General features: G+C 39.1%; 1 protein-coding gene across 2 annotated transcripts; it reads left to right on the plus strand.

Annotated features, from left to right (window-relative positions):
* Positions 1–22,980: 22,980 nt before the first annotated feature.
* On the plus strand, positions 22,981–40,290 carry DIO2 (iodothyronine deiodinase 2). Of its 2 annotated transcripts, none has more exons than XM_030484235.1 (2): positions 22,981–23,823; positions 35,030–40,290. In XM_030484235.1, exons 1-2 carry the CDS (start codon positions 23,602–23,604, stop codon positions 35,645–35,647), a joined length of 840 nt encoding a protein of 279 aa, XP_030340095.1. In that variant the 5' UTR covers positions 22,981–23,601; the 3' UTR covers positions 35,648–40,290. The 2 variants fall into 2 exon arrangements, with proteins under 2 accessions (XP_030340095.1, XP_030340096.1); XM_030484236.1 differs by having other exon boundaries at positions 23,163–23,823; positions 35,030–35,602.
* The last annotated feature ends 31,799 nt before the right edge of the window (positions 40,291–72,089 follow it).

The following is a 72,089-nucleotide window of genomic DNA, read 5'->3' on the forward strand; positions in this document are numbered from 1 at the left end:
CACTCAGGTAGGATCAGATGTGGCTCTGAAAATGGCTTTTCTTTTCATGTATGTGCGGTTTTTGCAGGTGTACTGACACACCTCAAAATACACAGATTTTTGCTTTGTTTCTTGCATTAACTATTCTAGTACTCTTCTTATAAACAAGGACTCATTATCATTTGGAAATACTAATTTTAAAGCAAATATTTCAACACTTGTTTATGATCTGGTAAACACAGGCCTGAAGAAGCATGTGTTTGAAAAACAGTTGTGGGGTAGGGTGGAGAGTTGTGGCAACAAGGAAATCTAGAATTTTTTAGAGATAAAAAAGACACTTGTACCTTCTGTGAAAATCATGTCTTTGAGGAAAAAAAAAAAGAGGTCAAATGTGTTTTCCAGTTTCGTAAAGGTATAATGTGAAATAATAGCTTACTTCTGAAAAATAGCTATGCTTCCTTCCATAATAAAGTGCATGTAAGAGCTTTGATTTTTGCTGAATAAACTTGCCATGAAGTGTGTATCCCATAATACAAAATAGGAGAGCTGCAAACAGGGCCTTTTTCCCCTACACAGAGATACTCACTTGGGCTCAATTCTTGCAGACACGATTCTGCATGTGTTTAATTTCTGACACATGAATAATTCAGCTGGAGTCAGACTCACATATGATTCCACAAACCCTTCTTGGGAAAGTAGTCATTACTGCTGGGAATATTCCGTGGAGCTACATGTCTAAGGGCTACCTATATTGAGAACAAATGTAGACAGTGTTTTTGGGGAACACCAGGAGTTTTGAGAGCACATGACAGCAAAACCAGACTGAAAGGGTCTGTCCTGTACTGCTTACACTGCAAAACTACATGCTGTGGATTATAATCAGCCCCTTGAGGGCTGCCAGCTTATCCCACCTGCATCTCACTGCAAATCATTCTTCTCTGCTGGGTGTATAGCTGCTATGACACCACTGAGGTCATTTTACCTGAGCAAAGATGACAATCATTACAACTTACTACTTCTTTGGCAAAATATTGATGGCTTTATGGCAGAAGTAATTTCTGAGCACCTGGAGTCCAGCACGTCCTTACTTGGTCTCAGATGTTTTTAAAGATTTGGCTACACCATCAAAACTTGTCAATCAGGTTGATCATGTTAACCAGCTATCTTTCTTCTCTCTGTCACTGTGCTCACAAAACCATCCTTGCATAAGAATCAGGATATTGTTATTTATGTCTTTCTCTCCTATTGCTTTTGGACCATGTCACCACTTGTTTTTTTCTTTTTTCACAGCTTCTTAAAAAGTAGGATTCTTGTCTTTACCCTCAGGGCATTTCTTAATTTAAATCTCCTACAAATGAGGACAGCTGTAGCTGCTATTTAGGTAGATGGCCACAGAGCTCAAAGACTAGCACTGCAAACTATCTACTCTTTGCATCTTATTGCTATGGTGTCACCTCTTCCTGACCTGCCTGTGCATTTGTCTCACCAATTTTTCACTTGTTTCTTAGCTAAAATTTGGGATGTGCTTTCTGAATGAACCAAAAGGCCACCAAAAAATCTGTATTTTGCTTTTGCTGTGTACAGGGCTTTGGTCAATGGATACAGTAAAAGTTGACTGTATACATGAGGGTTTGTGAACTCATTGTAAACGTACTCTGGCAACTGGCTTAGCTTTTGACTGTTGTGTAGTTAGCTCTCCGGGCAGACTTGTGCTTTCCTTTGCATGCTGATACTTTAGATAATACAATGCAAATTAAAAAAAAAAAAAAGGGAGGCAGAAGCATGAATTCACACAGCTTTGGTCTTTTGCTTTTGAAAATTATGGGTACAGTCTTCTTAACAGCATAAACAAAAATGAATGTGTGGGTGAGAAAAACAGAACAACTCCTGTTTTGGTCAGGAGGTGGTCATGTTTTGGTCATGTTTTGGGCAGGAGGTGGAAGTGAGGGGGAACTATGAGTACCTTAATAGATTCCTGACATGCCATCAAGGCTTTGAGCTTCAGTTCCTCTTTGCCAATCTTCACCTACTGTATCAGGACAGTACAGCTTCACAGAATATTATAGAAACTAATTGGCCATTGTTTGTGGAATTGGTTTCTAACTTCTAATAAAGAACAATACAATTTTCTCAGATTTGGCTGAGATGAGATTTGATTCCATGCCAGTAAATGTAATAAATTTCTATTTTGGTCTGACTCCTTGGTGGAAGGGAAGTAGATGTGAAAAGGAATTTATTGAAACTGCTTGGTAGGACAAATTCATGGAAGAGACTAGTGTGAAAACTAGCCAGGTGTTTTAAATTCTAGGATTAAGAACTGGTCTGGTCAGTGAAAGTAGAGACCACAATCACCTTTAATAGAGGTGACCTACGCTTAGGCAGCAGATAAACTTTATTTCACCTCCACTGTTTAGAAGGAAGGAAGGAAGGAGGGACAACAGAGAGACATGTTTTCATATCTTTCTTCCATCAAGTTTGCTATTTATGCCTTTTCTCAAAAAGAAGCAGTTTTATTTTATTTAAATTAATATCTTAAATGAAAAGCAGAACTGCTTTGCAAACTTCTTGATTTGTTTTCTTTCCCATGAGATAAAATACCAGAGTAAAGTTATATATACAGAAAAACATGTATATTCAGCAAATAGGGGTGTGTGTCTCATCTCTAGTTCAGAAACTTCAGCAGTGGGCTTCCTTAATAGACAGTAATCTGTAATACCAGATATATGTAATACCCTGAAGTGTTCAGGTAAGTGTAATGATATTTTTAAATTTTACTGGATATAGGGGATCAGATCTTACCATTTTTCTCAGAGATCCATTCTTTCACATAGTGGTACAGAAATGAATTTTGAATGATTTCTTTGAGCCTTGAAATTTTACTCAACCACACAGTATTGTTCCAACTTTAAATGCCACAAGAGGCTTCCAATATATGAAATGCTGTGTTTGTGTGTTTCACAGGAAGAGTGTGTTTGCATGTTACAAAGATCTTGGGGAATGTGAGGAGGACAAGGAAGGTGCATGTGTGCACTGGCTGTTTTTCACTACATTCTCAAATTTATTTGGGTTTTGTGTTCTGGTGTCTGAATTGCTGTTTTATTTTCTGTGAGTAGAACTTGAAATTAGTTAAAATACTGCCACTAGAGAGCTTTTGCAGGTGCCAGTATTGTCCCTATTTTCTTAGCAACTGTGTGTCTCAAAAGTGCATAGATCTTCAGAACACAAAGAAGTATTTTAATCCCCATTCTAAGGACTGAACTTGTGCAACTACTTTCCAACTTGATGTAGTCTCTCTGTGTCAGGATCAAAATTACGTCCACAGGTGTTGGATTCAAGTTCAGCTCTGCCATGATCTTCCACTGCATTGGAAAGGGAGAAATTGTACTTTTCCTAATCCAGAATGAAATTTCTTCTCTAGCCTGGAAGTCCTAGTTAACTTTTAACATATGGGCAACAAATGCATGAGCACAGTGCAGGATAGATACGCAGCTGATGTATATTGGCCTGCCTTCATCAAAATCATATGAAACTATGACAATTAATAGCAGCTGTGGATCTGCTACATTGCATCTGCTCATTCTCATTGCAAGAAATCATTCTTCTTAGCACTATGAATGATGAACCAGATCTTAGAAAAAATATTCATTCTAAAGACTGAATGCTTGGTCTCTTAAATTTCTTCAAGCGTTGAAATGTGTGGCCTTTACTTCAGCTCTTTGAGTTCACACAACATCCATCATACCTTAACTCGCTCTCCTCTTTAATTTTCTTCTTTCTCTTGAAAAGTGTCACCTTCAGAGCACTTGAGTGGATCTCCAGAAATCTGGACTGTTTCTGGTCTTGCCACAGGCCTCCTTCAGCCAGTACTTCAGATTTCCTGGTTTCAGAGGGTTATGGGTTTAGGACTGTTGGCCTGGTGAATGTGGGTGAAGAGACTTTAATTTATCTGTAGTTCCAGTACTACTGTGATGCAACTATGAATAATCCTATTAATAATGTGTATGTGTACATATATACACACACTGAGTCTTTCTCACTCAAGCTTGTGTCATGATTTGGGCACATGAGAAGAAAAATAAATAATAATAGTAAATAATGATAAAGTGTAATAATTTAGGACTTGGCAGGCTGAGGGGTGCTATCTCCTTGTGCAATCTCATGAAATCATGATGAAGTGCCTAGGCAAGGAAGGGACAATGCCTTGGAGCTTGTTTCTCACATGTGTTGGAGTGTTTTTTCTCCCCCTTTCCCCTTTCCTCCCCATATTTTTCTGTTTTTATTTCTACCTCTGCAAAATTCTTTTAACTTTTCTGCCATTAATCAATGCATGTGCACATGATTTAATTAAAATAACTTCAATTTGGCTGAAAACAAGAAATATATAATGTCCATTGAAATGATCATTGTTTTTCACATAAAGATTTTAGCAGTACCCAGGATACATGGATGAGAACCACATAGGCAACAAAACCCAGTGTATATACGCTGATAACTGAAAAAATTCAAAATGCTTTGAATCTCACAATGTCATTATTCTGTCAGTCAAACAATTGCTTAAGCACTTTTGAATCTGAAGAAACAAATTCAGTGAAAATTACAAAAATTCCAGCTATATGAGTGATTGCTAAGTCACATGGGAATAGACCGTTGCTCCTGTTGCGGTGGTGACTGTTGTACTAGATGAGGGCTCCTTTTTTGTTAGGTGTTGCATAAACACCGGGGTTGGTAGTGAATAAAAAATAGGCTTTAAGATCTTCACTGTGAAACAAAGGCAGAAGAATTTACATGTGAGTGGTGAAAAGCAATGGCAATTCCTCCGCTTTTGAGGTGAGGAAAGAATAGGGGACAGAGTTATGGAAAAAGTCTTAGTAGTGATTTAAAAAAAATCCAACAGTTAATGAAAACTCATGTTCCATTTTTACACATGCTGCATGACACCAGTCACTGTGTGCTTTAGTCATCCATTCTCCAACTGATAAATATTGGGGAAATCAACATAGATTATCTTACATAGATTATCTTAGGTCAGTAGAAATAATATACTTAGTGTACAGGGTTCTCTGGCCCCTAAAAGTCTGCTGTTCCTAATTCCCCGATAAACTGGAAGACCTCCTGTAAACATGATCATTACATGCTTTTGTATGCTTAAGTGGTAGAAGGAAATTCCTTGGGCTGTATGATCAAGTTTGGCTTGCTTGCCCTTTGCACAAGCCTGAGTATTAAAAAAAAAAAAACCAAAAAAACCCACAATGCTTCTGCACAATACAAGAAAACAGACAGTGTCTGTGGATGGCAATTAGCCCAAATATTTTTTATGGAGTTCGCTGGCCCTGCTTTTTCAGAACAGATGGTGTCAGCTGCAGGTTGTTTCACTGTGGCTTTTCTTTTCTCTTCCCCCTCCTCCCCCCCCAAAACATTCATTTTATCCTTAATGTCTCAGCCACTTTTGCCAAAGAGGCTTTTTAGTCTTTTATTCCTCACAATGAGACATAGAATGTTGTTGAAAGGTATTGTAGCTGGCATAGCCTGCAGGCACTGTGAAGCTGGGTAGAATACTTTGGCTCTTTCTCACTGCTTAATCTTGGCTTGCTGTCATACTGACTTATTAAAAGCAAAACAAAATGGAAAAATCCCAACGCACCCAAATATTCCAACTTGATATTTATCGTGAAAGGTCATCTGTGCCAGGAAGACACCTGGAAAACACAAAGATCTGTTTTCCAACATAACCAGAATTTTTTATTGATTTTTCTTTTCAAGGGCCATGGCAGAATTTTGAGCTCTGAACATTATATACATCCCCAAAAATAAAGCAAATACATAAGAAGGCTTTTACTAATTGCTCCATCCTAAGACTGCAAGGTGCTGACAAGAAGACACAACTGTATTAGGTAGCTGAAGATTTGGAATCTTCCTGAGTTGTTATGACTTTACCTTTTCATCAACACACTCCAGGATCCTTACTTTCTTCGTATTCCCAGTGTGGTTTTGGACTTCTGCCTAACATTTATCAGATCTCTGTTAGTTTATGACCTTGAGCATTTGGAGACTAACTCCTGAATTTGCCAGTTCCAAACCCTATGATTATGGCAACAATGCAAGAAGTCAGGAGCCAACTGGAAATTCAGTTGCAAAAGTGAAATTCAGAACTACACGCATATCATGAGCCCAAAGAGGTGTTTCTGGCAAAAAAGCTTGGAAGCTGCTATCCTAGTCTGTTAAGAAATGAAGATGTGGCTGTTGGTTGCTGTTGTAATTGGGTAAATAATGATAACAGGCTGAATTCTGGAGGCACACATGAGGTCCTTGTGTGATCTGGCAACAGGATGTTTTAGCTGCAACTCGCTGGAGTAAAAGGGGTTCCAAAATAGTGCTGAGAGATCTCTATGTCAGAATGAGACTGAAATAACTGCCCTTCAGTGTTATGCTCCTGCAAGAATGCCACTGAGGCTGGCTGTAGGCTCCTTACTTGTTATTCCTAGTGAACTATGGATGTATACCCTACTTAGAGCAGCCATAGTGGCGTATCTACTCGCTCAGTCAGTCTCTAGCTTTCCACTCATCTCTTTTGGTAGCTTTGGTCCAAAAGGAAAGTCTGAGGGTCTCTCCTACCATGATTCTGATGTTGATTATTGCAGATGCATTTGGGGTTTGTAGACTATTTTCAAACAGATTGAGAGCAGGTTTTTGAATATCTGGCTGGGTTATGGGATTATCCTGGAATACAGAAGGCCCCTCAAGTGCTCTGTCACGTACTGTGGTTATAATCTCTGTGGACAAGAAGTATGCTTGTATAATATGCATTCTGAACAAGGACCTCAGAGTATATGGTTCTTTGTAGCTTTTTGTTACTCGTTCTTTCCATATCATGGAAACTCTTTTTTTTTTTTTTTTTTTTTTTGAAGTTTTCCATTAAACTCTTCCTGATCAGAATAAGTTATATATTTGCTCTGTGCCGTTTTATCCTATCATTACAATGTATTTTTTCATTATGCCATCCTAGATAATATGTTTTTTGATCTCAAAAACTAAGTAAAATTGAGTCTGGGTGGTATTTGGATAAATGCCTTCCAAGAAAACATCAATATTTCATACAAAACAGCACTAGTGATTCATGACAAAATTACGATTCTTTGATTTTAAGTACTTCAGAAATAATTAATCTTTCGTATTTTGAAAAGGTGAAAAAGCTGAGTCATTCTCTTCAGAATAAACCCTGAGGGTTTCAGCTTTGTGGTTGGTTTTGGTTTGGGTTTTTTCGTGTGTGTGTGTGTGTGTGAAGTCTCTCTGTCTTATATGAATTGTACTGTGCTTTACTGTTGACCCTTAGTAGCACCAAGACTAGTCTGTAGTGGCTCTCATTGAGCATCTCTAGGTTATTAGTCATGCAGGATGTATTTGGTCATGAATCCCTTGGCCTACCACTACTACCCTTGCTGCCAGTGTGCCAATAAATTACACTTCCGCCAGGACACAGTGGCTGCACTAGTTATACCGTGTGTATAGCTAACTCACTACTTAAGTGAGCTGAGTAGTAAAGGCAGATGACTTCTTTAATGTGAATCACCCGTATTGAAGAAAATGTTGCTGCCAGAAAGAAAAAAAAAAAAGACATTCAGTACTAAGAAGATTACTTGAACACTTGTAGGAGAAGTAGAGGATATGGATCAGGATGGATAGGATGTTCACGGAATAAGATTTTAAATCTAAATTAGAATCAACACTGCACTGTTTTCCATTAAGATTACTGTTTCTCATCAGCTTTCACATTTGCATCAAATGGGAAACATGAAGATGAAAGGCTTACCCATAGTCACAAAGGGAGCCAATGATCAGTGCACATTATTTTCCTAGTTTCCTGATTTTGCTCTGCTTTTGAAAACAGTTCGGGGTTTTTTTCCCCTTTCTGTGCAATTTTAGGACAGATTTATTATTCTGAATTTAAAAATAAATAAAAGGGCACTTATCCCATTATATGGATGTAATTCAACTCATTTGTGGACTTGCATGACCCAATGCATACTCTTTGCTCAAAAGAAGATTCAAAAGGACTGATACACCAGACAGTTGGGCTACCATTCAGAGGGACATCAACAGGAGAAACGGACCTGCATGAATCTCATGAAGTTTGATAATGGGAAGTGCCAAGTCCTGCACCTGGAGAAGAACAGTAACACGCACCAGTACCTCCTGGGGCTGCCTGTCTGGGAAGTAGCTTGACAGAAAGGGACCTGGGGCTTCTGTGGAGTCCAAGTTGAACATGAGCCAATAATCTAGTCTTGCACCACAGAAGGCTAACAGCCTCCTGGTCTGCATGAGGGAGAGCGTTGCCAGCAGGCTAAGGGAGGGGATCTTGCCCTCTGCTCAGCACTGGTGAGGCACTATCTGGAGTGCTGTGTCCAGCACTGGGCTCCCCCATGCAAGAGGGATGTGAACATGCTGGAGCAAGTCCAGCAACAACTGTGAAGCTCATTAAGGGATTGCAGTATCTCTCATTCAAGGAGAGCCTAAAAGAGCTGGAACTGTTCAGGCTGGAGAAGAGAAAGCTTTGGGGTGAGGCTGTCATATTGTGTCATATCCATGAAGACGACGCCAGACTCTTCCAGTGTTGCCCAGTGACAAGACAAGAGGCAATGGACACAAAAGAAAGTCTGCTTTAGCAGAGGAAAAAAAACCCTTTTAATTGTGAAGGTGATCAAATACTGGAATAGGTTGCCAGGAGAGGTTGTGGAGTCTCTGTCATGGAGATGTTTGAAACCTGACTGCATAAGGCCCTGATCAACCTGCTCTAGCTGACCTTGCTTTGAGCAAGGGGGTTGTACTAAATGATCTCTGAAGCTTCCTTTTAATCTCTACCTCCCTGTGATTCTGTGTAGCTGTCTACAGGTAACCGAACTGTACAAACAGTGGGGAAAAATAGCTGCCATATTTTGCATTCTTCAGAAAAACTAAGGTCAGTGGAGAGACCTTTTGAGAAGAAAATATAGAAGTTAAAAGACTTTTGAGCTCTAGAAATCGTTGGTTTGTTGTATCCTCTGCCAGAGAAGAGGCAGAGATCTCACGCCTTGAAACTTCTACCAGTCGAGACAATCCTTTCAGAATAATTGTAGAGAGCAAGCTTATTTTGGCATAGAGGTGGACCGCACAGGTCTGTGCCTGGGCAGGCAATTTTCTGTGATTCAGATCTTGCAACACAAAGGGACACATGTTACTAAAGCAGTATATTATTTGTGTTACGTGGGTGTACTTGTAGATGATAGTGACTCAAAACTGCAGTTTAAATGTACTAGAAAAAAGAAAATCGTCATCAACAGAAGGTGACTCCTCTGTACTGTTGTTACACAGAAAAGTTTGAGCTGGCTGTCTTATATTCCAGATATTTGAGAGATTTATCTGGATAATGCAAGTGGGCCATAAGAAAGTAAAATGCGTGAAGCCAGGTTTGCTAATCTAGCTGTGCTGTTCCAGGTGCCTGGAATGCTTATCCATTCCTTACTTCTTTTGCCGATCTTCAGGATCTGAAATTGGAGGTTTTGTTTGTTTGTTGCTATTCACACCTTCAAATATGCTTAAAACTTTTAGAAAAAGCTTGGTAGCAATGCCTTGCCAGCATACTGTGTGAGTTCACTCAGCTATTGCAGGGGAAAAGGCAAAAGGCCTCCAATTTTAGCAGCAAAGCAGTATTTCTGCTTACCTGCTGCAGCATAAAGATTACTTTTCACTGCATGGCCCCTCATTAATTTTTAATTAGTTGCTAAGTCAACTCCTTAACTCAATTCACTCTAACTAATTAACGTGATAAGATACAATACCTTAATACGCCTATTAATACAAATGAGTGGAATCAACTTTGCTGCACACCTGTTCTCAGTAATCTGCGCAAATTCTAGTGAATATCATTGCCTTTCAGAAATAACATTCACAGTGACATTTTGTTATTCCTTGTTGTTGGCTGATTGATAGAAGCTCATGTTATCGCGTTGCACAGGATGCTTTGGAAAATACAGTCACTGTGACTGTGAACTGTGGCTGAACTTCATACATCTTGAAGAGATAGCTCTAATTTCCTTGTGACCCTACCCGATCTGTCTGAATTTATGGCCTGAAAAGCTGTAATACAAGAGTGTCTCAGAAATATCAATGTATTAAATATCACTAAGGTCCAAAAGGCAAAATCACAAGAGACAAAACAGAAGTGGACTTGAGTCTGACTGTGTGTTGATCCTCTGTACAAGGAATAATTCCCCTGAGGTCTGCTCTGGTTCACTCAAGGTCTTACTAGCCATTCATGACAGAGGGGATCCATAACCAGATGCCATCTATTTTTAAACACAAGATGCCCATAGGAGAGGTGCTAAACTTGTGACATACTTGACCTTCATTAGAGATTGTGAAAGAGGAAGAATATGCAGATAATATAAACTTTACATAATGGAAAATGTTAAACATAGCTGCCTAATATGTCCTATCTTCTCAAAACTGTTACACAGATTTCTTTCTTTTTCTCCACTTCATGGTAAGAAAAATTATTTGCAATACTTGTATTTTCATTTATTTCTGATGTGAGTCAGTCATTGCCCATACTGTAAGATGGGGATGGTGAGGCATTTAGGCTTCTTAGAAGTCAGTGAGTCCACTGCAGATCATGGACTAGAAAAGAAGTGATTCATGTTTCTCATTTGGGAGCACAAAGTACCGGAATATTACCCATTTTTCCCCTTTCTCACTCCCTTTCACTCATAAAAATCTTTGGCTTGTTTAAAATTTGTATTCCAGAGCTTAATCTTTGGTCCTCTAAAAATACTGAGTTAACGTTCAAGCCCAGAGCCCTGGCATTTTGCAAGTGCTGGAATAGGCAGACATGAAATCCTGAATAGTAGTTTCTCATTCAGGCTGTGGTCACATGACAACTACTCCTAAAAGTATGTAGACAGGCTATTCCACCAAACACATTCACCTAATTTTGTCCAACCTTACAAACAGCATATCTTGCCTTCCAAAAGTAATTCAGAATTGCTGATTATTTTTTGTATACTATTCCCCTAATTTTATCTGTGCTGACTCCTCTAATTTATGCCCTGCTTTTTCTCCTGTACCACCTCCTCCAGAGGAGAACATAAGATCCCTACGTGGTACGCTTCCCCACCTTTTCCAAAGACAAGTTTATAAGGTCTTGGATGTAAGTAGCAATTCCTTGCTCCTTCTCATAAAAACTGATGACCAGAAATCAGGACTTCACTGCTCTTGCACACTTGCAGAATGCCTGCTGTAGGTATGGTATGCTTCTAAAGATCGACTTGTCACCAGTGACCTCTGAGAGCACTAATACTGAGAAACTAATATACCTCTGAAAAACAGAAAGAGCATTTTATATAAATGTAGTTAAATTATCTTTGGAACTGATTGCTGAAAATGGTTAGGAACAACTATGAAGTTCAATACCCACAGGGATCTTTTCCTCCTTCTCATTAGAGATAGTAATAACTGGCTGGGCTTATTGTAGCACTACATGGATCAATTAAGTACAAAATTGTTTTTGCACTAGAAAAATTGCCTTTGAGAATTTAATGCTTCATGGATTACAAGTTGGTATGCTTGGAAAATGAAAAGCAAGATTGAGATATGCATCTCAAATCCATGTAGATCTGTTATGAAAGGGAAAAGTGAGTCAGAAGAGGGAAAGGTAGAGAGTCGTATGAGGAAAGAAACTGAAACTTTGTACATCAGGCAGTATAGCCTTTAGTTGTGAGAAGAAGCTGAAGCATACGCTTGCTTGCTTGCTTCATGCAGCCCGGACATCTTGGCCAGTATGACTGGGAGAATGGCAACTGGTATGCGACTGTAACCCTGGAGGAGCAGCTCCTAGCAAAGTGTAAAACACAAGTAAAATGAGGCTGTGAAAGTCGGTGCAGTGTACTGCTCTTTTACTGGCAACTTCCTTCTTAAAAGGAACAAAAAGGAGGTCTCTAATAGGAAGTGCAGCATTTCTCTTGATGGCTGGTGGCAGGAGCACCGAGAGCAAGCTCTGTTCTCAGAAAGGTGTGGTTTTGCACACAAAAAAACCCCCCAAACAAAACCTTCATTTTATAGCTATGAACACCACAGCTGACGTGAAACAGAACCTTTCCAGAAACACAAACACCTTCTTAGAAAGCACATAAAAGTTGCTAAGGGACTGCTCCTGGTAAAGTCAGTGGGACTTTTTGCCTTGAAAGTTTTTGTTGAAAAGCTGAAATCTCTGGAATAAGGAGAAAGAGGGACAAAGGGGAAAAGGTGTGATGTATAGGTTAGGGTTTGATCTTACAGCTTTTGTGCAAGTAGCTTCACTGATTTCCAGAAGCTTATTCCATTTTTTACCCCTAAGTTTAGTTTGCAGTGTTACTTTCTTACTAATTTTCAAACATAAAGGTAGTCAGGGCCAAATTTTTCCCTCGCTGAGGTAATGAGCGACACTTCTTACTTATTTCAAGGGCGCTTTAATCTTTCCAAGGCCCTTTTAATTAAAATGAATTATTTAGTATTTGTACAGCACTTTGAAAGTACACAGATCTACGTAAGTGCTAAACGTTGTTATTGTTATTCAACTCATTATTATTATCTTTTACGTTTCCCATAAAACTAGCCATGACTTAGCTGCTGTTAAGCTCCTTAATTTTCAAGGAAAATTAACATTGGAAAATGCTTTGTTTTTTTTTTTTTTTTTCTTTTTTAAACCACAGCAAATTGCTACTGCTGCTGATTACGACACTGATGATATTGTATAAGCACTAACCACACCAATGCAGAAACCAATGGCAGCTACAGCTCTTCAAGAAACTGTACACTTACAAGTTGCCATATTGAACTTGATTGTGATGCTTCTATTCGGATGCACATGGATGCACAAAAATGATTTGTCATTGAGCTTTTCTTTTTACAGTCACCAACACTGATGCACATCATGCGCGTAAACAGATACATGGAAATGTATCTGTTATATTTGGGAAATTATAACTGTATACCTAATTTGTACTAGCGTCAGTGATCACAAGAGGTACAAGGCAGTGAACAGTGGAAGTGGAAGGTCCTTCCTACAAAGCACTTGCATTATGCCCATGTTTGAAGGATGGGACACTTCATCTAATGCTGTCATAAGAAATTACTTTCTGTAACAAGTGCAAGACACCAGTTGTGTTTGAAAATTCATGCCTTTGAAGTTTCTAAGCTGAACTGAATAATGCTTGAATTTAGGTGTTGCATGCTTCAGTATTTTGGAGGGGTTTTTAGGAAAATGATCTGATCTTGGTGGGAAGAGATATGACTTTAACTTCTTTCTTGTGAAATTAGAACCTTGCATCTGTTTTAGAACCCTAGCTCTGTCCAGTTTCCCCTTGAACAGATATAGTAATAAATATAAAAGCATACTATGAAATATGTCAATGGCTATCCTTTTTTTTTTTTTTTTTGGTGACTGTATATATACGTTATCCACATACTCTCTCAATCTTTTGATGCAAACCCCCCAGTTTTACTAATAAGCAAATATTTTGAATTAACAAAAATAGGATCAGATGATAGTTGTGGATACCTCTAAGATAAATGCTTCATAGCATTATGTAGGCTACAAAAATACTCGTCTAGTTATCTTTTGGTTTGGTTTTAAGAGAAGGACCAGAAGAATAGTTTAGGTCTTGGAGTTTTTAAAATAAATTTTAAAATAAAACCTGGCAACAGGTTGGATATAGTCTATGTGTTGTATTTTTTAAGGTAATAATGTTAATTCTACCTGTACACAATGAAGATGAGGATCCTTTCTTCACTTGCAATGAAACTTCATAAAGAAAATCACATAAAATCTTGATAAGGTTCTTGGTACTTTAAATATAATGAAATAATAGGTTACTGCCCAGATAACTCACAGGAAATAGCCTAAAATATAGTTAAACTTTACAGGCGAATGGCATTCATTTGAGTTTCTGCTGTATTATTCTTATTTCTACTGTTAGCAATATCTGACACTTACAGAACATCTTTCTTCTGAAGATGTAAAAAGGACCTTAACAAGGTCACTTATATTGCACAGAGGTTTTTATGAAACTTAACTCTTTAAATAAAAATAGATATATAGGGAAACCATGGCAGAATTTTTCAGTGACTTATTTAAATGTGCACAGTGAATTGCTTGCTGACTGGGGAGGAGAGAGGTTTTTGACGATCATCTGTCATTCTACCTGAAACAATTATATTTATCTTTATGAATCACTACATTTCCTTTCAAATGCCTGTTCAAATATTATTAGGAGAAAATGAAGACTAATATTCTTTGGTACATACTCGCTGCAGTTATTGAAATGGTCTGTCATGCTGAACATTGGAACAAGCAGCTTTCATCGTCCATAATGACTTTACCTTTCCCATGAGGAGGCTAGCTGCTTATGAATTTTTTTCTTCTTTAGGTTAGGAAGGTGGCATAACATACCCCACAACAGATATTTAGGCAACTATAAACAGCAAAATCTACTTAGCAAAGGATGTTGTGAGGGGATAAAAAGCAAAAAAACTTAAATCCTGTACCTGTGCTAAATTTAAGACAAATTTGTTTTCTTCTTTTTTTTTTTTTTTTTAATTATGTTCCTTGAATTGTCCATTTTATAAACTTGCTTTTCTGAGGTACTCTAACATTAAATCATCAAGATCTTCTTGACTTCACTCTCTGTCATTGACCAACATTGGTTGTGGCAGCATCAAGTGAATAAAAACCTGAGAATTAAACCTGATATTTTTTGGTGGTTGTGTTCCTTTTTTTTTTTTTTTTTTTTCCCCCTGGCTGGAATGATTCTTTGCCTTGGTAAAAAGGGTAGAGAGATTTATTGAAATAAAAGAATTACAGGACCCTAGAATTCAAGTCCTGGCTTGTGATTGTGCAAATTTCTCAATTTCTTTGGTACTCTACCTGTTTCTCCCCTTTTTTCCTTCCATCATTTCTATTTAAATTGAAGCTCTTCAAGGCAAGGATTGTATATAATATATACTAATAGAAGGCTTAGCATAGTTGCTTATTTAACCTAAACATCATACTTACTACTGTAATGCACAGACCATAAAGAAATGAGTATGAATCATGACTTTAATATGGGGAACTGTGGTAGGGGACAGATGGAACAAGCCATGGGATTGTACAAGTGTCTCACAATTCTGACATCCTAGAAACTGAAGACTGAAAGAACATGCTTTTACAAGGCTTCCTAGGCCTAAATAATTTATAAACAAGGTAACGGGGTTAAAATAAATTAAAAAGAACATCCCAGTGTGGGAATGGTGAAGTTAAATTTCACTAGAATCAAAACAGAAGTTTCAACAAAGCTGCACTCTGAACAGGCCTGAAGTCAATGCCTGCAGACAAGAAGACAAAGTATTCTTATTTTTTACAGTACACAGTTTTGAGTACTTTCTACTGCTCACTTACTGAATTAGTATCCTGTCTAGCATCCCTATTATATATATCTGCGGAAATGCAGCTCAGAGATGCGAGGAGTGCTGTTTTCTATGTAAAAATGAAACATTGAAAAGAGTTGGATATGTTTTTGGAGAGATAACTGCCTTTGAATATTTTCCTCCATTTGATGTGTCACCAGAGGCCTGGAAAATACCCTCATGGGATTAAAAAAGCACATAAATCTGTGCATATTGAACATCCCACTGTAGGAACCACAGTGGACACTTCTTGCATTATCATTTAGATAGTTTTAGGATGGTAGAATCAACTTTATAAGCAAAGAAAATGTTCTATATGGTCAATTTTCAAACCGAAGGAAGCCTAATTAAAAAAAAAAAAAAAAGAGCATGAGCAGATGTTCTGAGCAGTTTAGGGAAGAGCTAGATCCCTGGGGCTAAGGCAGACTTTGAGCAATATTGTGCACGTGTCCCACGCACAAATATTTAACAGTTTTTAATAAAGAATCTGGAAAACTGAAGGAGTTTATTAAAGAAATGACTGTCTTTAAATGGCCCTAAAGCAAATTTATAAAACCAAGTTGTTTACAAAGAGGTTTGGACCATTATGATATAGTTTCAGCCAAAGATCTGTAGTTTCTGTCATGGATTTTGAATACATTGAAATGAAAAAAGAAGCCTTGACTTCTGTTCACTGTCCTTATTTAGGAAAGTAAACTGCCCACAAACTTCATACCACCTCAGCCAAGAAGGCCTAGGTATTTATCTCGTTCCCAAGGATGAAAAGATTAATATTTTGGCTGCAAACTCATTATTTATAAATGACATACAAATGACAATTATAGAGTATCTGACAAAACTATAAGGAGCAAGGTTAGATTGCAAATTTGAAAAGAAACCAGATCGTCTGATCTGAGACTGAGTGTGACTGGTATTTAGATGAGCTACCACTAAGAATGAAGCCCTGGTGAAACTGCTCATAGCTGTCATCTGGGATGGTCATTCCACCACATTCTTGCCTGGCAAGAGAAGGGTTGAACTGAACAGAGAAGTGAGTAAGGGACACTAGGATGTCAGTTTGTAAGATATTAAATGTATAACAGGATTAAAGAATCTGATTTACAGATTGAGAAACCTAGGAGATGGATTGTTGATATTGACCTCAGATTGGCAATGACATTAAGGAGTATGTGAAAATTTATTGCTTACACTTATAGTTTAGACCAGGTTAATCTGAGAATAAGACAGCTTGTTTATATGCTTTTAAAATACCATTTTTTGTTAATTGTTAGTGATACATTACACTGAAAATAAAAGATGGGGAGTGCAGTACACTTTAATATCAAATGTGAGCAGGATGGTGATGAAATAATAGATTTCTAATGACCTCCACAACCACCACTTCCTAGACTTTCATTGATACCTAGAGCACACAGTTTCTAGTCTCATGCATGTAAAAGGCTCCTCTTGAGAAGAAGCCCTCTACTCAGAAAGGTAAACTGCTGCATATCTTACTGTCACTGTAAGAGATTTAATTTTTTTTTTCTTTTTTTTTTTTGTGTTCCAATGCTCCAGATTGGAAGGAAATTGAATACTTGGGACAAAGCACACCATTTTTTATATTAGACCTTCTATAAGGAAGTACTGTGAGTGCCTTTTTTTCTTCTAGCTGAATATCTTTTGATAAAGACTGGTAACATCAGTTCTCAATCCACATGAGATCTGAACTATCTCATTGTCTTGGTTTGGGAAGAAAAGGTCAGATAATAGGATTCAAGTTCAAGGAAACAGGATTCTTGACAATTTCTGTTTCTGATTTAACTGGAAATATAATGATAAAAACCTTTTTTATGGTATTTCAGCATTTCTGCCTCCACTCCTGCACAGAAAATTGTACACAGAAGGTAGAACTTTAAAATGTGTCAGGATGTGAAGTAGGGAGATTGAAAGCTTGGGTTGTGTATAGCTGTCATCAGAAACTGAAATTCATGTACAAACATGTGACAAGAATGACAAGGACACAAACCTCATTTAATTCCACTGAAGCACGCTGGATTAGGAGCTGTAGGAGCTCTCCAGATGGATACAATGAAGAAAAAGGTTAGTGGTTTGCCAGGAAAAAAGGAAGTGGCCCCTTCTCAGCTGGGAAAGTTGGGGCTGGAAGGCTTCTCAAGAACTTTGAGCCAACTTACTTAGAAACCCCTACAGAGATTTTACTAAAATTTTACACACACACACGTCTCTGGTGTTTTAGATTGGTACGAATACATTAACATCATAACTTACTCATGGCTATATGAGACTCCCTTCACCTGGATAGTCATATGAATAGAGACTTTAAATTCTAGTCCCAGCTTTTCTTTGTATTTTGGGAGGTAATTTACAGAATCTACAAGCAGATTAAGTTGTTCTCATATTCAATACATTTAAATCTTTTTTCCTGTTCTTGTACAATATTCAGATTATTTGGGCTGACTCATTTTTATTCTGATGAAGTTTTCTGATTGTCTTTATTCATACATCAGCTTTCCTGTTTTTCTTCAGAGAAATTATCTTACCTTTTAGGGTGGACAGGGTGTTTTGTTCCAAAATTAAGTCTGACTCAGCCAGGTGTGTTTTAGCATCAGGTTTGTTCACTGTACTTTATTGAAACAAGGAGATTATTTTTGTTTTGCATAGAAATTTGGGGCTCATTAGCGAAGGGATGTGGGGAATTTTTCTAGACTCAAATTTGTCACCATTACACACCCACACCCGTGAGTCAATTATTTCATTTTGCTGTCATACAATGAATGCAGACTCTTGGAAGGTGCCAGACTGTCAGCTTTGAAGTCTACAGAACGGGTTTTGCAGAGACATTAGTAGTCCCAGTTCTCCTTGTGCTCTTCGATCTTTCTGAACCACTGTGGCTTGACTATAAAACAGCCTCCATTATTGTCAGAATCTAGGCATAACTTGCCATCTGTTAGGATATTCTGTTTTTTCCCTATCCAAAAGTGTCCCAATTATATAGCTTTTTACTTTCTTGGTTCATTTTAGTACACTTTCAGGCATTTATTGTATTAAAGGACCTCTAATTGTAGTGCTGCCTTGTGGACTGAGAGGGCAGTAAGTCTGGCTTCCTTTTCCTGTTCCAGGGACTCCCCTCAAAATTGCCGTGGAGAACTGTTCCTGTGGGCAGTTTGCATTCTCACTACCTTTACTCAGCCCCACTGCAGATAAACTTTAAGAACCAGGTCTTCCGGGCTATTAAATCAGCACCTCTCAAAGCTATTTCACAGAATAACCAACTCTCAATTATGCAGCATAATGGCAGTAGTAGAATAATCCAAATAAAACAAAACCAAGGTTGATACAAAAGGTACATAAATTAGGCAGTAAGGATTTATTGAAAGGCTAGCATGTGGATTCCTGCTGAGAACAGAGGCTGCTTTAAGCATGCAGAATGCGGCTGGGTGCCAGTGGGATGAATAATGTTGTGGCCAGGAGTGATGGAGGAAGGCAGGGCCTAGTGAATCTACACTGTGGGTAATCCATCCAGGTATCACAAAGACTTACCTGAAAAATTTTAATTTTCATTGAAGATATTATTTCTTTAAGAAAATATGCTGATGATCCTAATCAGAATAGGGAGATAGACAGTCAGTCAATGCTCTGTGGTGTTTTAAGCGAGGGGATTGTTGCTGAGAGAAGGGGTGATTTTTCTCTTTTGGCAAATAGAAAAAATGCTGGTTTATGAGGCGTACAAATTTGGCTGTAATAAACAAATCTTGCCTAGGGCCAGGGAGGCAAAGCTAAGCTAAACTTTCTCCTCCCCATCTCTAGCCATATCGCTCTGCAGCTGCGCAATTCTCCAGGGATAAGCTCATGGACACACTAGCTAGCTCTCAAACAAAAAGCTTCAGTCATTGTTTTTGGCAGTGAAAGCAGTGAGAAGCAGCAAAGCAGGCACATAGGTTGTGCTGAATCTTTTGGGATGATCTCTCCCATGAGTCTCCCGGGGTTAGAACCAGAGCAGCAACATTGCTTGCCTGTCACTGTGAGGTACCCTTTCCAAGCTGTGTTGAAAACAGTAACTGCATTTAAAATGGTCTTGCTTAGTCTGAGAAAATGAGGCTGAGTAACCAAAATGTCAAGCAGTCTGCTTGTTTTGGGCTCTAGGGTCTTGCATTTAGGTACCTACACACAGTGTTATTGAGTACCATGGCAGCTTACATAGGTAGTTCAGCCACAAGCAAGTAAAGACCTGCACAACCAAAGTGAAGGCTCTAAAATGCGCTGACATGCAGAGAGCTAGCATGGATCTACTATATAATGAGATCAGAGAAAGTGGCCTGAGCAGTAGTAACTCACCTCGAATTTCCCGTGTCTAGGCACAGTTGTCAAGAGAGTTGCAGTAAACAAACTTACTAGGTGCCTGCGTCCTAATCTTCATGCTACTGTGGTTGAAATTGGGAAGAAACATGAACCTGTGCATGGATACAGTTTTGATGGCACTGATTTCTATAAACATTACAGGGTATGAACATCTATACCGATACTGTTGACTTTAGCCGCATACAAGGTCTAGTAACAGTGAATGCTTTAATGTTGTTGGCTTTGCTCATTCCACCTTGACAAATTATGGATGATATGTTTAATTTCCCATTACTGAACCTGACTGCTCCTTAGATTATGGGAGGATTTTTATTTTCTTTTGCTGATGGAGAACTGAGGTACATTGTAGGGCTGTGCCCAAATTACATAGGAAGGTATGGCAGAGCAGGTAACTGAATAAGCTTTAGCTGAACCCTATGTCAGTTCTTTCATGCATATCCTCAACCCTGTATAATTCTTCCTTACGTATGAAACTCATCCAGTTTTCCTTCACGAGAGTAAAGACTCTCTTAATGCCTCAAGGTCTGAAAGATCTATTCTTTATTCCTTGCTTCATGAAGATTTGCAGGGAAATAGCAAGAGACTGTTGGCTTCAACACTGACATGATGCTGCTGATACCTTTCACAAAAGATGCAAATAGTGGTTTCCCTTGTAGTTCTGATGTCTGAGCGAAATAAACATAGGGATGAATTGTTTCAATGAAGAAGGAAGAGAGGTGGTGTCAACAAGAAGCAGGGATTACTCTTTCCTTCTGTGTTGAGGGCTGCTGTACTCTTGAGTATCAAGCTGAGAAGCAGTGCTCATGTCCTGCAGGGACAGACTGCTTCTGAAGATTGCGATGGCAAAAATTTTTTTATTTGTACAAAAGATTTTTGTCTTTATGGTTGTATTAAGTATTATCAGCATCTCTTGACTGAATCTCTCAAATACATAATCTGAGGTATTTCTGTTTAACTCGATGCACACAGTCTGCCTTATAGGCAAGGAAGGTGACATAGTAAATATGAAATACCATCTCACACTAGTGTTCCATGGACTTCCTGTTCAGCTTCCAACATCAGAGCTTTGTAGCTGTCTGGTCTCCAGCTGTCCTACAAACAACTTCTTCACCCATGAAGCATGCTGTGGGTAGGGGCAGTTGTTTCACAGGAACCCAGAATACGTTGTGTTCCCAATGTAGGTTCTTGCCTGACTTTACCTCTGGTGGAACAGGAAGAGCTTAAGCTGGACTGTCCTCAGAGCTGTTTGCAAACCGTTCTCAGAAACAATGGCTGATGATTCATCTGGCATTGTCATCAATAATCTCTAGGCCTGCCTTGTAACAAACCTTCCCATAGTAAAGATAGGGGACCTTCCTAGACAGGACCATGTATGTTTTAGTAGTGGATCTACAGAAGAGTAATCTAGTTTTAAGACCTCTTGTAATCAAGTGATTACATATGCTTGCCTGAGATCAGACATTAAGCAAATTTAGCAGCCCTCGGAACCCTTGTTCCTGTGTTGTGCTCACATGACATGAGCATGCTGACTCATCCATGTGTGGGGATAAATGCCTGCTTATAGCACGTTTTTACAAGTTTTAATAATAAAGTCAAATTTGTGAGGTTGCAATACTTTCTATGACAACAAAACACGGTTGTCACCAACATTTTAACTTAAAAATTGTTATAGTTTGAAAATGAAACTGAGTGCCTTTTTTCATTCACGCTAGTGACACAGAAGGTCACTGATTTAATATTCATAATCTTTTAAAGTTATTTTTGTGAGTAAACATTTGCTGGAAGATAGCCTGTCAGGGTGATATCTTTTGCAAATGCCTGATACTATGCTACCTCAAGAAACTTTTCTTTGGTGAGCCCAAGCCAAGACATGGGGTGGCCTATCTAAAGGTATGCATCCTAGTATAAGAACAGCCCAATATCTGAAAATGAAAGACCCCAGAGTAGGGAAGATTGATGGTGTTTACCTTCTGCAGTTGCTAGCAGTGAAAGGATAGTGATGACTGATGAAGACTAAGATGTATTAATGAGGGATGCTTGTACTACTCATCAAGAATGTGCGTTGACAGGGGTTAGATACCATGCTGGCATCTCTGGGAATGAAACGTATCTGGTGAGGAAAGCCTACATAAGCACATATGGAAGACATTCACTCAAAAACAAAATTATGGATGTCTGCAACATGAAATACATGAAATATTTATCTAAGGAAGTTAGAACCATACGAAAAAAATTGTCTACTGTAATAGAAAAAAATCATGTAGAAAGATTAAATATTGGTCTAAATGGGTGAAACAAGGAGAAGTACAAATGAACAAAGCAAATCTTCAGCATGGGGCTGCAGGGGATGCTTGTGGTTGTTAAAGCAGACACGGCTCTGCCAGAAGTAAAAACTTCTTTCAGTTTGTTGTTGTTGTTGTTGTTCTTGTTGGTTTTGGTTGTTGGGTTTTTTTTGTTTGGCTGGGGTTTTTTTTGGTATTTTTTTGGGGGTGTTTGGTTTTTTGTGGGTTTTTTTTTGTGGGGTTTGGTTTGGTTTTTTTTTTGCATGTGTGGGTTTTTGCATTTTTTTTTTTCCTAGTAAGTTTTTAACCAAAATTTAGTTATCCCTATTAGACTGGTGTTTATAAATAGTTATCACAGGGGAATATTAAAGTCCTTGAAGCTCAGTTAATTAACAACATTTACACATGTTGTACTTCACAGAGCACAACACAGAGGTGGGAGAAAAATGTACAGAAAAGTGCCCTTTCTTGGCATGCACCAACTCACACACCTTCCTGGAAAAGACAAAAGGGCAAAGATAAAAAAAACAGCCACGAGGAAAAAAAAACCATCAACAACAGAAACCTGCATTGCTGTGTCACCTTCCATGTCATCTGAAAATACTTTTTCCAAAATTTGAAAGCATTTCGTAACAGCAGTCAGAAGCATATTGGTTTTTTTCTTTTTCCTTTTCAAAGCAAAGCAAAGTTCCACCCTTGCTGTCTGTCTGTCTTTTTTTCTCCTCTCTTAAGGAAAAAAAAAAAAAAAGTTTTGAGAATTTCATTTTTCTATTCACTGCAGTCCTGGCCAAAGTAAAGCCCTCTTTTACATTGACGTCAAGATCTTTACTAAGATTAGGGTTTCATTTCTCTATTGCAGCAATTAGCTAGGGAATGTATAAAAGGCTTCAGGGAAGCAAGCTAGGACTCCAGAGGGGAAAGCACTTTGCACCATAGGCAGATAGCAAGAGAGAGGACGAGGGGAGGAAGGCAGGAATACAGAGAGGCGAGGGGGGGGGGAAGGGAGAGAGAGAAGGAGGGAGGAAGAGAGGGAGGAACAGAAAGTTTATGTACATAAACCTTTTTTTTTTTTTTTTTTTTTTTTGTTTTTAAATAAAAGTATTGTTGCACCTGGTAGTTAGCTTTACTGACACAGGATTGAGAGCTCTGTTCAGTGCTTAAATAGCTGAGAAACAATGGGATAGTGCAGGGAAGTTAACAATTAACAGTCTCAGCTTAAATTTTGTGACTGCAGGGAACTGGAAACACAGCTGCCTCTCTCTTCAACAAAATCAGGTCTCCTGGTTAAGGGAAGAATTTTTGTTAACATCTTAGTTTCTGAAAAATAAGCAGCTCCGAGTTGAATGAGTATCGTGCCATTATGGTTTTAACCAGCCTGCTCATATTTAACTATCTCTGCTCATTTTAAAGAGAGAAGCTGAGAGAGGGGTAACAAGGCTTTTCAAATGCTTTTTACTTTACTCTTTTAAATAAGAGTACAGAGCAAAAAAGGGAGCTGAAGGCATCCAGCTGAAAAGAAGCAGCAAGGAAGATGGGTCTGCTAAGTGTGGATTTGCTGATCACGCTTCAGATCTTGCCGGTCTTTTTCTCCAATTGCCTCTTCCTTGCTCTCTATGACTCTGTGATTCTCCTGAAGCACATGGTGCTATTTCTGAGCCGGTCCAAATCTGGGCGCGGTGAGTGGCGGAGGATGCTGACCTCGGAGGGGCTGCGCTGCGTTTGGAACAGCTTCCTCCTGGATGCCTACAAGCAGGTGGGTATACGGGAATGGGGACTGGCAGGCTGGGGTGGGTCCCCGTTGTCAGCAGAGGAGGGAAGGAATGTCTCTGTGCAGTGCAGGCTACCTGCTGTTTGGTGTGAGACATACAAGCTGAAAGGAGCAGTACTTTTAAGTCAGGGACTAAGGGTTCACCAGATCCAGGAGCTGCTGCCTCTCTGCTCTGCCACCAACTCTCTGCGCAGCCATAGCCATGTCATTTATTTTAGCCATGCCTCAGTTTCCCCACCAGTAAGGATAATGATTTTCATGTTTATAAAGTACTTCAGGATCTTCATATAAGAATAACTGTAAAGCACTCTAGATGTTTTCACAGATGTTTTGTTGTTTAAAATTGTTTGTCATGTGAGATCCTCAGAGATTATAGAAAGACTGCATCTTCGGATAGAGCTCTACATAGGTGGATGTCATCTATGTAACATAGAATTGTTTCAATTAGAGTAAAAGATAGAAATGAACCTTTGTCATTACACTGGCATTTTCTGTTACTCATATGTTAATTTTCATATTGGAGGAAGCATCCAAGTAACAGTACAACTGGGCATGAAGTGAAACAGCCTTTTTTCTTCATGAAGCAGTGACAGAGAGACATGTCAGAGATTAAAAATGAACTTCACTAGCCGAGGGACAGCTGTCTGGTGATTTAAGTTAGCAAAGCCAATAGCAGTTATACAACATGTACTTTTTTTTTCCTTTTAAGTTTTGTACAGACATTATCCCATGCTACTGCTCAGGTCTCATGAGATAGGTATAGTTCCCATTTATAGATTAAAAAGGTGGACCCCAAAAGATGAAATTTCTTGCACAGGCTACCCAGTTAGCAAGTAAAAGTACCAAACTCAGAGCTTTGCAGCTTCCAAAACAGTGTTTAGTCTATTAACATCTTGTCTTATTTAGACTATCTAATTTAACATACCCTATGATGTCATGAGGTCATAGGGGTCCTATCCAAGTGATAGCTCTGTGTCTTCTGAAATATTTTATTTTATATCACCTTCCCCCATTCTCCTTTCACTCCCCTTCAATGGCTTTTGTATTTGCTCTTTACCTAGAGATGTTAAGATCTGGTGGTGTTGGTGTTCACTGGCTTTGTGATAGGCAACACAAGCTGCTTAGCCTGAAATCCAACCTATGGGGACATTAATTTTCAGTGTAAGACAAATGTAAATAACATGCTTTTGCCAAATGGGTCAACCTCTTACTGCTACCCTAGGAATCAGCCAGCTGGCTACCCAAATAAAGTAATGCTGAATGAAGCTTACTATTCTCCTGGCCCTTCCAGTTTCTTTTTTTAGTCTCTTCACAGACATCAAGTAAATAAATTTTACAGTGGCCTTGTTAAAAGGGATAGTGAACACAATTGTTCCCCTTTCGCAGACAAGGCATGGTAGGACAGTTAACACATGACTTTGTCAAAGCTCCAGTGGAAGTTGGTAGCATGGCTCTGAAACAGCCAAGCTTCCAGTTCCCACATTTGCAACCTGTATGTGGGCCAGGGTCTGGAGAAGGTGTGATGCTGTAAGGAACCTTATATCCATGAGATATTTTCAATCTCATTCTGCTTAAATAACACAAAATTATTTAAAATAAATATGCCACATGTCTTTCTATACTGTCCAAAGTCATACTTCGCCTTTTCCTCGTTACTCTTAATTTCAACCATGGAAGCTACAGGTGGGTGACTCTACGCTATTTTTGATCTTGGCATTGAAATTCATACCTTGAACTTTGGTAAATAAAAACTCTCCCCTATCACCATTAAATCACCTAGGTTGTTCAGGACAATCAGGGTTTAAGGTCCCTGGAATGAATTCTGTGCCTCAATGACCGCAGGAGAAAAACACATATAAACATAACCAAATTTTATCACCTTGTTTCAAAAAGGGGAAAAAATTCCATTTGTTCCAGCTATCCTCAAGATGAAACTAATTGACCAACACTTCATGGAAAGAGTCTATTTTCCTTAATAGAATTATGGGCTGTAAAGACAGAGTATCATCGGAAACTCTTGATTGTCACAGAAAGGTGGATAAATGTAAAAATCAAATTATAAAGGGGACACAATAAACTGAGAAGCAATATTAGAAGAAGAAGAGTCATCACCTCCACAACAGAAAAGAAGCTTCTGCTGCTTCTGTAAGGAAGAGAAAGGAAAAAAAGTTTCAGCTGGAAAGCTATACTGGTAGAGTCAAAAAAAATTGAAATATACCCTGTTTTGGCATGTTTAAAAGGCATAAGAAACAGTGCAAGATATTAAAGACTGGCCCGCAAAACATGGTTTCCCTTAAATTATCTTTTTTTAAATCCTGACTAGGACTGCCTAATTGTGATATCTTAATCTTAGGCAATTAATGAGAGTAGAAAATGAAAATAATAGGGAATCAGGGTACTAAAAAGCATGGCAAAGTGCAGTCTATACCATAACTGTGATTGCTTATTGCTCCAATTTGCTAGCTGAAGCCAGGTATTAGAAAAGTACTTAAGCAGGTGCTTCAGCTCTTTCCACTGAGGAGTATTTGTAAGATAATAATAATTTTTCAGCTAGAACAGAATTGCAGATGTCTGAGATAAACCAAAGCTAGATTACCAGTTAGTAGAAGACTGAATTAAAGCAGTAACTATGCTTGCTTTTACCATGTTTTGTGTCATTTACACAGAACTCTTTCTCAGTACATTTCAGAATATTTTTCACAAAAGTACTTGGTGCAAAATTTCTATTCACATTACAAATGACTGGAAGCCATTCCAAAAAAACCCAGTGGGTAGATATTAGATTCTGGATTAAAGTAAATTTATTACAAGAAAGGAGTTCTGCCTCGAAAGCACACAGCCTGTCCCAGAATTTATTTTGTTTCAAGACTATTGTGTATTCTATGTTGGAATAGAGCGTATTTGAAAATAGCTATTCTGATGCATTTTCCCTTCTAGAAAACCTTTTGAATATCTTACCTAAATTTCAACTTGCTTTTGTTCTTCTTCTTGTTGTTATCCTAATAACCAAATTACTTCACATGACTTTTTTTTTTATTATATTATTGCACATGACTTTTTTTGGTAAATACAACATTCTATATGATTTATTTTCTCCACATTTTACAGACCCAATAGAATCAACATGATTTATCTTTTTTTTATTTTTATTTTCTTATGTAAATTTTATCAATGATTAATATATTTCTTTTTACTTCCTTAGCTCTCAGTTCAGTATCTGTCACACTCAGTGCTGACATTGTGTGCACTGTACCAGCTTTCTGATTTATAGAGCACCATCCTCCTTTTCCAAGAGGCAAGTGTGTCTTATGTTACAGCAAGAGAGTCTTTAAGACCAGATTAATTGTCCTAACAGTGATAAATAGAGCTAGTAGCCAAGTTACATTAACTTCATATAATTGAAAGAGTGCAACTATTTTATTTAAACGTTATTTTTCTAATTTACAGTTGTGCTCTGTTTATCATTTAAGAAATGAGTGGATTGCTTCCTGAAGAGCAAATCATGTATGTATGTGTGTGTAGGTATTTACACTTTCATATGTGTTTGTATGTATACAGGTATATATGTGTGTGTATCTGTCTCTCTATATATGTACATACGTATATGTATATGTGTATAAATGCAAAAATAGACACATACAAGCGTACATAGTCTGTTTTTTCAGGAGCCAGTCCTCTCATTTCTTTGTATATGTATACACACATATATATGTATATGTATACATATAGATAGATATGAATGCAACCACACCTACTGATAAGAGAAAAAAACCACAGAGATTTTTGGGAGGGTGTTAGTGTGCCTTCTGCATGATTTATATAGGTCATCTGTAAAAATGCCAGTGAGGCGTTTGTTTTAGCCCACAGCATGTGTACTCAATGTGTGATATAGCTTTCAGAAATCCAGAGAAAAAGCTAGGGAAACCTTGAACAACCCACTCTATTTACTTTAAAAAAAATTTTTTTTAGCTGCTAAGTTCCATGCTTTATTTAGTACTGGAATGAATCTGCTTTCTAAGATACCAAAGGTGAGAAATTGTTATCTTTAAATGCTTTTTAAATGGGTACAAAAAGGTTGCACCCATTAGCAGTGCCCAGTGCTGAGGCTTCGTGCTCAGAGCTTTACCAGAGCTCAGAGCTTTGTGTTTCAGTAATGTGGAGCTACTGCTCCTGGTCTCCAGTAGAGACCTGTAAGGTTATTCTTGAGGAAATCTTCCCTCTTCCCCACCTCAGCGCAGGGTCGTTAGGAGGAAGACCTTAATGGTACCTCCTTGGAGCAGCCATACGCTTAGGAATGTTGTGGTGCACCTATGGGGGTAACAAGCATTTGTGCATGTATACACGTGTGTAAACGTACATTACAGCCCTCAGAAGGATGCTGATATCTCAAGCAATGGATGATGATGGGTGTGTGTATGTACTTGTAAAGCTTTTTACTGTCTTTAGAACAGGCCAGCAGCAAGCTCTGGCATGACAGACCCAACATGGAAGGAATGGTTGGCACAGGATCCCAACTTCTCAGCGTAGGTCCAACTCTGGATATAACAGCAAGTAAAGTGGTTCAGTAAACACCCAGTGGGATTTTCCTCAGATTTCAGGGAGGCACAATTGACTTACCTTTGGCTACTTCTGCCTGCCTGATAGGGGCATAATTTATTCATAAAATAAATCAGTATGCAAAGTAGGACAGCCCGAAAACTGTCACGTTAAGTGGATGCTGCACAGTATTATTGCAAAGCTAGGCATGAAAGTAATATAATGGCACAATTCTTTACCTGCTGTTTGGCTGTCTCTTTGCTTTTTGGGGAAATCTTTAAAGGGTTGAAACAAAGACATAACCTCTATAATTATTCGTATTTATTTTGTCTGGCAAGGTAAGGAAGTGTCTCTCTGCATTTGGCAGTGATAAAGGGAATTTGTGAAAGAGAGCATGTGGTATAGTTTCAGGGTTTAGAACTAGACATTGTGTGTTATTAAAAATATTTTATTGGTTTTACAAAGTTCAGCTTTAGCAGAATTGTTTTCATTGACATTTGCAAATGAAAACAATCTTGAAAGAAGTGAGAAAAACAAAACAAAACCACAATTAAAACCTTTCCTGCTGTGCTTGGAACATAAATTCAACAGGATTGAGCTTGTCATTGTCATTAATTTAAAACATTGTCATTCTTATTAATACATAATCATGTTTATTATACTAGTGTCTGAGGAACAACCTAGATCAGGGACCTGTTGTACTAGGCAGTATCGTAAACAAGGAGCAGACAGCTTGTTCCACGGAGTTTACAGTTCAGACTCAAGACAGACAAAGGACTGGAAAAGGAATGTGGTGACTCCTATCCCCGATGGGGTCTCATCCTACTGGTTTCATTTTGTGGATCTAGCTTCACTTTTTCCACACTGACTCTTTGCACTCTTCCAGTTTCACCCCTATGTGTGAAAAACTGACTGAAAGGACTTATTGCTTTTTCATCGAACCCTTGTGAAAACCTCGTTCAGCTCTGGTAGACGCAGAAAATTAGCTAACTAGTACCACCCATGAAAAGGATTGTACCCGATCCTTGTGCTCAGCCTAGCTCTGCCTCTTCAACAACATGCCCACTGTGTATTCATACAGCGCTAAAGCTGAGTTAAAAAAAAAAAAATCCAAATTAACTTCAAATGTCCTCCAGGTGCTGACTGACAAAGACTGGTGAAAACCTCCACCTGTAGGTGGAGTCCACAGGGGCAGCCGGTGGCCTGGTGGCTCCAGTGTGGTAGGCTATGCTCCTATCCTGAGGGTAACATAAACCCTTAAGAAGCTTGCTGCGTGCTCCCTGATCAGAGGAACTAAAATTATCCATTTTCTTTTAAGAGAGTGCAAGGCAAAAGGCTCTTTTATATTTTCCCTCTGCCATGCATGCTTATTTGTGGGACTGGCAGTTTTTAAGTAAAGAGAGTAGCATTTGACTAGTTATTTTTATCTGGACTGTGCCTTTTTAGTTTGCCTCCCACTTCCCTCCCTCAACTTCACACACCTGATCCTAAATACAAGACTCTGGAGTCTGGGAGAACTCCAGCCAATTCCAGCCTCTGGTCTCCAATTCAAGTAATCAAGTCTCTTAAAGCAAGTTGCCACCTCCCCATGAAGAGCTCCCACTCCCATATGCTACTCCAGACAAGGGCCTCCTGTATTTTTTATCCACTACAAATCTCTGGCTCATGTAAATAAAGAAAACAAAAATAATAATTTGTATCATTCTCCAGACAGAGTCTGATTATGATTTGGATGAAACACTGGGAAATATCAAGCTGTTCAGAGTCTATATTTAGCTGAATAGGATCAAATCAAACCAAAAGCAGATAATTTGAAAAGGAGCAAAAAAGCTCCAGAAATTCAGTTCATTACCAATCTCTGGACTCCAGTCCCAAGCACAGCATGTCCATACTTAAATGGCTAATATCCTAGACTGCTAATTGTCTGGCAATACCTATTTTCTTTAGGGATTTGGCACAGCCTGGTGAATCTGCCAAACTGTTTAAAAGTCCCTCATTCAGGGAATGAAAGCCATATTCCTGTACACAGGTTCCCGGAAGGGTTATGCTAAAGCTGATAAAAGTAAAACGAGAAAAAAAAAAAGGTGAATGAGGAGGTGATGTTTTGTCCATGGGACTTTTCCAATCCTCATGAAGAATGTACAACAAAGTTAGCAGTATGTGCTGTTTCTAGCCTGTAGTTTATGAATAGGGCCTTCTTTCCTGCTCCTAAGTCTCCTTCATTTTGCAGTCTGCATACTAAAGCATCAGCAACCTTGTTCCCTTTTCACTCTTTGTGCAGGCTTGGAGAAGGAGATGCAGTACTAAGGCTGCTGAGCAAACACTAAATTCACACAAATAATGCAAATTATTACTTTGGTGGCAGGCTGGTGCTTGCTTTTGTCATGGCCAGGCTGGCTCCCAGACTTGGTTGGCCAACCTTGCGTGTCCTACGCAGGCTGCCTGGGAGGGGGTGCCTGCCCTCTGCCTGGTTTCCACCTCTTCCAGAAGTCTGGCACTGAATGCCCAAACATTCATGCTCAGAAGTACGTGATTATAGAAATGCTGGTTCACGTGTGAAGAGAATTCTGCTAGTTTGTTTCTCAGAATTTATATTTTGCCTGCCTTTGTGTAAGATTTCAAAAGCGGTTTGTCTGAATACATGGAGGTTTTTGTTTGTTTTCTCATTGTGTTGATTTTCTTTTCCAAGAGCTATTTTTCTTTCAATAAATGACAACAAAGAAGAGAGCCAAGGCCTACAGTGCAGATGATCAGCAAGGATGATATTGTCATCCTGTGTCAATCGGGTTCTGAGCCTGTTGAAATAAAGAGTCCCATTGGGAACGTCAGTGCTTCATCAAGACCAATTAGTGGAGATGTTGCTGCTTATGTTTAAGCTTTAATGACTGGGCAGGACTGCTTTTTGGAGTGCCTGACACTGGCATGGAACAAGGCACCGACCTAATTACTTCTCTACAAGAGCAGAAAATGCCTTGTGAATGCCTGCTTGGCAAGGAAGTCTCATTAAGGTGAAAAAATTCAACACGAGCACTCCTAGAAACAAAAATTAAAATGATAGGTAACCTGCGGCCATGAGACTTGCTTCATGGCTCTGGGAAATGAAGAGAACTGCTATAAGGTGACATGGGGTATATTTGTACTTTATTTCCTAAATCCATCTTTTTAGTCAATAAGGAGTATGAGAGAAAGAATGCAAACTTGTATTGTTGGAGAACAGTGAAATATGTTGCCATCCTTGATTTCATTGTTAAATAGTACTTGAAGGGCATTCCCATGCTGGCATTGGATGGGAGTTTTGTTAATCTATTCCTTCAGGGTTTGCAAACTCACCTAGGAGAAAAACGTTTGGTAGACCTAAGGGAAGAGCTGATAATGAGGAGCTTACAGCCTGTAGCCTCTCCTTCTGCTTAAATACGATCAAGAAGCAGATGTGGTTTTCTAGTTCAAGAGTGTTAGCGCATTTTCAGTCATAATAGCTTTGTTAAAAGAAAACCAGAAGAGTGAAGGAAAACAGCTGCTCAGATATTTTTGTCTCCTGAGCAGCTCTGTTCACTGCTGAGTTTTAGTTGCTTCTATCCTTTTTACCTTTATATTTCTTCTGCTCTGAAGAGTGCCAGAAAATACCAGAAATTCAAAGTATGTTGCTTAATTGTGATTTATGAGATAAATTGCATGTTATTACTTCTTTTCTTTGACTGGATGAGCGCACACTCCTAAATACTGAGGTCCATTATTCCTCCAGGGAGCGGGTGCAGTACAGATATTTGCATGTCAGGCTTTGCCCAAAAGGCACATTTTGGGCAAACTAGCTCTGAAAAAAACATTTGCTTGGTACTGCAAGAACAGGTAAGCACTCTCTAGGTAAAGAGGGATCTGGTATTTGTGCAGATGTGAAGACGTGTTTCTTGAGATGTGCCTTTTTTGGTGGTTACCAACTTATCACAAAATGCTGAGTTGTCTAGCTGGCTTATGAATTGATTGCAGCCCTCAGGATGATTATATGGCCGACATACGATCTTGATCTGTGTTATTTCTTTGCTCAAGTCTGGCCCTTTCCCTTACTCAGACTTGCTTTGCCTATCTTACTGCGCAGAATGGCAGAGAGAAATGGGGTTCTCAACAGCTGCACAAAAGAGTACCTACTACCTGCTAAGGTGTAGGTGGCCTGCAGCAGCACTTAAATACTTCAAGATGCATAATGCTACTTCTTAAGTGCTACAGCTTGCGTCTCTGAGCTTGCCTCTCTCCACATAGATCCTTTCTTCTCAAAAATTGGGATACAAACCTTTTCCTTCTTGAGTTCAACCGACAACATGCTCGCACAGCAGGTCCTAAACTCAGCTATTTCAAACCTCACCTGCTTTCAAAAGCAGATGAGCTTAAGGGTTTTTTTAACTGTTGCTTGGGCTCTAGCAGATTTTACCAAGAGGGATACCACAAGCAACCGTGCTTTCGTGGAGCATCACTTTGTTCTCTTGCCTGCGATGCAGCCACAGCTGCACTTGCCCTGCGTGATCGCCATGTGCTTGGCCTAGAGAGGTTTGTAAGTTTTGAGCAGTGTTTCTTTCTGTAGCTCTCTTCCTTTCTGATCTCTGAGTGAGAATGGAGGCGCAGTTGTGTCTCAATTTGCCCCATAAAAAACAATCAAAATGAAGCTTATATTGTGTGCCAACGTGCTGTGAGATTGTCTCATGTAGCTGTGAAGTCTGGGAGCTTTAAGGGCAGTGTCTTACAAACTTTGCTTTGGTAAGACTCTTGCTTCTATTGCTGTTCTGATGAAATAATGCCGAGTCATGAATAACTGTAGATTTGTTCAGGTAGTCAGGTTTCTCAGGGAGGAGTGGTGCATCTGGTATCTACAATGTATTTGCCTCTGGATCTGTGCGCAACAGCAATTACATCATTAAAGCATTCAGCTTTTAACTCAGCTTTTTACTGTATCTGACTCACCAGGATACGCTATAATGTAATGTAGAATAGAAGTGCACCAAAAATCAGTTGTTTATTCAATTTTCACACAGTTCTCATTCAACATCGAATTCTATTGACTTCAATTGGAGTGTAGCTTCAGAAATAAATAAAATATGACAGACTTCAGAATTTGGCCCGATATGTTTGCTTCAAAGCAACATTTCTAAACATAATAAAATAGACAGGAGACAGAGATAGAAAAAGTGAGGGAAATACAAAAGGGTAATTGCATTGTTGTAGTAGAGCATGATGGTAAAGACAGATACATAGGAATTGCTGTAGCAGAGCTCATTAAAAACTAATTGTCTTATGTAATAACATTTTGTGGTTCTATAGCAGTTATCAGCTAAGGATCTTGGAGCCCTCTGCAGGCTCCACCTCATTCTGGCAGTGCCTTCTGTGAGATGTTTATTATATTCTGTCTTTTTTCTGTAAGCAGGGAAATAGGTCAAGCAAAATGACTTTTCTGCAATTGCCTGTTTGGTCTGCGTTACATATGGGGCTAGAACTGAGAACAATTCATTTTTACTTCATCTTACTTCAACCATCATATAAACTTTCCCCTTTTTCTGCTGCTTTACCCCCAGTCATCTTCTAGAGAAATATTTCAGTAGAAGGAAACAATGTCACTCAACTGCTGATGAAATTACCGCAAAGTGGTTAGAAAACCCTTTGGAGATCACAGTCTTGGATGGTCCACTGTCTAAACAGAATGATATACTGAGTGGGCATTTGCAGAGATCTCTCTTGTGTTTGGTACTCTTGCATATTTTCATTCTTGGGCTGCAGGATGGAAAAGAATATACATGTATGAAATCTGTAAATCTCTCAAAATTGAGAGGCACTGCATGTGTTGTGAAGATCAGGAATACAATGCAGAATGATTTTTGAAGAATCAGAAGAAGAATAGCCTGAAAGGTAGGATGCAGTCCAACAGAGCCATGTGCAAATCACCAAATTCAGTCTGGACTGATGAAGTACCCAAATCCATGACGGGGAGCAAATAGAAAGGGTAGAAAAAGGGACCTAGAAAAAGGGGTCTAGGCACCATTATCAATTCTCACTAGCAAACTCCTAATCATCAGTCTACAGTTTTTCCAAAACAGTAATGATATTTTGTAAAAAGCAAACATGTGGAATGTATAAAACGTGTAGCCTGTGAGATACGTGAAGTAATTGTTTGATTATTCTGAGAATTAGTAAAAACTCTTTCTAAGTTTTGAACACTGCTCTTCAAGCAAGATATGAACCAAGTGGAGAGAATTCAGAGGATGGCAGTGAAAAAAATCATGTCTAGAAAATTTGTCTCACAGAGAAAAGTTAGAATAAATTGGAGGCAGTCTGTCTGAACGCAAACAAGAGTCTGCAAATGCAAAAGGGTGGACAGTACTATGTGTATAGTGGATAGGAAAGACAGATCTCAGATCAAATTTTTTAAAAGTAATGGAGTAGCATACCTGTCAGGAATGCCACATTTCCCTGTACCGTGAGTAGAGATGGAGTAGATGAACTTTCTGTAGCTGCTGCTTTTGCTGATTTGAAATATCTCAATGCTAGTGTCCATGCTGGTAGTTAGGTGTGCTCTTTGAGCAGTTGACTCTACTTATTTGAAGAGGGTAGTCATAAGGATACTGGACAAGCAAGTCATACTAACTTGCTATGTTTTAATTTGTTTTGCCATCAGGTGAAACTGGGAGGAGAAGCCCCAAACTCCAGTGTAATCCACATAGCCAAGGGCAGCGATGGCAGCAGTAGCAGCTGGAAGAGTGTCGGTAGCAAGTGTGGAGCCAAATGCCACCTTCTGGATTTTGCCAACTCTGAGCGGCCACTTGTGGTCAACTTTGGTTCAGCTACCTGACCACCATTCACAAGCCAGCTGTCAGCCTTCAGCAAGCTGGTGGAGGAGTTCTCTGGTGTGGCTGACTTTCTGTTGGTCTACATCGATGAGGCTCATCCATCAGATGGCTGGGCTGCCCCTGGCATCTCTTCCTCTTCATTTGAGGTTAAGAAACACAGGAACCAGGAAGACCGATGTGCAGCTGCTCATCAGCTCCTAGAGCACTTTTCCTTGCCACCTCAGTGCCAAGTAGTGGCTGACTGCATGGACAATAATGCCAATGTGGCCTATGGGGTTTCATTCGAGCGAGTATGCATTGTGCAGAGACAAAAAATCGCCTACCTGGGAGGCAAAGGCCCATTTTTCTACAATCTGCAGGAGGTTCGGCTTTGGCTGGAACAAAACTTCAGCAAAAGATGAAATCCACTGTCTACAGAAGCTGTGTCAACAGATGTGTCCCTTTAAGGTGATGTAAAAGGGAAAAAAAGAAAACATATGCTGGTTTGAATAAGGCCTATCAGAGGATTGCAGGAGAACACATTTGATAACGAGATCAAATGAATGTTAACTAGGAAAAAACAAAACAAAAACCTAACTACACAGAAACATTATTGTGGGAAAAAAATTCCACTCCTGCACTTGCTACAGAACAGAAGAGGTGAAGAAGCTTCTGAAAAAAGGTGCTGCTGGTGAGCAGGAAGAGTGGGGAGTTAAGACCTGTCTCCCAGTAACCTGTCTTATGAAGTGTTGGCCCTAGGGTGAGCTAGAAGTGTTGCAGCTTGGAAGGCAATCCATGGAAAGTCAATGCTGTGTATTTCATCAGAAACTTTTCTTTACTTTCCTGCAAGTGACCTGGGATGAGCCAGGGGGCTTGCAATTATTTTGCATAGAAATGCAGTGGAGTGTGGCAATCGTCCTTTCTCGGTAGAGATTTTACTGTTCAGAGGCTACAGGAACCAGCATGCAGTGCATCCTGTCGGCAGACTGGCTGCCGAGATCAAGATGAAACTTTGTATGTTGATATTTGTACTCTCTATGGATGCCTTTGCATATCATATTAACTATGTAATTCTATCTATATGTTTTTACTCAGTATACAGGCCTGTGCCTGTTGAGAAAGATGTTAAAATCTATGGAGTTGGACCAAAAAGACAAAGGTGATCAAATAAGCCCACTACAATTTGAAAACTAAAAAACCTGGACTATTTATTACAAAACAGTGAGAACCATCTAAAGCATGCATCACGAGACAAAGCTCAGCTGGTGCCAATCAACCCTCAGTTCTCAGAGCTGACAACACACATTTATTAATATTCTCTGGTTCTCTTTGTTTCTTTACCCACCTCGAAATCCTGTCTAGCAATAGGCTTAAATGTAATTTCATTTTTAGCTTTTTAAAAAATAACTTATTTCTCTCTTTTGAGGTAATGACCTTACAGATGTATTTTGGGGACAGGGGAACTTATGCACAACTTTACCTCATTGAAATGGAAACCTATACTGTCCTTTATCCTGTTAATTGTAGTCATGCTGATTTTTGCTACCTTAGATACCTGCAACTAGTTTATAGCTAAATTAGTTTGTTTGGAAGTTCAGTTGTTTGCACCTTCAGAACTGGTTAGCTGCAGTTCTGCTATCAGATAAATCTGTTTCACTCATGTTCTCAAAAGCCTTCCCAGAGATACAGGGAGGACAAACAGCGTGAATTAATGTGAATAAGTGTAAAAGATGGCAGAATTTTCATACAAATGGGTCTGAGGAGTTATTAATTATGTTTAAAGAGATACTATCTTCTTAGAGTATACATTAAGTTTAGGTATTTCTAAAAGTAAAATGATTTAATCAAGCCTGATGGAAAGGCAAGTTTACAATGAGCTAACCCATTAGAGCTGATAGATGAAAACCTGTAAGGAGATGGACTATTCAATTTTTCTCTCAACTTGGGCAGAAACATGAAACAGATAAACAGGATTAAGTGGCAAAAATCAAATTAGTTCTTTTAATTTCTTATCCTGCCAGTTGTCAGGAATGTGAGGTATTAATACTAACATAGGAAAGAATAGAAAATACATACATAAATATTTTCATTCTCACAATATCCTTTTAATATTCTGTATTTCTTCTTGCTTGGCTGTCGGTCAACTTAGCCAATGTACATTTGGAAATGTGTTTTCAAGCACAGGTCTCAAATAATGAGAGTGTTTTCTCCCACATTCACATACATGCTTCCTTTCCTTTTCACATTTTCCTCAAGACACAGTTAAACATATACACACACACTCTTACACAGTTTGGTAATGTGTATCAGAGAAGGGTGTAAAGAACAGTGTTCAGACCTTCTGGTGAGCCCCACTTCCCAGAAGGCATGTGTCTGTGTGCATGGGTATATGTATGTATGCATTTATGTATGCATATATATATCTCATAATTTTTTATGTATGTGTATACATACGCATGCACCACAGTGGTATCTAAGACCAGTAATAACAATTATTCTGTCCTCCCATTCATTAATGTTACTGTAACTCATTGCTCAGTGTGGAAGATTGTTATATATTTGCATGAGTAACTGGACTGTACAGCTGAAATTTTTAAACCTAATATCATAGAAACAGTAACATAGTTAAACTACATGGTTTATTTAATCCAGTGTCCTACCTCTGACTGTATCAGATGCTTCAGGGGAAGGTGCAATAATTTCATCTGGATTTTTCATTAGCTTCAGCCCTTATATTTTTGTCTTGTCTAACGTCATTGTGGATGTCTCATCATCCCTGTGAGAAGCTGATCCTAAGTTTTGAGATCTAAATAGTTCTTGAGGTGGAGAATGCTAAAAGAAAAACCCATTATGTTTAAGAACAAAGAAAAACAAATAAAAGCAGATTCTTTTTTCAGATTCAAATTGAGTGCTTTTCAATGTCGTTCTCATCTCTTGCTCTTTTATGCTAAACCAGTATAAACAGGAGTGATCCCAATTTTAATTCTGTATCTCAGCGATTATATACTCTATATCAAAAACTACATACTTCTTGTTTGCTTCTTAAGCCAAACAATAATTCACATTCTTATAGAGGTCCATACTCTTTGCCTGTCTCTGAATCCCTTCTGCTTTTATTACACTGTCCTTTTACTCAGGAGATGCTACTCCAAGTGAAAATATGTATTGATACACCCAGCACAATATATTTTCCTTATTATATCCTATTCTTCAGTCACCTGAAACCTTATTAATACATAGCAATCCATAACAACTCCATAGTTTTTGTAACTTAAACTAGTTAGTCTTTTTTTTTTTCTTTTTTTTCCCCATCACACAGTTGAAGTTTGAACTGTTTGCCTGGGAAATGCTAGCCAAATGTTTAGCACAGCTATTGAAACATACCTTTAGCTCAGAGGAGAGAGTCTGAGTTAGTAATTCAGTTGGTTAATATCCCTTTGCATATCTAAAGTATTTTTCAAGTACATTTTCTCTTTTTGAATTTCCATTATTTTTTCATGTTTTTCATAGATGTTTGTTCCTCACACAGGATAAAGGAATTATGAAATTTGCTCCTGTAAATGGGAAATCCACAGTGGTTTTCCACAAGAAAAAATACACAATAACTTCATTTCTTTCTTGGCAATATGAATGCCTTACGCTGCCCAAAACTTAAAGATAGCTCGTTCTAACTGATTGTCAAGCAGAAATATATTCTGCAAATCCTTAAATTTCTCCAGAAAATTTAAGGTCAAAAGTAGGAAAAGTATTTCAAAGAGATGTGCTTTGATGAAATATCTTTTGTAACTGGCTGATAGAAATAAAAGCCCTTCATTTTTTTGTTTGGTTGACAAAATCAAAATATTTTATAGAAAAGGTTTTAAATTAAACTTCATGCATTGTCCTCAGTTAATGATAGAAATTGCCATATACCCCAAATTATTGTAACTGTGGGTTGGTTTGAGTCCAGGCAGAAATTTTGCTATCTTGCTAGCATTGTACTTAACTCTTGTCCTAGTCTGCTGTGAGGCTGGATTTGCTTTTGTCTGTTATTCTCACTTTTCAGGACACTAAAACCATATTACTCGAGGTGCTTCAGTCTGACATACATATTGAGCAATCGCTCACAAAATAGCTGTCTGAAAGTAGTCTGGAAGGACACTGTAATAGAAACCCTAATACTGTGTCTCAGCATTAGTATGGGAAACTTCCAGTACTTTTGCATTTTGAGCAAGGTAAAAAGCTATTGTGTGCTATCATTCTACACTGTTCTGTGCTTAGCATCATTATTTAGCACTGTATAAAATGAATGTAAAACATTTTGTACACATGAAAACGATAACATTTTGCTCTTGCTTGTGTAGACAATGACATAGATTTAAGCCAGCAGGAAAACATTCCCTGTCTATTAAAAAGAAAGAAATATATTATAAAATATATTGTTGAACAACTGTCTGAACACTTTTTAAAAAGAAAAGCAATCATTTTTATGAAGGTGATCTTGGTGGGGAAGCCCACAAAGCTTCTCAAAAAGCTATCAGTTCTATGCGTTCAGGTGTGTGTGGGGAAAGTGGCTTTTCTGTGATATGGAGTGTAGGTTTCTGTATGTGTGAAAGTGGCTTTTCTGTGATGTGGAGTGTAGGTTTAAGAGTTTTAAAGACTTTCATTCAGTACTATAACCAAAGCAATAAGAGTTATCAGGTAGGGAATATTGGCCAGTTTTGTTCAACTCTACACCAGTCTATGCTGGATCCATATTCAGTGACCTTTGGGCCCAATTTGAAGGCTTTAGAGAAGAGAGACTGGGGTGAGACAATGAATGCTTGTGTGCTTATGAAGATCGCTAACAAAAGAGTAATTAACTCAGTTGGCGTTCAGATGCCCTCACATTGGCATTCCTCTGTGCACCTTAGTGTTTCTGTATTTGAAAGAAGGGTCTCTTTGGGGCTCCTAGTAAGATCACTGGGATGTAGATGCCTGTGTGTACTGACTATGTGTGTGTCATTGTTTAAATGTCAAAAATACACTTTGCAGGAGAGCCAGCAAAATTTTGTTACAATATGGTGCTCCATGAAATGTGCTTTCTAGATTTGTTTTTCTTGTATTACAATAAACTATAAAGGAAATTATACCTCTTCTGTGTCTTCTTATTCTAATATTAATTATTAATATGCAGTGGAATCTTGACATTAGATCAAGGAAACTTAGAATTGTATTAAACACAATAGTCTGTGCCACCCTGACTAGATCTTAAGCAATACAAGCAAATCCCATTATAAATGGTGGGACTAAATGTTGGTTAAAGATTTTGATCACAGACAAATCAACTTCAGCTAAATTGAATATCATTTTCATGGTTTGATATATTACTTGACTCACTGTACATGCCTGTGTACTTCTAATGTTCGTGTTAGTGAATCCACTGGCATAAATGTGTCTTACAGAGGTAATGTGAAGTGGAAACACATTGGGTGAGTATCCTATTCAAATCCACCTTATTCTGCATGGCTGCCTCACAGGTAGTCTGTTTATTGTGAAAGCCAGTGCATATGTTTCTGGGGACACACCAACACACCCAGTGTATACACGGTCTGCATTTTCTGAAGAGCATGTTCTGGCTGTGCCTGCAGTTGTGCTTGTTGGAGCACATGCATAAAGTAGACACATGTGAGCTGCAGTCTTTTCTGTCCAGAATGTCACATGTAAATATTTCTTGCAGAAACATGTAACTTGCTTCATTTTCTTTCTTCTTCCACATCAGTGTCAAATGTCATGTCCTAGCTGTTCCTCTGTTTCCCTTGGCAGTACCAAACGAAGTATTAATAAGATAGTCTGATCAAGAATCCAAAGACAGCAGATTTCTTAGTCCACATAAAACCTTGTATCTCTCCTTTGGTGGGTTGGATGGGAAGAAAGACAGGTCTCAAACACCTGTAATTTCCAGGGCTTTTGAACAAAGGGACAGATAAGCTCCCAGGACCACCACACCCCCATTCCTGCACATGTACATGAGCTGCTTAAGTAAGTCGTCTGTTTTCATCTGCTGATATTTATGCATTAGAAAGTCACAACTCATGCTACTTGAGAAAACAATGTCAGAGAAATGGAAATGTTGCCATAATATGAAGGAACAAGCAAAAGAAAAGGAAAATCCCAGAACTGAAGGTCTCCTTAAAGGAATAGAGAAGGATTCAAAGTAAGACTCCATGAGCACTGTCGGCAGTGGTGTACAGTAAATCTATAGCCCAACGAGGTTGTTACCTGAAGTGAACATACTTTTAGAAGTGTGTTTTTTCACTCTTCACATTCAAAGTGTAATATTTAAGGACACTGGACTCTGACATTTTAATCAAGAATCTATTTGGATAATTATGACAGGAAGTTAAAATGGATGAGCTGTAAAAGATAATTTTTCAGAAGAAACTCATCTGACATTCCCTTCTCATAAGGATAAAGGTATCTCAAAAGAAAGTCTCAAGTTTAAGCAATAATACTTCAGCAACAGTATTTTAACAATTAACCAATAGTACTCACCAGTCTGGTTAGTAAGCTGGTATTAAACAGTTGAATTTGAGTGTGATGTAAACAACTGAATTATTTTTATTGTTAAGGTTTGCTGCAAAAAAGTTTGGCTGAACCTCTAAACAACTTTCATATTTAATTTAAGGGCTTGAATTCACCATGTGAAGACACCTGCAACTTAGGCAGTAGGTGAATCACATGTAAGTTAAGCATCTGGCACCAGTTTGACTCCAGAGCTAGTGCTCTTACCTGTAAGACCAAACCCTGCCTGTGTAGCTTGAACCATGAGGAACCCAAAATTAAAGGCTGTGTGGCAGATGATTTTCTCAGTGCTAAAATGCTAGAATAGTTTCTGCATATGTCAGGTAGACCAAATAATATTTTCCATATGGTGAAGTTGTGTGATTGACCTTCGTATTTCTCAAGTAAAAAGGGCTTGCTGTGATATGAAATTACGATTATTGACTAAACTCAAAATTTTCTCAAGCAAGGAGCATTAACTTCTCGATGTCCTCATTCCTAAGGTTGTAAATAAAGCCAGGTAGGTGTCTGGTAATCCAAACTCAAGGAAAATAAGAAGTATAACTAAAGACTGGTTCACTTCTACATGCTTAACATGCTTAATTACACAAACTAACACACTTTCAGTTTCTTTCCTTTTCCTGTTTGTTTGCAGGGAGGTTGTTTTGGGTTTTTGTTGTGTTGTTTTTTTTTTAACTGGGAAGTTATTACAAAAATGTAAGCACAGGAATAATATTTAGAAAAAAGGTAAGAAAAAAATCAGAAAACAGATGTGCTCTGTCTGCAGCACTTGTCAGAGCTTCTCTTGCTTTGTTCTTGACTACAGATCCTTGGAGTTTGTGTTATTCTGCAGTATAGGAAAGGGGTGAGTGTCAGAAAAGATCAAAGAAGAGAGTGAGCCTTGGAATCAGCAGTGGAACAGTAGAATATGTACCAAATTAGCCCTTTCTTCACCTCAAATAATTGGATGTCTTATTCCTGCAGACTTATTTATGAGCCCTTGGAGTGTCTCCTTAGGAAACAGAAAAATAATTGCCTGTAATTCACCTCTTGGGCATCTCTCCAAGCTTTCTTCAAAAGATCAGGCCTTTGAGTGTGCACACACATATGAAACAACAGCTGAACTTGCCCTAGGTAGGATAACAATTACAAGACATATCAGACCTCATATGCCTTTAAGACCTATCTCACATGGAAGAGCAGGTTTGGGAAAACATCTAAAGAATGGTTTTGACTGTTTCCATAATATATTAAAGGTATTTTGTTCAGCTTTTTCTGAATCATTGGTTGGGATCAGTGAGACGATAGGAACACTCAGCTGATCACTGGTTGGTTCTTGTTCATGGTGTCCCAACACTTCTGCAGTTACAGGTCCAACCCCTCTAGATGTCCTGTAGCAAACTGGCACAGGATTTTCCCTTGCAGTACATTATCTAGGGCTTTCTTCATTCCCATTTTAAGTGGTAAGACACTTGACTGCTTTCAAATACTATTTACAAGTTCTGTTACCTTCATATGAAAGTTTCTGGCTTTTTTCTGACAGGATAAAGCTTCATTTCCCTTTTCTGAATTTTTGAGACACCTGATCTCCCTTGTTACTAACTGAAAATCATGCAAACAAACCACATGCATTTATCCAGGCTGTCATCCAGCCCAATTCTCCCAAGTTTCCTGTTTCTCAGCCCTTTGCTTTAAACCTTAGACCACACTGCCTAGTCTAAAATCTATTTTAAAAATCACTTATGTATAAATAAGGTTTAGAGTAGTCGCAGGATTTTTAAAATCCCAGGTATGAAAATCAATAGGCAATAACGTGTCTTCGTCTTTTGTAAATCCAGGAGCCATTTGCAAATATCATCCAGGTTTTGCTCATCCAGATTTTGTTTGGGATACATACAAGCAGGCACTTTGTGCTAGGCTATCCTCTGTTTAAAGTAAGAAAAACCAAGATGTGTTAAAGTTGCCACTGTAGTTTTTTGGAGGAAACTGGTAATTCAGACAGAATATTGTATAGTAATACTTGCTGAATATCTTCTTATGCTCTGGAAGTTACTTGTAGGGTGTTGGTTGATATTGTTGACATTTACAATAAATATTCAGTTTTTCTGCCTTATTCCCATAAAAGATGAGAATTTTTCCTTTTCACCAGCACTTTAATATTACTCAGGGGAGCAAGTAAAGCATATCTGCCCCTTTGGGTGACTTTGTTATTTAAAAATAAAGCTATTTATTTCTTGAAACACTAAATACTTTCTGTTTCAGTACTAACTCTTCCAGGTCTGCCATTATTCCTGGGCAATTTGTTATGCATTTATGTCATTAGGGATCTCTACTTTTCAAGCAACAGACACATGTAGGCCTTGTTGTTTAAGCAGTGTTCAGATCTGTGGGCATTTTTCTGGGAGTTTGGTTTTTTTTTCCCAAAAAACTGGGCAGCTGGGGGAAGTCATATGATCAGTGGCCCAACAGTTAAAGCAGTGCTTTCTGAATTGACGTTGCACTAGAGATCCTCTAACACAAGTCTGGAAGCGGCTGCTACCTGGCAGGCCTTGATGACCCTGGGCACTGCTGAATTTCTGTTAAGCTTGCACAACAGTAGTGGTATTTCCCCACTCTCTTTCAAAATATTAGTTTGCACAAGTCCCTTGCTTTTGACCAGCTCTTGCCAGGCTGTGGATTCAGTTCTGCTTATTACAAGTTCAGTCCTGGCTGGGCTTTCACATGAAGTTTGGGCACAGGCCAGCTTCCACCGCGTTTCTGTAGCAGGTGGTTGGAGGACAACTGCTGATAAGCTGGTTCTCAGTGTTGTTTTGATAACGCTGTGCGGAGTGCTGCCTGGGTGTCACGCTCACTGCTGAGCTGTACGTGGAGGAAAGGTCAGAGCAAGTGGAATTGGCATAATCCTGACTCAAACCTGGATAAATAGTGCATCAGAAAGCATTGCCAACCTAGAGAAGGCCTATCAAGTATGTAGTCCATGGCATAAAACCAAACAGTACTACCAGGACCTGTGGCACATACAGTGATCGAAGTACTGCTGTTTGTCTTGTGGGTCCTCTATGTGTACGGACCACATATTTTGTTATTTTTAACTGACTCTTGTGAAACTGCCTGACAATGCTTCTTTTTTCTTTACTTATCCTTCTTTATTTTTTTTTTTTTAATTCTGGGCATAATATTTTCAAATATTACCTTTCTTTACTCTTCACCATCACACATGCAAACCCATACATCAAAAGATATCTCATATGCTGCAGGGCTGATTTTCTAGAGAGTTCTGCTCCCTTATAGGTAAATTCATAAATGAACAGATTCGCAAAAGAGCCTGACCCACCACTTTTGTTAACAGGAAATAAATGGGAGTGAGATTCTGCTATTAGAGTTTTGGGGGCTTTCTGAGTATGCAAAATCTGAGAGCTTTGGTTATTGCTCCATCAAAAGGACACTAAGCCACAATCAAAAATATTGGGAAATCATATAGGAAGAACCTGGGCTTCAGGTGGCAGGCATTAAAAAAAATTCCTTTGATTTTTTTGTCTTCCTTAGTATGGGCTAATGCAGCATGCTTGTCTTTGAATGGCAGCAGGTTCTGTGTCCCTTTTCTGGTTTATATACTGCCAGACCTATCTTGGGTTTCTCCTAATCTGCAGCCCGGAACACATGGAAATCTCATCACACATATTAAATACATCCTTTCCCATGGGGTTGTCTTTCAGTGAATGCCCCTCTGTTTGAACTGTCCTCTTGGCACCTGCATGCCTTGTTCAGGGCAGAAAAGTGTTGTTGGTTTGTTTTTTGGTGGGTTTTCTTTTTGTTTTTACTGAAGAGATAAGGTGAAGCTTACACCTAGCCAATAGAAAGAACTTGTTTATATTAACCAGGACCTGATCTGTCTGTCTTCAGCTGGTTTTGGTAAGTAAAAAGACATGTGTACGAATTACTTTGAACAAATGAGACATCCTCAGGTGCTAGTGCTATAGGGTTATTTTTGCTAGACTGGGCAAAGCTGCGCAGTTCATTGTGGAGGGACATGTGTTTCTTGTTACTAGTCAGCTTTGTATTTAAGCCGGAAAAAGAATCTATCATTGAATATTGCTGGTGGCTGGGCCAGTTATGATTTTTCAAGAGAGAAGCAAGATTTTGAAATAATGTGGATTTGCACCGTAAAACATCAACAATATCATTAGCAAAGTTGAAAATGGAAGACACTAACACATCTTTGTAAATCAAAACCCTAAAACTCTATAAATCTACCCTAGTCCGTTTGTCACACTGTGAGGATTGAAATAACATGCTCAGTTCATCCAGCACTCATTTTTTCTCTTGTTTAATAATACCCTTATCTGACAGAAAACTATCCTGCCTCCCTTAATATACCAAGTAATTACTAATTGCTAAATTAAACCTGAGGCAGGCGTAAGTTTATGGTGCCCCTGACACAGCAGGCATAAAAGCACTCAGATTCCTATGGTAGTGCTTCCAGTATGGTGTAGTTGAGGGTTTGGCTGTGGAGCTGCCTCTGTGGCAGCATAAAAAAGAGTTTCTTTGTTTGGGGTTTTTTATATATATCTTATTGCATAAAGGTTCTGGACACGGTGTAAGGTATGTGTTCTTAGCAAAGGCTTGGGCTATCCTTTAGGGGTAAGGGGCAGTAGTAAATATCTTTCAGGCTTATGGTTTCTTCCAAAATCAGAAAAAGCATACTGCTTATACCAGGACATTTCCAGACAAGCAACATACTGCCTGGGACCAAGAAATTTAAAGAGGGTAAGAGCTTTTACTTTCCTTCATGTGCATGTCCCCTAGCATATTTCTACTGCATTCTGTAGAAGATTTTTTCCTAGCCTCTGGCTCAAGTATTTTGGTACTTTCAGTGTTGGTGATCCCTTCTGTACTGTAAAGGGAGCTGAAATAACAGTCTTTAAAAGAACATTTGGCATTCAAGCATAAAGAGACTCAAATATCCCACAACAAAGATGATAGTCACTTATCATTCCTACGCTCCAGATTGCCCTTAGAATTCTTTAGCTTAAAGCTGTGATGGTCACAGCGTGGGGTGTATCACAGACTTGTCGGCTTTGTCCTCAGGGCTATTGCAGCGGTTATAATGTGCTGTGCAGGGACAATGGGATAGTGGGAAAGGGCTCTCAGATTTGGGGTATGACTTTGCAGCTGGTACTGAAGTTTGGAAATAGTATCACATGAGGAGACTCAGTAATGTGGCTACAGTTAAATGCTTCACCTCTTACGTAGTAATTTATAAGCAGGGTACCCTGAGACATAGTCTGGTTGTTGGGTTTAGAATGTTCCTGAAAGGCTTTCAAAAATCTGGGTGACTCTTGCTTTGTATTTGCTAATATTCCCAAAATGTTCACAGGAAAAACAGCACAGAATCACTCACCAGGGCCTTTTCAAGGTTAAACAGCAAATTATATGTAGTAATTAAATTACATCTCATCTCTTAATTCCTGAGCAATTAGAGAATTGTGCTGCTTTGCAAAATAATTTCCATGCCTTTCCTTTATTCCTGCACACTATTTTCCAACAGACCACCTTGGAAGCTCAAGGGTGGACACGCTGTTTTCCAGCCTGGAGTCAAGACCTGCAAAGAGACAGCTGTGTATTTGATTTCTCTAGGTGCTTTTAGACAGTAGGTGGTTGTTTAACCTGGAGATCCAAATATCTCTGGAGCAAAGTAATTGGTCTCCATGCATGGTTTGCAACTAATTGTAGTACAGAAGAAGCCTGGAGCACTGGATGCCTCTTTCCACTACTGTGATACTCGGCCAAGTAGAATATGTTTGAGACATGCCAGCTTCTTAACCCCAAGAGTCTAAGTGTTAAATAGGGTATAGCAGGCTACAACATACCAAGAAATCTCTCACCTTCCGCTCATGGTATAGTGTTTTCACACTTGCAGAGCAGCAAATTTTTATAATGCTACACATCTGTAATAGAGAAGTGTTTTCTGTTGCCCAAGAGGAGTAAAAGAAATCGGAGGGTAAAAACTTTTTCAGATTTGTGTGTTCAAATGGAGGCTTCTTCCTTTTGTTTAGCTGGTCAAACTCTATGATTTGCCTTTTGGAGATTCTCAGCATCAGTTTATTAATGTGTATTTTCATGAGAGAAACAAGGCAGGAAATGCACAGCTGAGAATGTTCATTACATTTGTTCCAGCTGATTTGGGAACTGCTAGGCTTTGGGTTTTACAACTCGCAAGTCCAGCTCTGAGAGAAGACCCACCTTTAAAAGGTATATTTGTTTTGTCATGTTGGGTTTCATTTATGAGAGAAGATTCTAAATCTGGTTTAGTTTAGGAATGCTGGAATGGAAAGAAATAACAGTCTGAAAACCTGTGATATAAATACCAAGGAGAGAGGGGACAGGGGAAAGGAAATATTTAGGATGGTAGGCAGGATAAATATAAGCAAAGGAAAATTGAGATAGAACATCATATGAAAAATCCTGGAATTAAAATGTGTTCATCTGAGTTGCAATATAGTTGCATAATCTTAGCTCTTTAGGACACTCAACATTAGATTAGAAATATACGAGATTAGAAATACACCAGAAAAGTAACTATATATATGTAGGTTCCATCTGTAAAATCTATTTAAAGAATCTGCCTACGCTTTTGGTGTTTGTCCACTCTTTCTCCTTTGCCTTTTAAAGCATTTCTCTCTGCAGTAGCTGTCTGCTTGGGAGGAAACCAGCTGAGGCAGGGAAGTGGTCTGCAGGGCCTATGTACCTGTTCTGAACACAAGCTCAGGAGTCCAGTCCTCTTTCTTTAGCAGATCACTGTGACTACATTCTCATGTAAATAGGTAGGATTTCCTGGGAACAAATCCTTACAGAACATTTCCATCACCCCCTCTGCTAAAACAATGTTCCCACATATCCTTACATCTATGTGAACCTAAACTAGATTTTCAGGTCCCCGAGCCTAGCTGATTCTGAATGAAAGTGGCATCCCTTCTCCCTCTGCAAGGTAGGAAGCAGTCATATGTCATTATATTACAAAGCTAAAAATCCCACATGGTTTTCATATGTGTCTACTAAACCATACGCATCTTTTATAGTGGTGGGCATTGGACTTTCCTGCATTGTATCTAGTGAGAGCAATAGAACTAAAGTTCCTCAAATACCAGTGTGCTGTCTAATTTTATTTTTTTATTTCAGTTTTCCTCAAATACTGGCTTTAAACACAGGGCAGAAGGTTAATTTGGGTCCTTTCCAGCTTTGGATTGCCAGCAGATTTGCTAGACTTGAGTAATTTATTTTTTTTTATTTTATTTTTAATTTAAGTTACTAAAGCTGGCAGGCAGGTTTTGGGCATTACCAGGATTTCGTATAATACTTCTATTCCGTTACACACTGCCAGTTGCTAACAGCACATGTAGCAAATCCTAGGTGGCCCAGCTTCTGAAAGCTGCAGGCTGAATTGGTTGAAAAGGACTTGAGACGCATTGCCCAAATGTGAGGCTTTTTTCAGATGGTAAGTCATCCAGCAGTTTAAAACTAGAAGTGGATCCGGAAAAACATCCCTGAACTTGAGAAGAAATATGGATACAAACCTTGAAACTAATATTTTTCTCTACTGGAAAAGAACCCCCTAATTTTCTTTCTACCCCATTCCTCCTTTCCCTAACAAAGTAGTATTTTTCTAATCATGTGAACTTTATTTACTGACTACCAAGTAATTACACGGTGAGTAATTGGATGGCTTTGCAGGACTGGAAGCGGAATACTGACTTCTTAACCTGCGAGTATTTCAGCTCTGTTCTACCCTAGCAGCAAGCACAGATTGGTCTCAAGTGTCTGCTGCATGCCATGTGGTGGGATTCAGCTCAATGGAGTCAAGCGTGTGCATTGCAAATACCCACTAGCTCTATTGGCAGCCTTGGGAAAGGAGCAAGGACAAAATGGATCTTGGGAGGAATGTTTCTCTAGCTTTTATCATTGTCTGTATGGACTGTATCTATGGCTATCTGGAGAACATATAAGTATTTGTAATCCAAACCTCAACTTGTTCATGCTGAGTACCTGCTGAGATCTGTTATCTTTCAATGACACTAGATGAAAATTAAATATTTGATTTAGCTTCAGGATTTTAAGTAATTGTCTAAATCACTGCTGGAAAAGGAAATATGATCTTAAAAGAAAACCTTGTAGTACAGAAGCTGCCAGAGGTAATCAGTACATGGCATTACTTTAGTTGAAAGCGGGAAACAATTCCTGCCATTTTCTTACTGACCCAGCAGCAGTTGATTAGTTACCCTGAGCTGTTGTAATCTGCACCAGGTCCCACTAATATGCCTGTTTTTTTGCTTAGGAAGGAATGGTTAAAATATGCGGCCCAGCTATTACAATATAGAAACTTACAACATCAGCAAAGCTTGTGAAAAGAAGCCCAGCACAGAGTGGGGTTTTATTCATATGATAAAGGATTTTCTTTTTCCTTTTTTTTTTTTTTTTTAATCCCATGGAACATTTTTCTCCTATAGCTTTTGTAAATCTTCTTCCTCTTGTTGCTTGGAGATTTAAAACAAACCGCTAAACAACCAAGAGTATTTAATGAACTCTGAATTGCCTCACTATTAACTGAGAATTTCTAGGTTTCCCATTTCCCTAACTGGCCTAAAATCACAAAAATAACCTCATCTTGTTATAATCCTATTTCACAACTCATTTTTCACTGCTTCATTCCACTCTAGACTGGATTTTCTTTCTTCTTAGCTCTCATTTTTTCCCTACCACACATGTATCCACTCTTCTTCTCCCACAAACAAGCTTGCTCACACACCCCCACACATCCACTCTCACATACATCAGGAGTGGTTTACAGCTCAATTTGAAAGATGTTTCTTAACAGAAAAAAAGAGTTCTCATTGTTTCTGATGTGGAGCACAACTAACAAAACAAAGAAAGCCAGAGTGGGCAGTAAAACTCTTGTGGTCTGCAAGCTCAGTTGTGGGAAATGTGGTGTTAATTTTTCTTATTTTAAAATCCTCTAATGCCTCTCACAGAACTTGAAAGAACATTTTGTTTACTTAAAAAAAAAAAAATAATCTCTTGACTTCGTTATATGGGATTTATTTGGGTTCTTTCTTTTTCTTAAGTAGGAAAGCTTGTAGGAAAACAGGATATTTGTCTCTGAAACTGTTGTCTGCCACTTATTTCCCACATAAACTTCCTGCTGTTGCTTCTTCAGGAACTGTCTAATCCACTGGCATCCCAGACCTTTAACTCTATTCACTATGCACCTGGTACCCAAAACATGGGCTTTCTAACTGAGTTTGCCTTCCCATATCACTTCTGCCCCTAATTTCTTTAACATCCACTGACTAGGGCACCTCTCCAGTTTGCCCTCGTTCATCTTTCCCTTTTATAACTGTTTTTTTCACCTCTGTCCCCCAAATTTCCCTGTTTCCTCTCATGACATTCTTCTTAGTAGCTAAACTTGAACTGTAACCGTTTTCTGTTGCAGCCTGTGGGAACGAGCTCTATCTTCTGTGGATGCTTCAGTACTGTCTCACTGCACGCAGAAAACACTCACAGGCTTGCAAGTCTCCCTGGAACTTTGATTTCCAGGTATTCTTTAACTCCATATCCACTCTTTTCACCTTTTTATTAGCACACTCGTTATGACCTTCTTTTCTTTAGTTTAACTGTTCTCTGTGGAGTGTGGTAATACCATGACAAAACTTTTCTTTTACGTTATAAAATGCCATTTTCTTCCACCAGGGCAGATCGCACAGCTGTGTATTAAAAGGTCAAGGTACAAAAACCTTGTAAAAGTATCATCGACCACCCTGGAAGCAGGTGATATTTTTGTAATGCCCTGGTGTCACAATGATTAAACTGATTAAGGCACAAACGATGAGGACATTCACTTTAGTCAGTTCAGCTCCTGGAATAGTCTTCCAGCCCCCAGTCTGCCCGTGTTCTGGATAAATGTGCTTGGAGTTCGTTGTAAAACTCCAGGTCAACGGACGGCCGAGTACTCAAACAAAGCAAAATGGCCTGACCACGTGCAAAGCCAGCCCTCCTGCCTGTGCAGCCACAGGTGAACTTGTCACAGGAAAGTGTGAGCAGCTGGCAGACCTACAGCAGGTGCCATCCAAATTGGTCCTGATGAAGGTGAGCTGTTCCTTCTTACCAGTGACACGTTTTCCTCTACTGCCTTGCAATTTGACTGGCTGCTCTGCCCTGCTTGAATTATCCATATAGTCTTACATCTGATATAATTTGATTGGGGAAAAGGTTTCCAGCTTATTATTGCTAGAAAATAATAGTGCAACATCCTGAATGTGTCCAGCACTAACTACTGGGGATAGACTAATAGGTCTAACGAATGAAGCTAAACCTTGAGACGAGAGTGGAATAAGTGGCTTGCTTATTAAGTATGTCACACCGAGAGCACTGCACGACAGCTTTCTGTGGTTTGGATGGTGTGCCAGGACTCAGGGTCCAAAACTTAGACCTAACTGTGTAAGGCTCTGATTACCTGGGAGATGCTTCTTGTTTGCAGTGTCACATACCCAGAGCTGGTGACGAGGCAGCCAGAGTGGGAATGCGTCAGGACGACGTTTGTGGCAGCACACTCTGTATCACAGCCTGTGTTGGCTAACTTGCTAGGCAACTTCTGAATGCAAGCTTTCTCAAGTGTTTGGGAGGAGGTGAGCTGATCTCCTTTTGAGAAGGGCTAGAACAGAGCAGCTCTGATCTTGAATCATTATTCTGCCACTGATTAATTAACAATGGGAACAGTTTATTCATTAACTGAACTTGTCTCTTCTCTGCTTTAATTTGGGAAAAGCAATTAAGTACTAAGGTTGATGAACCAGAGTGTAAATACACAAGCATCTAGCACCAGAACCCTGTGGCTTTCCTTATATGAGGAGGGCATTAATACACCCTCAATGTAAATTTCTTGCAACTCTCCTGCTAGAGCTTGTAGGGGTGAGGCTATGGAGAGTGAGAATTGTGGGTGCAGTGTTGGCACCCACATGCTACAGAAGCTGGGCACAGGGCCAAGATCAGTATGCAGATGCAGCTGATGCATCAGGCTCTGCAAGGTTTAGCAGTTGCTATGCATCTTTGCAACTAGCAATGGTCCACAACAACCTTGCATGGAGGGGATTTCCTTTTCACCTTTTACCTTTACAAAAGCCCTGTTTGGAAGTGCAGCTACTCATACTTGCTGCAGTAGCAGAGAGGTTTTTTTGCTATGTATGTAAGGATTACCAGTTCCATCACTGACATACATCTGCCTTCTGGATAGAAGGCAGCAGCCTTTATTACTGTTTCCTAGGCACTTTATGGCATTGTGGTCCCTTATCCCTCTGCAATTCTCAGCACTCAGTATGGATGAGAAAAACACTGCCAGGTGAATGAGCAACTGGTGGTATCCTGCCCAGGCAGTTTAAAGTTGCATGTGATTGAAATCTGTAATTATTTCCACACTTCTGGGGATCAATTGGCCAGCTATAGGCAAAAAGTGATTCTAGGTTTGAAAGTCTTGGCAGACAGAGGAATAAGCTGCTCAATGGTCATTAACTGATACAGGCAGACAGTTGACTCTTAAAAGCTCTAAAGCAAAAGGCAAAGCAATTCAGAGGGGAGAAAGATGTGTGTTTTTCTTTGAATTTAATCTTTAGCTGCTGTTTCTTATCATGGCCCACTGATTCTGTAGTTAATTTGCAAACTTGGGTCTCATTTTTCCGGGAGTGAGTTCAATCGCTTAGACTTCATCTCAGTTTCTCATGTGACAGATTAGGCACCTACATTGAAATTATGACCAGACATCTTTTCTCCCAAGGACTTTTCTTGGCTCTTTCTCATTGCTGCTAGGAAGAGTTTAGTAACAGCCAAGGGGAGTTAATGTCTTAGTTACCAGCCTACCTTCTTTACTCCTTGGTGAGATGAACTTGTGAAACTGCAGACTTGTCTCAGTGTTACATATTAATAGCAGAGTGTGGTAGCACCTAGAAGAGAAGACTAGAATATAAGCTAGGCTTCCATTTGTCAAATGCTCTCCTTCCCTGCTGTGCAAACTATGTGTGACAAAAGTAAAGAAAGCAGAAAGACTTTACTGGAGGTAAAGAAGGAGACGGTAACAAAGATGGGGGCAGAAACCAAATAACCAGGTCTTCCAGTCTCATCCGTAAGCCTGTTTTTTCTTTTCAGCCCTTTTAAAGAGGTTCTTTCTGGCAATCAAATTAGAAATAGAGGCCAAAGCCTGAGCATGCAGTGTGACAAGATGGCAGCTTGATACCTCAAGACACCTCTCCTCTCCTGTGAAGAGGAACTGTCATGGGACTCCTGACAGGAGAATGGATATAGATTAGCCTCAGAGAGCCTGTGCAGAAGGTAGCATATAATGAAGGATCTGAATTTCAGTGGCACTTCTGTCACTGACACAGCTCAGAGAAAGACAGAGCATTTAATTACAGAAGGTTTCAATTACATGAGTTGCTGGTGCAATGTGTGGTCAAAAGCCTATATGGAATAGGTCCTCAAGGTGACTGAGCATACTTTCAAGATGAGATATTTAGGATGGATGAGACAGGAATCTAAACAGTGTCTGATGAAGGTGCACTGCAGGGCATCTTGCTAAGAGGCAGCTGAAGTTTGTAAATAGGCAAAGGGAGTATTGACTCTGCTCTCTCTGAGACCCCCACCACAAATTAATTTGCCTTGTGACAACCACAAGCTGAAGTAAAATAAACCTAACCCTGCATGCAGCCAGTGAATGCCTCTCTTCTGTCAGAAAAAATGCTTTCAAGTGTCTCTGCTGATGCAGTTTGATATTGAAAGGCCTTTTTTTTTAAAAAAAAAAAAAAGCTGGTGGCATACCACTGGCATAGGTGAATAATGTGTTCCCCTTCACTTGGATTTTATGACTCCTCTTCCCATCTTCTTTGGTGTTTGTGCAGCAGACAGCAGCAAAGCTTCCTGGTCACTTCTACCCTGGAAACCCAATGTGTGGAATAAGCAGAGGGAATGAGCAAAGGGAAACTTGAGGTGTAACTGGGCACTTGGACTTGAGGAAAATAAAGAACAAATGTTTGTCATAGAGCTTGCATGTCAGTGACCAGCCAGAGTACAGAACATACCAAGCTCAACAGCCTGATCAAGTGTGACAAACTCCTCTTTGAGAAGGGAATCCGAAACCTTATTTTCTCAGGACTGATCCAGACTAGGATTTAGGGATCATGATATTCAGCATGGCAATTTCCACCCCCACCCCCTCACAATTCAGGAGCTTGGTTACAGCACATGAATGCACAGGGCTGATTTCTGATCATTTTGTAATTAATTTAGCTAAGAATAGCAGTCACACCAAATGGATGGAATGAGAGAAAGCCTGATCCAGCCAACTGGCAATGCTGATGAGACCTGGGAATCTTACATTCTCTATACTGCCTAGATTTAGAGAGTGATCTCAGAGGTGACGTTTTGAAATCGGATTCAGTTTCTGAAACTGCTTCTGGCACATAAATGCCTGGTCTGTGGTTTTTGTGTAAATGCTGCTATTTTCTCATAAAACTTCTTTGAAGGAGGAGCAACCACCTTTGTTTCATGGCTAGATTATTTATTTAGGAAGTGTTAAAGATGAGTATAGACCTTCTGCCTGCAGTGATGTCATAAATAACTTTCATATGGGAAAACATTCAGCGTTTCTTGAGGTTGGATCAATGTGCACAGATTGACTGGAAAGCAAGCAGGAATGATTGAATAGTACAGTGGTTGTGCCTTGAAACACCAGATAGTTCACAGTTTTCAATGATTTGCTTGTTCCGTTCATTTTGAAGGCAGGAGCTATACATTTGCACAACTTAATGCAAAAATATGGATGGGAAGCTATCAGATACTAGCATACCAATTTCTAACAAGTTCAAGTTTACTTTCTCGGTGACAGGTTCCCACTTTGAGTGCTAGAGTGAAAGATAAGAGTGCTGGTTTGTCAATATATATAGCACCAATAGGATCCCACTGATGGTTCTAGTGGCCTAAAATAAGACAGATTAAGGAACAGACAACATAAGATATAAAAATGGCATAGTTATGTCTGTTCTTCCAATCAGACAATGTGACAAAGGAGAATTCAGCAGGAGAGCAATAGATTGGCATACAGCTGGGTTGCAACAGCCAAATAAATAGACTGAAAACCAGCATACCCTGAAGAGATGTCATTTTGTTCTAAGTAAGTGTGTTGCAGGCCTTTTTCTGTGCTCAAAAGTGGGGTCTGCAAAGGCGTATTAGATTTCTCTTCCATGCCCTCCCCTCTTCTCACTTTCACCTGGGGGGTGATACAGACACTTGATCAGTTTGAGTTCCAATGACTCGTGCTCAGCAACACAAAGTTAAGTTGATTACCAAACCATCCTTCAGGAAATACTGGTGGGTATCCTCAGGAATTTAGGTTAGGTTCAGGTAAACATCTCTCACACTGGTTCTTCTGATGACTGGAGCAATTTGGTCCTTCCTGCTTTCTGTTTCTAACAACAAAGGTCCTGTTCTCAGTTAAATAAAAAAAGGTATATACTTGGTAATAAAAAAAGAAAACAAAAACCACCCAATAAAACCCCCCAACAAACCCCTCCATCAGAAAATATAATGATATACCAGAAGAACCATTTATACATTAAAAGCTCTTCTCAATTTTCCAGAAGGCATCCGAAGCTCATTAAAAGAGGCTTTATTTTAGTGTGGTTGTGGTTTTTATTTTCTCTCTTCTTAAAACAGCTTCTGTCACAGGCAAATCACTTTCTCTGGCATTTTCAAGCACATATTTCCTAGCAGTCATGCTAATACCATCACAGGAGGAAAGCATTTAACTATTGCTGTTTGACCTCTGCCTCAGCAGTGAGCAATTCTGACTTGCAATTGCCATTGATTACAGTTTCCACTGTAGGGAAATGCAGCCACAGTACACCTCTTTACTTAAATAATGAAACCAATGAACTTACCTAATGACTAATTTCTGTACTATGCAGACCTATTCTTCTGTGTGGTTGAATTGGTGGAATACAAAGAGACCTCCAAGTCAAGCACCTAATCATGTACCCAAGATGCAGCACACAAACTTGAGATTTTTTTGCAGGTTATGGTAAGGATTGGATAAGAATGAGGGGCAGAACTATTTCTCAGTGGCGGTGTGCTTGGACCAAGTTGGTTTATTTTATCTGCAATCTGCCTCCAGTGTCTGGGTGCCAATCTTTGATGGCCTTATCCGCAATGTTTGCTATGTAACAGTCTTATCCAAAATGTTTTCAAGTCAGTGCAGAACTTCTCATTGCTTTTAACAGGTTTTGCATAAGGCTCTGATTTGGACAGACATGGGAAGCCTCAATTATAGCTTTCATCTCCCCACTTTGAAAATGTGGTCGTGGCCACCTAGCATGAAGAAGGCTTCCTTGGTGCCAACAGCTGGATTTTTTTATTGTTGCATCCCTTACAGGCAATGTCACTTGGTGGAGTCTGAATTAGTAAGGTACTTCAAACACATTCTTAATTTTAAGTCAGCATTTGCTGTTGTGTAAATCAGGGGAAGTACTTGGGTGCTTAAAATTAGGCAGGTTGTCACCAGAGTCCTAAAACATGCATGGAGTCAGAATAGTCATGCCTACATCCTTGTAGGTAGTCCTCCTTGTTGCTACCACTACTACCCAATACTGTATTATTGGGGAATGAAAATAGGACTGCTTGGCAGAAGAATGAAAGAAAGAGATGGTTTTGAAGTAGGGAGTAGCTGACAGGATTGATGTGGAGATAGTCACTAGCAGAAATAAGCCCATCGATGGAGAAGAAGTAGTTAAAGAGGACCATCAGTCCCAGGACTAAATACTCTGCCTGAGTTATTGCTATGGATGCAGAAAGTTAATAGGAGAATGGAGCTAAATTCCCTCCTGTTGCTATAGTGTGTCTGACCTGTTGTCTATGGTGGCATTACATTTAGTGCTTTCTTAGTGGGTCTCCAGAGCTGAGTAGGCAGCAGCATTGCCAGTAGAGTCTACCTGGTTTCCATGAACTTGGTGTGCTTTCTAGGCACACCAGGGTGAGGCTTTATAGGACACTGAAGTTGGCCTGCTATTTTATCGCTTTTTAAAAGGGGTGAACTTGGTACTTTATTGGCTTTATTATTAGCTGGGCAAGTTAAGCCAGCTCACAAGTTAGACAGGTATCTGGGTGGGTGCAAAGGAAAGGGCAGCAGCTGTCTACAGCTGTGGCAGGGGGAGGAACCCTGCGTCAGTGATTGAAGTACAGCCACTTCTTGCAAGGTCACCATTTTTCATACTTCCCCCCCCCCCATTTTTAATACCTCTTGCTCTGAAAATACCTCAATACCTACCCTGCTTCGTGTCATCTCTCCCTATGTAGGGTCATGCAGCAGAAGGACTGTGACACTGGGGATTATTGTGCAGATGAAAAAAGGTGGTTAGTGCAGCACTAGTGTTGGATCCTGAGTAGATGCTGAGAAATAAGGAACTCTCATCTACTGTCTTTGTATAGAGCCTATGTCAAGTCACTTCGACTTTGTGACATCCTGTTTTCCTCTCTTTACAGGAAAACAATAGCTTTCTGCCTTCTAGAAGTATTGCAAAGTTAAGTAAATAATTTCTTTTCCAGAAATTTAGTTGGTTTCAGCTTCAGAATTATCAGTCATGCTCATGGTTGTTGTGTATACACTTATTTTTTAAAAAAACGTATGGAAGATGGGAAGACTGAAGGGTAGTGGTCCAAAACAAATTTTAGTGGTTATTACTGTAGCAAATAGTTGGATTTGGTAGACATCTGAACAAGACTTTTCTCCTCGCACTTTTTTTTTTTTTCCCCCACAGAAGAATGTGAGCCACTCTTTATTAGGTGTAAATTGTGTATTGCTGCATCAAGAGAATGATGTCTATTTACATGGAATCATAGTTTGGCTTATTCAAGCTCTGCTCCACTCTGCTGGACTACTTTGCAACTGTAAAGTGGCATCCTACTGATTTCTTCTGCAACCCTATTGCTCACATCTTTCAGGCCATGGCGTTTGTGTTTCCTGATTTTAAAGCACAAAGTCTTAATTTTGGTCAGGGGAAAAAAAAAATAAAGACAAAAGGAAAGGGAATGTCCTGATTTGTCTTTTAACTGGAGTTCTTACTAGTGTTTATTTCAAAGTGTAATTACAAGAACGGAAATGACTATGCAAAAATGGCCTTTTCCTACTAACAATCTCTGCTGTTTGTGTATTTTTGAGTGAAATCTGCAGACCTTTGTTGACACAAGTTTTATTGCAAGTCATATTTATTTTCCAGTCTCTATTACAAAATAGCCTTGCAGCAAAGGGCTGTTTCCAGGGAGAGGAGAAGGATAAAGAAAGAACCAGAGCGACCAGCAGCGAAAAAGTCACTGTTGTCTGTTGCTTCTCTTGTCACAGGCAGCGTTTGCTGCCGAAACAGTTAGCTTCTCCTGCCCCCTCGTGCAGGCGTGTGAGCACTGCCAGCAATTTTCTCGCAAAAATCTGCCCAGAGAAACAGCAAAATAGAATAGACAAGCAAAAGAGCCTCGAGATATAACAGTTCTGTTTAACAATGTTTTGAAACGGAATTTCTTTGATAGCCATCTAGTCCTGCACTGGAGAATCTCCCAAGCAGTTAGAAAAGAGAAGTTGTTTCTCGAAAACTTGGTTCTCCAGGCTGTAGAACACAGAAGCTTCTGAGGGTGGTAGATCTAGTGAAAAACTCAGTTTATGTGTCACGTTCAGATTTGAAGATAAAAAGTTTAATCTGAAGAATGGTATCTCCAGGAATTAAGTGTGGAAAGATCAGCTTGGCCTTTCTGCTTTACTACTTCCCTCTTTAGGACAGCTTTTGCTGCCACGTTGCTGATTCCTGCTGCCACCTGGTACTCCTTATCCCATCATCTTGTATTCAGATGTCTCAGGCTAGACATCTGTTCTCCTGGATTATGTCTCTCACTACACTGAGATTTCAAATATTTTTTGAGTGCCCTTAATTGAAAAAATTATCAGGAAATTTACCAAACAGTTCCTCAGAAAAAACATGGTAGTCAGAGTGTGAGAGACCCTGCAATATCTAGGTTTTGCACTCGTATTTCAATGCACCAATACTGGGCCATGTTTAGAAGACATTTTGGTTTGTTTTTCTCAGTGCTAACTTAGGCAAAATTTCACTGAGGTTAATGTGACCAGAGAATGAATAGAAATGGAATCAGGGCTGTGATAGTTGGTCCTTGGTTTTTTTTGGAATACAGACTGATCCATATTCCAAAACCTGCACAGCAGAAGGTGTTGAATAATAGCAACAGCTTCCTCACCTTATTTTTGAGGATCAAACACTTCTAGGATGCAGACCAGGTTAGATAACTAGTGCTATTGAGCAAACACAACAAAGTAGGCTTTGGTCTTATATATCCTTATATTTTGGGTGCAGCTGAATTGACTTAGAAAAAAGGACAAGCAGTAATACAGGACTGATCAAGAGCAGAGAGAGCAGATAAGAGTAATGGTCAGGAATACAAATCCTATAATTCTTTTCCTAGGGGTTCGTCTTGTAGCGTTTGGGCCTTTTTCATCATCTTTCTTTGCATAAAATAAGTCCTATGAAGCTCCTGTCTGAATTCACAAAAAAAAAAAAAAGAGGAGGAAATTGTTTCTGTGATTGCTGTGAACAGACCCTTAAGAGCAAACTTGTAGGGTCTCCTATGCTCTAAACTGGCTTTGCTTACTGGAAAATCTTCCTGCAAGCAGCAGGATACCATCATGTTGTACAGTGGCAGGAGAGTGTGAGAGGGTGGGGATGAACACTCAAATAAACAAAGTCACAGAGCAAAAATCTACTAACAGTTGTTAAATACACGGATACAACGTCTGTGTCAGGAAGTCCCTAAGCTATGGATTGCTGAAGCCCATAGCTTTCCCAGGGGAAGTATAACAGTAAGCTTGCTATGCTGCTTTACCTAACTACTTATAGCCAGTGCCAGAAAAGATAATCAGCTAGATGGATCTTCAGTCTGATCCTGTGGTTTTGTTCTTACAGGGTCTCTTAAACTGAAACCCAATGAGAGCAAATAAGTTGTGAACTACAGGGAAAGAAATTAGAAAGCAATTTATACACTCTTTCCAACACCAGGCAGACGTGGCTACAAATGTACAAGTAGCTGTGAAAGCAAATGGATACAACAACAAATGGATTCATCAGATCCAAATTTTAAATAATTCAACCTAGCATGATAGAGTGCTGTTGTTGTTTTTGCAACATTTTTTAAGGCCTCAATTAAGCCTTAAGAAAGGGAGCCAATGCACCTTTAAAACTTTCTGCTTAATCAACTATAGCGAATGCTCATTTAATTATTGTCTTTCTGTACCAACAAGAAGTAACAACGCTTTTAGCAAAAGAAATGGAATGAGAGAGAAATTGCCTAATCAGCCCTACTCATGCAGTGCTTTGTGAGAGAGATTATTGAATTTTCAGTCTCTGTAGAATTTTAATGAAGCTCCGTCTTGCTGGAAAATACAGCCCTTTGTCAATAAAGTTCAATAACTCGACCACCCATGTAATAAGATGTACTGCCTGAAACCTTTCACTTGCCAAAGCCAGAGCCCTGCTGGAATCTCCCTGAAAGTTAGAAGTACTCATTTGTGTTCTGTATTTTCCTACAGTCTGCATGCAGTGGAATTTGTACTTACTGTAGTGAAAATCTGTTTACAGTGAGGTAGAGAAAAAATTCACATTTGTCTCAGTGTGCGATTGCTATTCTAATCAGAATATTGCCCCCCTGAAAGGGAATACAATCAACCTGTGTTTAGGACTGCATCTGTCACACAAAAAGAACAGCAAAACTTTTCACTGAGTTAAGAAATAAGTAACAAGGCACTGAGAAAGACAGAACTATAAGCTAGAGAAGTGAAAAACGTTTCAATGAGATCTGAGCAGAGAAGGTTGAAAAAAACCAGAAAGTGCAGGGGTTTAAACAGGTTTTTCTATTGAATAACAGGCCACCCTGATATCCTCTATGCAGCTAATTTCAAACAGAAATTCCATTCTGGATCTGCAAGACCTTTTTCTTCATGAAAGTTTCATTGTGGCAGTAATTGATTGCTGTGAGAAGTTGCTTTTTATTAACAGTCTTTTTTCCAGTGGAAAAAACTTTTGCTGAAACAATTTCTATGTTGATTCCACTCTAACTCTGGACTAGACTACAAGATGAGCAAGAAAGGAATTAAAACTTCTGAAGATGAATTTGTGTAAAGGAAAATCCTCACACAGCGGTGGGGAGCTGGGATTTCATGAAGCCAGGAGAAGAGGGCTCAGTAGTTCATATGAGAAGACATGGAGTTAACAAAGAGAATGTTACCAGAAACCAATGGGATGATAGTCAAAGAATATCACGGTGACAGATTTGCAACAGCAGGATAAAACTTCAGAATCAACCCTTACATCAAGCTTGTGATGGAAGTGAAGAAATCTGTAGAATATATGTCATGGAGAGCAGCAGGGAGTGTGAAGATCTTTTCCGGGTGCCCATAAATGTCTTCCAACAACTGTTTCAATGAAATGAAGCTAATACTGAAAAAGTCAGATGGGCAGAATAGACAGGAAAGTAATTAGAGATACCCTGAGGATGGAGAACAGGCAGTCAAAGAATAGTAATGCAATGGATAATGTCCGCTTTATATAGACAGCAGAAGACCAGAAAAGCTTAATGAAGATCCTTATACGCTATGGAAATCTGTCAATCAAAATAGTGTGACTAGCTGGAAATGTTGCAGGCTGCTTTGAAGAAGAATGTTTGTCTACTGCTTAATGCAAAACCTTGCAGAGGGATGCCAAAAATGCATTAAAAGTTTCACAGCGATTGCCCTGGAGGAAAAATGACTAAAGACTGGTGAACCCTATTTTTGGGTAGCAGACAATACTTTTAAATTGGGTATGTGTACAAAATTCTTGCTATCCTGACCGATATGACTAACCAAGTTATCCAGATAAAAGGAGATGTGGGTAACAAAGTACTCCTGTTCCAAAACTGGTCACAGGTAGCATCACAATCCTCTGGGAATTTTATGACATTCTGTGGTAAAAATGGAAAGAAATGAGAAATGGTAATTTGATAATAAGTATTAAGGAACACAGCTAAGGCTGTGGGAACTCGAATCAATGAAAGAATTAGTGTGTAAATGGAGGAAAGCAGAGGGAGAGAGAGATACTGGGAAAGAATAAGGGAAAGAAAATTATTCTGGAATGAAGTGGAGATGATGGCACTGCTGAAGAGAGATTTAACAGAATGGAAATGTCTGTTATGTTGAAAGCTAATCTAAGTAGAAAGACAGATTATTAAATACTTGCAGAAGAATTGTTTTCATGTTCATCCCAGAGAGGGATAAAAAGAACATGATCTAAATTTTTAAAAGCAAGGAGACTTCTTTCTTGAGTGCTTGCTGGGAAAGAGGTTGGAGTTGGAGTAGCAGATAATGTATTGGAGAAACAAAATTTATAAATAAGGTGGTAAAGAGAGTAGACTTCTGAGGCCTCATCAATAGGCTGGTAAAGCAGTGTGAAGGAAGCAGCAATTTTATTCAATGTGTGTACCGGGAAAGATCTGAATGAACAAAGCCTAGAAATGAAAAAAGGGAGAAAAGAGGAAGAAGTACATGAAAGTTAATGTTTGAGGCATAAGACATGTTCTAATAACAATAAAGAAAGAAGAAAGGATTGCCAGCAGGACAAGGAATTGGAGAGGGTGTGGAGAACAATGAATTTACATATACCAGTGTTTGCTGGAGTCAGTTGATTGTCAGAGCATTTGTGGTTTATGTTTTAGAACAAATGTCTGGGAAGTGTCCAGACTTAGTCTTACTGAATGTACAAACCAACTGAGATTAACTGATTATTAATGAATACAAGGTAAGAAACTCTTCCTCTGTACTTGCCAAGTGAGACTCTTCTATAGGTGCATGTAGGTTAGCCAAACCTTTTAAAAGTCATTTATTTTCTGTATCTTAAAGTTGTTCAGACAATAAAAAGTATTGTTGAATGATATATCCTAGGTCAATCACAAGACATGTTGCTCCATGCAGGGGTTAATGGGTAAGATTCTGTCCTTTTTGTGGAAAAGAGTCTGAAAAGTCTATCTTAACGTTCGCTTTTAGTTTTACACTACATTAACACAAAGTATTACATCTCATCCTCTTCAGATGGAGACATCATTCTTTATAAAATGGCGTATTCAGAGTATATAGTATTTTCTTAGTATTTCTTACTGCATCCCTTTCTATTAGTGTGAATCCTCGATGAAATAATATTACATTAAGCAGGTACATGATTAACCTCCAGGTGCTACAAAGTGATGGCACCTGAGCAAAATGTTTTAAGGGAACTGACTACCAAACTGAGAGGATACCCAGAGGTGCCCAGACCTCCCTTCAGACCTATCTTTAATGCATAGCAGTTCCATACCATAAGAAGTAGCAATCAAAGGACAGCTAAGCACAAGTGAAGCTAGTTGCATGTGGAATGCATGGGTTTCTATGAAGCAGCAATCCCTGCTATGGGATGCTGACACTTCCAAGATTGGGATTCAGTCACAGCCTTGCAGATCACATCTGTGTAGGACATTGTGGCTAATTATATATCTGAGATGCTATTTTCTTTCCCGAAAAGGTACAAATAAGCTGTGAATAGCTAGATACCTTGCTGAGTTGAAACTGCAGGAGATAACAAGGTTTAATTGCACTAAATGTAAGTTATTGCAACCTTGTTAACAGCCTACATGAAAGGTAAGAAATGTGACTTTTATTCCTAGCTTTGCTTCAGCATTCCCTTCATTATGAACAGTTGTTGAATTTACTCTTTCTGACTAATATGTACTTAAGGCATTTTGCACAAAGTGAGGCACTACTGTATGGGTTAAAGGCTTGTTCTTTCTTCTTCTGTAGGCATCATCTAATATCTGAAAGATGTGGTTTATGTCCCTAACATAAGCTAGTAAAGAAACATAAAGGTTAGTAATACATAGTTATTAAATAAAAAAGCACGTTAGTGAGTATGCAAAAGTCAGTCCTGCTCTGAAAATAAACATATTTGATAATCTACAGCTAACTGAAGTTGTAAAAACATATCTTCAGTATCAAACTGGGAAAAGCAACATCTGTGTCAGATATAATATACACCAGGACAGTATAGGAAGATGAGATTTGCACAAATATAATTTCATCAAAGAAGCAGCACTACTGGAAAAATAACACTGCAGATAAGACCCTGGGAATATAGTTGACCTTTATGAACTGGTATTTTTTTGCTTTGGGTTAATTTTGTTTCAGCTTTGAAATGAAACTCTTTTAATCTAACGCAGCTTGTTTTACAAATAGAAAATGCTGATAATCATGTTACTCTTCTTAGTTGTTGTCAGTTTTCATTATCTATCATGAAAGGCTATTTTGGGGTTTTATGGAAAAAATACTGAGAGGTACGTCTCTCATGACATCCTCATGTTCTCCATACAGGGGACATTTCAACATGCTAGCCAGCTCACTCTCTGTGTGCAGTACAAGAGCCAAATGAGTGAGGGAGGCTGAAATAAAACTTGGTTTTGAAGGTGGTATGAGTGGTTTCAAGCACCAGCTAAGGACCTGGATTATGTAATAACTGCTGGCATACGTCATCACCAGTATTTCTTGTTTTTCAATTCTGTGAGCATCAGAGATTTCAGAGTATGCAAAGTGATGTGAGCTCCATTATGCTGACAAAAGTCCGAATTGCAAACCTGATTCTTTCTCTCTAAATGCCCATCCCTATCTTCAGCACATTATGTAAGAATCTTTGTCTTCAGAGCACAAAATAAAAGAGTGCTTAAAAAATTTAGATACTATAACAATGACAAAAATCCTACTTGTGAATCTACTCCTTGAAAGTTCACTTTTTTCTCTTTTATTTTTAGCATATAGGTATCTCCAGTGTTGTTTAATGTCTGCCTTTATGATTACCCTTCTCAAAGAAAGTGTGGGAGTGTTAGTTGCCTGGTGAAAGCAGAGGCAAAGGAACTCAGGGTAGAATCCTGTTATCTTTTTTTTTGTATTATATCCCAACTTTTCTTGATTAATCCTGTGCTAAAGCTAGAGGAGGGTCTTTTATTTGCTTGGACTGACTTCGTTATCCTAAAAGGCACTTTGATTTGCATGGAAGGAATTGCATTGGGAAGATTATGCAGAAAGGGGCTTATATGAGGGAAAGCTGATTGAGAAAGCTTCTTTTAAAAAGTCTGGTCCTTTTAGTTTTGTATTATACATTATTTGTATATGAAATTAGTTCTTTACTCTTTTCTGTTATACTTCTGTGCTTTTGGTATGAAAAAAAAAAAAGATAGCATTTTAATATACCATAAAATCTCAAACACATCTCCCCCAAGAATCTGCAGCCTAAAAGCTGAGGATAGATCCAAGAAGAAGTTAGATGGCTCTGGTCCTACTGAGAGCTGGGGAAAGGTTAGAAAACCTGACCTTGTTCCTGTTTCCTTCCTGGGTGTTAGCAAAGGACAGCAAGGGGTGGAGTGCACAGAGCAGTTGCTTTCAGCTGGATTGTTGTTGCTTTAGAAAGCAGGTCTTGCTGGGGTTCTGAACCGTCCCCATCCCCAGGCAAAGAACATGGATTCGCAGAAGTAGATTGACCCAATTTTTATAAAACGTAATAATAGACACTAATGGTGAAATGAGATAAATCACCTTCAGATGAAAGCATTAAAGGTCATTTGTGATTTAGTACTCAGAGAAGCTTTGGGAGAGCAATCCTATCCTCTTCATTAATCATTAAAAATCCTGTTAGAAAATTTCTTTGTCTGCAAAAATTGGAAGATGTAGGAATTTTTCTGTTTTCCCTCCATGCTGTATTTAATGTTGTATTTTTTATGTGTAACACTCAGAGGCACAGCTTGTCCTTCTACTAACTCTTTCTCCAAAGTCTCTTATTTCTGATGCTGTCACAGAATGATACTCCTGTTGCCTCCAACCTTTCATCGTATAAATAGCAGATAAAAGAATAGAGAAAATGAGAAAAGGAAAAGGAAATATTTTGTATCATAGGCTCGCAGAGCACTGAATCTCTGGCTTGAGTCTAGCAGCAAGTCTTGCTGCTAATGAAAAACCACTTGCCACAGAAGACGTATTTGCTGCTTCAGTGGGCCAGTGGCCTACCTCCAAATACATACACTTGGTGCAGGACCCTCTTCCAGTCTGTCCCTACCTGGGTAAAGTATATTATACTCCATGAGTAATGTGTGTAACATACATATTTACGCACTGATATGCTTTCTGTCCCCCTGGGAAAATGCGATACTTATATTTGTCTCACTGAATTTCTGCTTAATACTGGATATAATTCAGTGGCACAGTAAGAAAAAACCCCAAACAACCCCCCCCCCAAACAAGAAAACAAACAAACAAAACCCCAAAAAACCCCCCACAGACACCCCCCCCCAAAACCCAACCAAAACAAAACAACAGTTTAGTGAAATGTAAGGGAAAAAAATTAGCTACTGGATATAAAATATGAAAAGAATGTGTAAATTTCATAATTACATAAGACTTACAGTGAGCTTTAGGTCTTCTCTATGAAGCTCATTTGGCAGAGAGCAAAAACTAATTTTTGCAACTTGTGAGAAGAGGGGCCAGTTTCTTTCCAAAACTGAACCTCTTTCTAGAGCTCCACGTTTCTTTGGGTAGCCCTTTTTTCAGTAGTGATAAATATACTCTCAAAGATTTCCTAAAACTCACCTAACTTTGATGGGCAGTTCAGTGAAGATACGTAGTTATAACATGACTTTTAATGAATTAGAGCATTTTTTTCTCACATGCAACTGGGAGGTGTTTTTTCCTATAAAGTGGTTAGAGAGAATAAGCATTTCTGAATTGTCACAACAATTTCATCTCAGCCTGTAAGCTGTTATAGCCTACAATTTGAGAACAACTTAATTATGTGAACATTGCAATGGTAATAAGGAAGACTGCTTATTGTTAGCTCACAGCAGAGATTATACATGCTAGGTAATGAGACAAAGCTGGCAGACAGTAGTAAGCTTGATCTCAGCAGTTCCCCAGTCAGAATCTGCTGGATTTATAACAGTGTGGACATGTAATGTTTTCATGGCCCTGTGGGTGCTTATAGATGGAAGCCATTCTGGGACGTGCCAAACTGCGCCATGAAGTCAATGGATATACAGTATGCTTTGTGTCTCTTTGGGGCAAGACCCCCAGGATGTAACACCTTAAACTAGTATTTTCGTAGAGGGATGTTTTACTTAGCCAGTATATCCATATACACAGTCTCAAAGAAGTGATACAGGGTTAAACAGTGAATCAGCAGCGGCACCCACAGAGGATAATGGAATTGTACAAGCTTTCTGGCAGAGAGAAACACATTCGGGTCATCACGTGCCTCTCTGGCTTATTTCTCTTGTTTCTTACGCAGGGCCTTCCACTACCTTGAGAAGTAAATGACTCCACATTCCTACCCTCTTCCAAGTGAGCAGGATTAGTGTTTAACCCTCACCATCTGCTGTGGTTTAAACCCAGCCAGCAACTCCCCGCCACTTCCTCTGGGGTGGGATGGGGAGGAGAGTCAAAAGAATGTAAAACCCATGAGCTGAGATAAGAACAGTTTAATAACTAAAGTACAATATACTACTAATATTACTAATAATAAGGGAAATAACAAGAAGACAGTTATACAGCTAAAATGAGAAAAGGAAAAAAAACTCTAATAAGCATCAGAGATGCACAACACAATTGCTCACCACCCACTGACTGATATCCAGTTTGTCCCTGGGCAGCAATCAGTCCCTTCTGGGTAACTTCCCCCAGTTTATACATCGAGCATGACATGCTGTGGTATGGAACATTCCTTTGGCTAGTTCAGTTCAGGTGTCTTGTCTTTGCTCCCTTCCGGCTTCTTGTGCCCCTCCTCACTGGCAGAGCATGAGAGACTGAAAAGTCCTTGATCGGGCTAAGTGCTACTTAGCAACAACTAAAACATCAGTGTGTTTTCAGCATTATTCTCAGACTAAATCCAAAACACAGCACTGCACCAGCTACTAGGAAAAATTTAACTCTATCCCAGCTGAAACCAGGACACCACCCCAGCAGCAGATGAATAAAGGTATCACTGGGAAGCTGAAAGGGTGCTGATCCTAGGCTACATGTTGCCCTCTGATCTGATCCATTATCCACATTTATGCCATTCAGGATCATGAAGAGCCCAATTTTATCTTGTGGAAAAAGTGATTGATGTACATGTGTTGTAAGGCTCAGTAGTGAGACTTTTATTTGCATTTCTCTGCCCAGCTGCTGGTTCTGTACTGCAGGGTGGACTGCCAGTACACAGCCATTTGAATACATATTTCATAGCTGTATTTTCAGTGGTTGTGTCTCAAAGCAGCCCTTTCTGACTCTATTGTCATCAAATACCCCTTGAGCTTCGCGGTCCTGGAGCGTGACATTGCCAACCCCTTCATAAAGTAACAGCTGTGCTTCAGTGTCTGCTGGCTTCCTGTGCATTTTCTGTACCAATAGATGGCTCTGCTTCAGAAGTGTGTGTGAGAATGGGGTCTGACTGCCCTTATTTCATTCTGTCACTGCCTATTGCACTTTGGAAAGTATACAGGGCATACAGATATTATGTGGCTAGCATGGCACTGTGCCTCAGTTTCCATTTTTGTACTGTCCGATGTTACCTTTCCATCAGTTGTTTTGGAGAAAAGTATGTGCAGTGAAAGAAGACTTTCTGTTTACAATGTGACATTCTTATTCAGAATCCAAATAAGAGCTTTGCCTGTCACACCTGCTTACATGCTAACTGGAAGAGAATATGCTTTTTTCACATCTTCCACATCTTCAGTGTCTCTTTCCATTTTCCCATTTTTTTATTTTTTTTTTTTTCCCCTGATGTTTTGATGATTCTCGGATTAGGTCGTAAGTCAGCAGTGAATTCCACTGTGCCATAAGGACCATCATTCAAGAAGGGTAATTTTAGGCCTCAGCACTCTGACTTAGCAGAAGCAGGTGGGTTCAGCTGCTGTCCACAGAAATGGTAAATGTCTTGAGAAGCTGCACACACAGCCAAGCAAGAAGGCAATACAACATATTATTCCTGCAAATGCCTGGACTTGGCAGAACAGTGGTTGTGAAAGTATGCAGTGTGCTGATTGAGTCTGCCTGAATGTGTGCAATAGCGCCCATTGCTCATTGAGCCATAATGATGAAATGGGACCAGTTTTTTTCCTCCCTCCCTTTCTTTCCCTTTGCAGTGTGACTTTCTATACCTTCCTCTTTGCAACCTCTTTGCCATTGGTCTTTGCCAAATGAAAATGTCACCTATAATGGTTACACTCAGAAATAACATTGCATTCTATAATAGCATTCTATGCAGAATAAAGCCATTATTTTTGAAAATGTATATTCTGTACAAGGTTGAGTAATATGTCAAAGCCTTTTGCTTTGTCAAATGTGGAACTCTGCTTCTATGTTCTCTCCACAATGAAAAAGCAACAATGTGTTGCCACTGTGTATAAATTCCTTATATTTCTTTCATAGTGATCTTTTGATTTTTTTTTGTAAAAATGTTGCTTCTTCCTGTTTATGTCAAACGATATTGTCCAGAGCTGTAAAATGACTGTACATGTGTTGCTGTTGTTGGGGAGGAGTTTGCTTATCAGATCTGGCTCAAGGTCCAGGTGAAGCAGCTTATTGGGTTAGGGAACCAGCATAGACCCATTGCCTCCTTTTCCTATGCCAGAGCTCTGTAAAGTCAGATTTGTTGCTGCTGATGCCACTGGGGAATGGCTGTAATCTGTGGCATAACAGGAAGAATGCAGTCTCCCTAGGGAACCAAAATTATCCTTCCCGATTGCCTCACTATTTGGCAGGACCAGAAAGTGTGCTTCTTCAACAGTGCTCAGCCTTAGTACTCTGTCCTGAGAGCCCTGTTTCTGTTCTGTCTCTTGCTTGCCAAGCAGTGATTTCTCAGCCCTATCCCTTCACCATGTGATTGCAGAGCTCAGTGCCAGTCATGCTGCCTGACACCAGGAAATTATCCCTGTGATAGTCTCCACTTCTGTAAATGACTTGCATTTTGACTGAAGGCAAGTCACATCCATTGTCCGTGCCTCAGTTTCCTACACATAAAATGTGAAACACACACCTTGTCTTCTTGAAGTGGTAGTGAAGGCTGGTTAATATTTGATTAATGCTTCCAGAAACAGTGATAATTATAACCTCTCTTCACCCCTTCCCTATTATGACAGCACCTTGGAGTGTAATTAGTAATACTCAATCATCTAGAAGTAAATAAACAAGCCTTAACAGGTAAAATTGTGGATGCTAGACACTAAAAGCATTAAGAAGGGGTGGAAGTAAGCTAGTTTTGGGGAGGATTTTTTGATGGTGATAGTAGAAAAATCAGGTACTGCATGAGTGTAAATGGTGAATATAGCCCTGGAAAAAATAATTCAGGAAAAAAGTTCATAAATGTCTATCTCCAGTAGTCCTAAGAAGATGACAGTATGAGACCAATGATGTAGGAGGGAGCTGAAAGGGAGACTCTTACTCCCAGAATCAGGGCTGTTTCTGGAGATGCAAATAGCATGTTGTTAGTTGAGGTTTGATGCCATATTTTATCTTCAAGATGAATCTTGACCCTGAATGATGATTTATTTTCCACTTTGGTAAAAACCATATAAACATATGCAAATAAGTCTTAATTTAAGGTCCCACAAATGGAATCTTAGTTCTTTTCAATCTCTCTTACTGTGTATGCACATGTGCATGTGCGAATGTAAATACTTTGTCCCTGAAATGAATTTGGAGTAAATAGCATGCTTATGGGAAGTCAGCAGACATTTGCTTATACAGTGAGATGGGTGGCAAGAAAATACTTCTGATTTGATTGAAAGAATGTGAAAACCATTTGTCAACTACTCAGTAAGGCGAGTGCTGGAGATACTTAATTTGCATTGATGGTGGTGTGCATTTTCTAATTTATTGGATGCTTGCTTCTTTCATAAAGTAAATTATGTATCATTAATCTTTTTGGAAGTCTGGTGTCTTCAAGTTAATTTAGTGATTATTTTATTAGATAATCTACCTGCTAGGAAAGTATGATGTGATCAATATAGGAAAGTAATCTGGCTACCAATGATTTATATATGTACATGTACAATATAGACCCCACCATAATTGACCTCTCCTCTCAAAGGCATTCGTATTTGGTTTTGGGAGTGAAATATTTTATTTCACATCTTTCAGTACTCCATGTTGATAGCAGCCAAGATTTATAATGGCAAAGGGAGTACATTGTTTGATTTCCACACTCATTTACCAAAATATTTCTAAAA

This window comes from Strigops habroptila, chromosome 4 (assembly GCF_004027225.2).
Source record: "Strigops habroptila isolate Jane chromosome 4, bStrHab1.2.pri, whole genome shotgun sequence".
Lineage (NCBI taxonomy): Eukaryota > Metazoa > Chordata > Aves > Psittaciformes > Psittacidae > Strigops > Strigops habroptila.